The following is a 72,089-nucleotide window of genomic DNA, read 5'->3' as shown; positions in this document are numbered from 1 at the left end:
GTCTCATTCAGTGTTCTTTGATTTCTGCACTCAGATCCAATCTGAGAAGGAGTGCAAAATCATAAAGGTCAGAAGTGATCATGGTGGCGAATTTGAGAACAGATTCTTTGAGGAGTTCTTCAAAGAAAATGGTATTGCCCATGATTTCTCTTGCCCTAGAACTCCACAACAAAATGGAGTTGTAGAGCGAAAGAATAGGACTCTACAAGAAATGGCCTGAATCATGATCAATGAAACCAATATGGCTAAGCATTTATGGGCAGAAGCAATAAACACTGCGTGTTATATTCAAAATAGAATCTCTATCAGACCTATTCTAAATAAGACTCCTTATGAATTGTGGAAGAACAGAAAGCCCAACATTTCATATTTCCATCCTTTTGGATGTAACACCCCAATTCTACCCAAAGCATTTAGGCAAGAAAATATCAGAGTATTAAAATTTCATACAACACAATTAGGATGTTACACTAAGTAACCAAACAAACACCTTGAAAACAAACGGACATCACCGATGCCAAAAGCATACACACCTGCCAATAACATGATACATAACACATATAAGATATGAACATATATATATACGTATAGCTCTCACTCTCAAAGAGGAGTTTTCCAAAATAAAGTGTTTACGATACACAATGGCACATTATCACATATACATGTTCAAAAGAGTCATATACAAATAAATAACAACAGACTCCCGGCTACCCAGTGTTACATATCAGAGCGACCGACAAGACCAACTGGAGAACTACCTCTTCCAAAAGACTTCCAAAGCGGCTAATCTGCAGGATGCCACTCAAGCATCAAATCAGCAGAAGGGTGAGAATATAATTCATAATGAAAGCATGACAATTATAGTAATGCCAACAAGTATCATCAAGAATCATACAACAAAGTAATCTACTCATTCAACCACAATCAATATATAAGTAATGTGACACATGAATGATAACATAAATTATAAAGACATACAATGATGAATGAGACTCGACTATGCATATGCATGTGGTACCAAATCCGGAGTAAAACTCCTCCTTGTCATTATGACAAATACACCTTTGCCGAGCATTATGCTGGGACTTCTTTCCCTCCGGAAAATACACCTTTGTCGAGCAACAATTACTTGCCATAAGGCCACACATCATGTTAATAACAAACAACCAAACATTGTCACATATCAAGAATGAACATTCATTAATACATAACACATATGAACATGATCTCATGTTTTCGACAACTAATCACATACCTCGTACCAATACGATAACATTCACACAACACATCATCATGATTTATCATGCACTAGTTCACAAAACCATTTATGAAAATCAACCACCCACTACTACATCCTACATCATTAACAATTACCACCAAGCACTAGGATTATTTACCAATCATATCGCGCATATAAACAATTATGTGTTTTCATCAACAACCCTCATAACCAATTAATAACAAGCTAACCAAGCCTATACTATCCTATAGAACATCCAACTAGCTTCCTAACACTTCGAACGGCGTACGAAACGGAGCTACGGATCAAAAGTTACAAGGTTTCAAAGTTTTGGAAAAAAACAGAAAATGCTGTAGTCCGCTTCAGCTCCGCTCAGCGGACCCTCGCAGAGATTTTTCTGCAAAAGAACCTCCGCTCAGCGGACCTGCGTAAACCCAGAAAAAACCAGAACGAACCAGAACGGTTCTAACCCTCTTATACCCACCAAAACCACTCCAAAACATCATTATAACACCAATACAACACATACAAACCATAGAAACAACCTAACATCAAACTTTTCATGGTTATTCATCAATCTATCTCAAAACCTAACTTTTTATTCAAACTCAGTCAAGCCATGGAAAAGGAAAACAAACATGATCAATCACCATAACACAACAAGGATATCATTTAATCATCATACAATCATTCTCAAACAAACTTAAATCAAACAAAGACCACACAAGAAAATTGTGGAAATTGGAACAAGAAGAACAAGAACAAGAACAAGAACAAGGCTATAAGAATCATACATCCAAGATAAATTAGATTCACCCCCTTACCTTGCTATTGTGACGATCGGCAATCGATTCGGTTGAGAATCCTCCACTTTCTCTTGTTTTTCCTCTTTGCTCTTCTTCTTCCTCTCTTCTCTTCTTTCTTTCCTTTTTCTTTCCATCCTCTTTCCTTTCTCACAAATATCTCCTTCTTATAAGGAAAATATTTATCCCGCGGAAATGACCAAAATGCCCCTACGCTCAAATATCGTTCAAACGCCCCAAAACGCGGAATATTACCTTAATGATATTTCTAGTACCAAAAATATGAAAACCTTCAATTAAATATTAGTCCGCCATCCCGAACTAATACCGACTGAAACGACTCCAAAAACGGTATAATTCCAATAGATGTCACAAACGTCCAAATTAAGCGTATACTTATTTTCCGGGCGTTACAACTCTCCCCCACTTAGAAGATTTCCGTCCTCGGAAATATCCCAAACGCAAACAAACTTGGATACGCTCTTGTATCCGACTAACCAACTATCAAGCCACGAAAGCAACGACACAATCAGCGCCAAACAACGAATCACTCTAGCTAAAAGCAAAACAACCAAAACACAACAACGGCAACGAGATGCAATTCCAATACAATGTACTCACCAACTAACACCAAAACACAAGAAATAACCAAGACACAACCAACAAGAACAAGATGCAATGCCCATACAATGCACTTGTCAACCAAACCGCAACCATAATGTTACCGTCATCAAAGGCAACACACCTGTAATCCCCCATCCAAGGAATTAGCTACATGTACTCGAACCATCACCATGGAAACGAGACATCATCATAGATAAGGACATAAAGTTCCAAGACATATACAGCTTCTGAACATCCTCAACAAAACTAGAATACCAACAACCCGGTCGCACAACATCCAAACAACCATGCCACGACATAGCAGTCAAACATGTAACCAAAACATCTGGTGGTCTTATAATTCCTACCACATCCACTGTCCACAATTTGAACTCTAACAATTCATACACATACGAACCGCGTCATTTCACGCTTCCGATGCGCACTCTGATTTCCCACAACAAATAGATTTACCAATTTCATAACCAACTTCCAACTCCTTCTAGTATTCACCAGAAACTCATTGTTCTCTCTTATCATACTCAACCTCTTAATATGCTGTGTCAGCTTGCACACCAGACAAAAGTCTTTGTATTATCCAATCAAAGGCAAAAAGCTAATCCAAACACATCCTTGTTTCACAACACAAGCCCTCGTAGATCCTCAAGTGCCCAAATCGTCTTCTCAGTCTGACCATCTGTTTGAGGATGATACGCCAAACTCAAACGCAACTTCGTACCCAAAGTACTTTGCGAACCTTCTCAAAATTTCAGAAATAAACCTCGGATCTCAATCTAAACAATACCTTTCGAAACACCATGCAAACAAACAAACCAACAAACAATTTTTATCAACATACCACTCGCCAGTACTTCCATCAGTTAATCCATTCTTATCGAAATAACGTGAGCAGACTTCTTCAATATATCCACAATGACCCAAATCGCCTCACAATTACTCGACGTCCTCGGCAAACCAGAAACAAAATCCATAGAAATGCTATTCCACTTCTACTCAGGAATGGATAACAGTTACATGAAACCAGACGACTCCTGACAAGTCAAACACAAATAAACAATTCCCTTCATATCCTTCTTCATTACCTTGCCACTAAAAATGACCTTCTCAAATCTTGATATATCTTAGTAGCATCTGGATGAATACTCAAATCACTACGACGCACCTCATCCAAAGTCCTCTTTTCAAATCCGAACATTAGGAATACAAACTTGATCATGACATCCCATGACATTGCTCTTATCAATCCGAAGATCACCATCTTTATCTTTGACTACTAAATGTCATCTTATCAACCCATTCAAATCCGATTCCTGACCTTTTCTAATCTCATCAAGAATACCATAAGTAAGCTTTCACATATAAAGCTCAACACATGAAGAAGTCGCTTTACGAACCAAACTCAAATCTCACAACTGTTTCAACAACCACAATACTCGAATCATCAACATAGACGTATGCAATGGTTTCTCATATTCAACTCGTTATGATCAAACGAATACTTCAAACTCTTGTCGTCACTTACACACACAAATCTCGATCCGAATAATCAGTGCCTTCAAATTTCCCAATCAGAAATAACAACTGCAAACTCTAAATCTTGTGACAGATAAATCCTTTCAAAAATCTTAACTCGCATAAAAGCATAAACCTCCACTTACCCCTTGAACATTCACTTCACTCGACCAAAAACTCACACAAGGAAACTTAGCAAACAACTTCTTCTTCCCAAAACGGACAAAACAATTCTCAAGTACTTAGCATGATCATCTTCACACTAATGATACCTATACCTCAATTCAAACTTGCAACACAAACAAGCTCAAACCAATTTGATCCATCAAAATATCAATCCTCGAAAGTGGATACTTTTCCTTAATTGTCACTTTTCTCAATTGTCTAAAATCGACACAAAGCCTCGTAGAACCTTCCTTCTTAACCAACAAAACACGTGTACCCTACGACGACACACTCGAACGAACAAACTTCTTCTCAAGAAAATTCTTAAGTTGACTCCTCAACTCTTTCAACTCAGAAGTTGGCATCCGATACGGAACCCTCGACACAACAATAGTTCTAGGAACTAAATCCGTCAAAATAGAACTCCAAGACAAAATTCCTCTTTTCGACGATGAATCAATTAATCCTTCAAGAAACACTTATACAAATGCGCAACTATCCGCAATCCCAACAATTGCTCTTTCTCAAGAACATCCAAAGTCGTTGACATCATAAACAACGTCGTACCACCTTGCACCGACTCATTCACTTCCAATATTATCAAACTAGCCAGATAAGCCTATCACGTCCAATACGATTCCGTCTACTATCAACAAGAGATTAAGGGTGATCAAGTCCTCAATTTGTCAATAGGTAGCCGACAATCATAATAGAGTATAAACTATCAGTACCAACATTAATAATATTCTTTTCCAACTTTTGCTCATAGCACAGAAGCACTATGATTCCATAATTCACAAATCTCCCAAGATCATCTGAACCAGCCAACCCGACGTCCGGTAGCTACGTACCAAAACACTTCTAACAATATCTCAAAACAAAATACCTGAGATCCTACTCATCTCTTCATATTCCTAATTCTTACTGGAGTTTCAGAACATTTCCAACAACGTCAATAACTCCTACAACCAGGTCTACCACAATACTTTCCTAAATCAGTGATCCAACAAAGACACCTCACACAAGGCTACTCAAACAACAACTTCACAGTCCATCAGTAGCGTTAGAGCATCACAACTTTCTAAATTCCATTCCTTAGAAATAACCAAAATCTACTCCGAGACACTCCAACTTGATTAACAACCAAAGTCTTAAGTCCAAGTCGCCTTCACTTCAGAAAACAACAAATTCCAACAACACTAGTACTGCTGCCCTCAGTAGCATACTAACATCTTGCAACTGAAACATATCCGAGAAGCATATCTTCTCCCCCACTTAGCTTCAAACCACTCCTGCATACAACTGACTAGAGGCACAACAAGTACTGACAGTGCTCCACACACTTATCACATACTGAGGAATTAAACAACATTAGACAACACTGGCCGGACAGACCGACCTGCTCTGATACCACTAATGTAACACCCCAATTCTACCCAAAGCATTTAGGCAAGAAAATATCAGAGTATTAAAATTTCATACAACACAATTAGGATGTTACACTAAGTAACCAAACAAACACCTTGAAAACAAATGGACATCACCGATGCCAAAAGCATACACACCTGCCAATAACATGATACATAACACATATAAGATATGAACATATATATATATACGTATAGCTCTCACTCTCAAAGAGGAGTTTTCCAAAATAAAGTGTTTACGATACACAATGGCACGTTATCACATATACATGTTCAAAAGAGTCATATACAAATAAATAACAACAGACTCCCGACTACTCAGTGTTACATATCAGAGCGACCGACAAGACCAACTGGAGAACTACCTCTTCCAAAAGACTTCCAAAGCGGCTAATCTGCAGGATGCCACTCAAGCATCAAATCAGCAGAAGGGTGAGAATATAATTCATAATGAAAGCATGACAATTATAGTAATGCCAACAAGTATCATCAAGAATCATACAACAAAGTAATCTACTCATTCAACCACAATCAATATATAAGTAATGTGACACATGAATGATAACATAAATTATAAAGACAGACAATGATGAATGAGACTCGACTATGCATATGCATGTGGTACCAAATCCGGAGTAACACTCCTCCTTGTCATTATGACAAATACACCTTTTCCGAGCATTATGCTGGGACTTCTTTCCCTCAGGAAAATACACCTTTGTCGAGCAGTAAGCTACGACTAAATGTCATCGAGCATTTAGCCCCCACTGATGACCTCTTGCCACTAGGGCAAATACACCTTTTTACCAAGCATTAAGCCCCCACTGGTAATAATTGCCAATTCAGGCCACCTGTTAATAGCATTCCGCCATTAACGTATTGAAATGTTATGCTGTGCAAATATATGACTCTATTACACGACAACAACATCATCAACAATATAACACGGTCACATACCCACGTTACACCGTTTATATTCTATCCAAAAGGATACATCACCAATTAATAACATCGTTATCAATTATATCACACCATAATTACCACACAGTCATTAATAAGCACACAGCACACATTCACCGTCAAAACATACTAGCCACATCGGCATAAATGATCGCATAATTGCATCTCATCAATTAATATTGGCCATTGGCCCACAACTCCATCAATACATCATCAACAAGTTATAATAACAACATTTCAACAATGATAATACATCGTTTTCATAACAACAATTACTTTCCATAAGGCCACACATCATGTTAATAACAAACAACCAAACATTGTCACATATCAAGAATGAACATTCATTAATACATAACACATATGAACATGATCTCATGTTATCGACAACTAATCACATACCTCGTACCAATACGATAACATTCACACAACACATCATCATGATTTATCATGCACTAGTTCACAAAACCATTTATGAAAATCAACCACCCACTACTACATCCTACATCATTAACAATTACCACCAAGCACTAGGATTATTTACCAATCATATCGCGCATATAAACAATTATGTGTTTTCATCAACAACCCTCATAACCAATTAATAACAAGCTAACCAAGCCTATACTATCCTATAGAACATCCAACTAGCTTCCTAACACTTCGAACGGCGTACGAAACGGAGCTACGGATCAAAAGTTACAAGGTTTCAAAGTTTTGGAAAAAAACAGAAAATGCTGTAGTCCGCTTCAGCTCCGCTCAGCAGACCCTCGCAGAGATTTTTCTGCAAAAGAACCTCCGCTCAGCGGACTCACCTCCGCTCAGCGGACCTGCGTAAACCCAAAAAAAAACCAGAATGAACCAGAACGGTTCTAACCCTCTTATACCCACCAAAACCACTCCAAAACATCATTATAACACCAATACAACACATACAAACCATAGAAACAACCTAACATCAAACTTTTCATGGTTGATTCATCAATCTATCTCAAAACCTAACTTTTTATTCAAACTCAATCAAGCCATGGAAAAGGAAAACAAACATGATCAATCACCATAACACAACAAGGATATCATTTAATCATCATACAATCATTCTCAAACAAACTTAAATCAAACAAAGACCACACAAGAAAATTGTGGAAATTGGAACAAGAAGAACAAGAACAAGAACAAGAACAAGACTATAAGAATCATACATCCAAGATAAATTAGATTCACCCCCCTTACCTTGCTATTGTGACGATCGGCAATCGATTCGGTTGAGAATCCTCCACTTTCTCTTGTTTTTCCTCTTTGCTCTTCTTCTTCCTCTCTTCTCTTCTTTCTTTCCTTTTTCTTTCCATCCTCTTTCCTTTCTCACAAATATCTCCTTCTTATAAGGAAAATATTTATCCCGCGGAAATGACCAAAATGCCCCTACGCTCAAATATCGTTCAAACGCCCCAAAACGCGGAATATTACCTTAATGATATTTCTAGTACCAAAAATATGAAAACCTTCAATTAAATATTAGTCCGCCATCCCAAACTAATACCGACTGAAACGACTCCAAAAACGGTAAAATTCCAATAGATGTCACAAACGTCCAAATTAAGCATATACTTATTTTCCGGGCGTTACAACTCTCCCCCACTTAGAAGATTTCCGTCCTCGAAAATATCCCAAACGCAAACAAACTTGGATACGCTCTTGTATCCAACTAACCAACTATCAAGCCACGAAAGCAACGACACAATCAGCGCCAAACAACGAATCACTCTAGCTAAAAGCAAAACAACCAAAACACAACAACGGCAACGAGATGCAATGCCCATACAATGCACTCATCAACTAACACCAAAACACAAGAAATAACCAAGACACAACCAACAAGAACAAGATGCAATGCCCATACAATGCACTTGTCAACCAAACCGCAACCATAATGTTACCGTCATCAAAGGCAACACACCTGTAATCCCCCATCCAAGGAATTAGCTACATGTACTCGAACCATCACCATGGAAACGAGACATCATCATAGATAAGGACATAAAGTTCCAAGACATATACAGCTTCTGAACATCCTCAGCAAAACTAGAATACCAACAACCCGGTCGCACAACATCCAAATAACCATGCAAAGACATAGCAGTCAAACATGTAACCAAAACATCTGGTGGTCTTATAATTCCTACCACATCCACTGTCCACAATTTGAACTCTAACAATTCATACACATACGAACCGCGTCATTTCACGCTTCCGATGCGCACTCTGATTTCCCATAACAAACAGATTTACCAATTTCATAACCAACTTCCAACTCCTTCTAGTATTCACCAGAAACTCATTGTTCTCTCTTATCATACTCAACCTCTTAATATGCTGTGTCAGCTTGCACACCAGACAAAAGTCTTTGTATTATCCAATCAAAGGCAAATAGCTAATCCAAACACATCCTTGTTTCACAACACAAGCCCTCGTAGATCCTCAAGTGAACCAAATCGTCCTCTCAGTCTGACCATCCGTTTGAGGATGATACGCCAAACTCAAACGCAACTTCGTACCCAAAGTACTTTGCGAACCTTCTCAAAATTTCAGAAATAAACCTCGGATCTCAATCTAAACAATACCTTTCGAAACACCATGCAAACAAACAAACCAACAAACAATTTTTATCAACATACCACTCGCCAGTACTTCCATCAGTTAATCCATTCTTATCGAAATAACGTGAGCAGACTTCGTCAATATATCCACAATGACCCAAATCGCCTCACAATTACTCGACGTCCTCGGCAAACCAGAAACAAAATCCATAGAAATGCTATTCCACTTCTACTCAGGAATGGATAACAGTTACATGAAACCAGACGACTCCTGACAAGTCAAACACAAATAAACAAATCCCTTCATATCCTTCTTCATTACCTTGCCACTAAAAATGACCTTCTCAAATCTTGATATATCTTAGTAGCATCTGGATGAATACTCAAATCACTACGACGCACCTCATCCAAAGTCCTCTTTTCAAATCCGAACATTAGGAATACAAACTTGATCATGACATCCCATGACATTGCTCTTATCAATCCGAAGATCACCATCTTTATCTTTGACTACTAAATGTCATCTTATCAACCCATTCAAATCCGATATGAAAACCTTCAATTAAATATTAGTCCGCCATCCCGAACTAATACCAACTGAAACGACTCCAAAAACGGTAAAATTCCAATAGATGTCACAAACGTTCAAATTAAGCATATACTTATTTTCCGGGCGTTACATTGGATGTGTATGTTTTATTCTGAATACTAAAGATCATCTTGGTAAGTTTGATTCTAAAGCACAAAAATGTTTCCTTCTTGGGTATTCTGAACGCTCTAAAGGCTACAGAGTATACAATACTGAAACATTGATTGTAGAAGAATCAATCAATATCAAGTTTGATGATAAGCTTGGTCTTGAAAAACCAAAGCTGTTTGAGAATTTTGCAGATTTTGATATTGATATATCAGAAGCAGTAGAACCAAGAAGCAAAGCTGCAGAAGCTGGTAGTCTTAGAAGCAATGGATCAGAAGATCAAGTTGCTGCATCTTTAGAAAATCTCAGGATTTCTGAAGAGCCAACAGTCAGAAGATCACCTAGACTTGCTTCAGCTCACTCAGAAGATGTGATCCTTGGAAAGAAAGATGATCCTATCAGAACAAGATCATTTCTAAAGAATGATAATCAGAAGCAGTGATCAGAATTAGAAGGCGTAAAGTTCTTTCAGAAAAATACAGCTGTCATCTATTTTCGGATGGTGAACGCGTGTCTGTACGGTCAGTAAAAAGCGTGCAGTTGAAAAGACGCCGATCTAGGTAACTGTGTTAAATCATTTCATTTACCGCGTTCTCTCTCCTAATGTCATTTCTCATTAAATGCATAATGATTCTTTTTATTTTCAAATCATTTAAATAACCCGCTTCACCTTCATTTTTCTCTCTCTCTCTCTCTCTCTCTCTCTCTCTCTCTCTCTCTCTCTCTCTCTCTCTCTCTCTCTCTCTCTCTCTCTCTCTTTTGTGCATCCCTTTCATTGCATCTGTTTTCAAACCCTAGTTTTTGATTTGATCTCAAAGCATAATCATCATGCACTCATCTTCAAGTTCATCAAATCCAAAAGAAAGACTCACTTCTACACAGATCCTTCTACGCAAATATGAGTATGCTCCATTGAAAACATGCTTTTATTCCCACGGAAGAACTGGACGTTCTATGTGAATCTGTTGTGGACATCAACAACCTAAAAGCAAATGGCTTCAAGTGTGATGTAAGAATCTTTGAGCAAGGATGGTCTAAATATCTTGATAGATTGGTCATACCAATTTATCCTGAACTTGTGAAGGATTTCTGGGTACATGCAACGGTTACCCCAACTGCCATCATTTCATTCGTGCTAGGGCATGAAGTGGTTATCACTGAAAAACTCATCAGGAAGCTGTACAATCTGAATGATGAAGAAGGTTGGTCTGGTCTTCAACATGCAACAGTTGACTGGTTTCAAGTTGAACAACAAATCTCTCTGGCCTTTGGAATTGACTCTCATAAAACGAGCACCTTAAGGCCGTTTTATCAAGTATGGGCTGAGATTATTCTGGGTTCTCTTCACCATAGAAAGAAGATGCTCTCCTCCTCCTACATCAGTACGGATCACAAGTATACTCTTTTCTGCATTGGCAGAAGATAGAGATCAACATCTCTCATATTCTGTTTGAGAATCTGAAGACTTCTATTTTTTAGTCAAGAGAAGATGAAAGGGCGAAGTACCCTCATATTTCAAGTCAGACTATTCCTTTCGGAAGAATGATTTCAGATATTGTGATTGAAAGCAAAGTGCTGGACTCCATCAGAAAACTCAATGCGTCTCATTTTCTTGGAGTAGTTCAAGGTCCCATCTTCAATGGTGTGAATTTGTTCAGACTGGAACTCATTCAAAATGTACCTTCTGTGTGCACAAGCTTTCCTGACATCCTGTCAAGAAGAGTTGCTGTTGAAGGTTTTGCCTCTTTGTTTCATAAATAACTTCATCAGGTTGTCAAGCTTTACCTGGAAGATTGTGTTAGGAAGCAATCAGATATTGATCCTGCTTGGATCCGTGGCAGAGTACTTCCGTCCAAAGCTGATCTTCTGAAGAAGGATCAGAAGGAACAAAAGGCTAGGCTAAAAAGAAAGGCCCGAGAAGTTGAGGTTAAGAAAGCCAAGAAGTTGAGGGTCACCTATGATCCTGACAAAGTGGACTCTGTTGAACGAAGAGAGAAAAGGATCAGAGACTCCTTTCACAGAACCAGATCTTCACATGCTTCTTCTGAACACGTCTCCCGGCAGGTTTTTACTCCACCTCCTTCTGTCCTTAAACCATCTCTCCAATCACCTCCATCTGAACCAAAAGTAAACTTTACTTTACCAAATCCTTCTCCATCATCTTTTTCCTCTCCCATTCTAAACCCCACACCTTTAAGTATTCTTCCCCCAACTCCTTCTGATAAATCTTTCTCACCAATTCCCTTTACAAATACTCCATCCTCTTCTCAACCTATCCTTTCTGATATTCCATCCTCATCAATCATTCTCTCAGACATCCCTTCTTCCTCATCCACCGCACCTCCACCTTCTATATCCCATCCCTTACCTACCAGAAAATCCAAACCCTACTGTCTTTTCTACCCTGACTACAAATTCACCTTCAATCCGCCTGAACCTGAACCCTATACCTACCTGGAACTATTCAGACATGAGGTGATTAGCAGTCTAGACCTTCTGAAGGATGCCTTCCTAAATGGTCTGGATGATGTTTCTACAAGAAATCTCTGGAAAAGCTTTCGCAAGGATTTTCAAGTAGAAGCAATGGGAGTACAAAAAAGACTAGTGGTTGCTGCCCCTGGTTACCCTGGTTACCTTCTGGAGGGTGATAATGGTATATACTACCATCCTCTCAGAAATTGTGTTACTGCTGAGGAGAAGCAGTTTGTGGATGAAATGGAGGAAGCAAGACTGGCTGCTGCATTGGAAGCTAACCCTTGCAGGGTGATTGTGGTCTGGATACCTCAATATCCTGTTTTACTTGGGGATTTCAAGACTCTCTTTGACTTTTTAAGGGAAAACCCTTCTAAGAAAGACCCAAGCTTGGTTATTCCGGAAGTTGTTGACCCACCAGAAGTTGAAGGTCCTTCTGCCCCCAGGAATCTAGCTGCCATTCTTCAGGCACTTGAGAATGGAGATTCTGAGGTTCCTGCTGCAGAGTATGGAGATGCTTCTATGGAAGAAGCGGATATAGAAGATCATGTTGCTGAATCAGTTCCTGTTGAGGAAATCCCTGCAAATGATCTATCAATGGAAGCTACAGATCACAATGTCATCCCTGTGGATAGAAGCTGTGAAGCTTCTTCTGATGAACCTTCCCGTCTTGCAAGGACTCTGGAAGTTATTCAGAAGAACCAGGATGAGCAAAGCTCAGTCAATGCTGAGTTTAGAGCTTTCATAGAGAAGCAGAATAAGCACAACAATGGGGTTCAAGAGATGCTGGCCAAGATCTTGTCGAAGCTAGGGTCATCTTAGATTGAGTCTTAGTTGTTTTGTTTTTGCTTTTGCTGCATCTGTTTTGTGCATCTTCTCTTCCTTATCTTCTTGTACTTCTGTACTTTTGTCTGCTTGAACTTCAATGAAAATTATCTTTTTCTTCCATGTGTTTCTTTTTGATTTTCATCTGAATCTTTTATGTTTTTGATGTTATGACAAAAAGGGGGAGAAATATGTGATAAATGATTTGATTTAATCAGTTGCTTTACTAACAAAACTTGCAAAGTTCTATGCTTTAAGTTGTGTTGTTGCAGGAATTGAAGATTCAAGATCAACATAAGAAGCAACAAGATGAATCAAGTTCTTTGATTCTTGAAGCAAGCTGAGTGCTATGAAACTTCAGAATCAGAAGCAAGAAGCAAGAAGGAAGAATGTTCAGATATTCTAATGATAGAATATGCTCTGAAACATTTTGTCTATTTGTTCTGATACATTTTATATGGATCTGATACATTCTATATGGCTCTGATACATATTATGTGTTCTGAAACATATTCTATGTTCTGACTCATTCATGCTGACTTTTGTCGTTTAGTTTTGTTCTGTAACATTTCAGGATGTAGAGATGCTCTGATGATGCTCTGGTACATTCAACAATGTTCTGATACAATCTAGCATGAAGTGATGTAAGAAGAAATTCAAGCTCTGAAGCTGTCCCAATGGAAGCGAGAATCAGAAGCTGTGAATGTTCTGAAGATCAAAGAAATTCAAGTTCTGAAGCTGTCCGATGGAAGCAGGAATCAGAAGCTGTGGATGTTCTGAAGATCTAAAGAAATTCAAGTTCTGAAGCTTTCCGATGGAAGCAGAAGTCAGAAGCTGTGAATGTTCTGAAGATCAAAGAAATTAAAGTTCTGAAGCTGTCCGATGGAAGCAGGAATCAGAAGCTGTGAATGTTCTGAGGATCTAAAGAAATTCAATGTTCTGAAGCTGTCCTATGGAAGCAGAAATCAGAAGTCATAAATGTTCTGAAGATCAAGCATATGTAAACGTCTCTACTGAAATACTCAGGGAAGTCTTTTATTTATAAAATTCTTCTAGTATTAATTTCAGGGGGAGATTATTCATCTCAGGGGGAGATTATTAATCTCAGGGGGAGACATATTCACATGCTTATGCTATAGCTGTGTAAATTGTCTTTAGCCGTCTGCTCTTTCTGATCGCAAATTCATATCATTTATATATGTTTTTGTCATCATCAAAAAGGGGGAGATTGTTAGAACAAGATTTGTTCTGATCAATATTCTTAGTTTTGATGATAACAAGGATATGAATTTTGTGTGAGATAATGTGGTACTCTAATACATTGCAATTTCCCTTTCAGGAAATATATAAAGAGTATGCACAAATCAGCGCTCAGAAGCTTTAACTCAGAAGGTTCAGCATGCAACATCAGAACATGGTCTGGCAAGACATCAGAAGATGGTCAAAGCAGAATCAGAACATGGGTCTATGGAAGCATCAGAAGAACTTGAGATCAGAAGCAGAAGCACTGAAGTTCTCATGGTATCACGCTCAGAAGCACTTCAAGGTCAGAAGACAAGAAGATGCTATGCACCAAGCTGTTTGACTCTGATGATATTCAAACGTTGTATACACAAAGATCATATCAGAAGCAAGTACAAGTGGCAGGCTACGCTGACTGACAAAAGGAACGTTGGAAGCTATTAAAGGCAACGTCAGTAGACACAGCGTGAACAAGGCTCGAGGTAGTTGACAAAAGCGTGAAACATTAAATGCAATGCTGTACGGAATACGCAAAGCATTACATGCTCCCAACGGTCATCTTCTCAAGTGCCTATAAATATGAAGTTCTGATGAGAAGCAAGGTTACCAATCCTGAACGAACTTATTCTGAAAAACTTGCTGAAACGCTGTTCAACTCAAAGCTCAGAAACTTCATCTTCATCAAAGCTCACTACATTGCTGTTGTAATATATTAGTGAGATTAAGCTTAAACTTTAAGAGAAATATCACTGTTGTGATTATAGCTTTTCAGAAGCATTGTAAAACTCTTATTTGATTACATTAATTTGTAAGTAACTAGAGTGATCAAGTGTTGATCAGGATACTCTAGGAAGTCTTAGCTTGTGTCTAAGCAGTTGTAATTAGAGTGATCACGTGGTGGTCAGGATACTCTAAGAAAGTCTTAGCTTGTGTCTAAGCATTTGCTCCTAGAGTGATCAGGTTGTGATCAGGATACTCTAGAAGACTTAGTCATGGGCTAAGTGGAAAACCATTGTAATCTGTTGCGATTAGTGGATTAAATCCTCAGGTGAGGTAAATCACTCCGTGGGGGTGGACTGGAGTAGTTTAGTTAACAACGAACCAGGATAAAAATAACTGTGCAAATTGTTTTTATCGTTCAAGTTTTTAGACTACACTTATTCAAACCCCCCCTTTCTAAGTGTTTTTCTATCCTTCAAAAACATCGTCTTAGAAACATCAACTCAATGCCAAGGTTCTATGGCAACAACCATATCATTAATATGATAGTAACTTATCACATCTCAATCACGTCTTTACGGTATACAACTATACACAAACATTCAACTTCGCAAAATATCATCAAATCGGCAACATACATTTTAATATAAACTTCCAAAAAGGTTTCCAAGGTTTTCAAATCATTTTCATTAGATAAACATTGATTTAAGCTTCACGGAGGTCCAAGCGAATCTTAAAAAGGAGTTACGAATCAAAAGATACATCAATTAGAAGTTTCAAAAAGTTTTCTACAACAAGGTTCGCTTAGCGGGCTCAAGCGCGCTTCGCAGAACTAAATCCAGAAGTGAACAATTTTCGCAGCTCCGCTTAGTGGACCAGCTCCACTTAGCAAGCTTGCGAATTTTTAAATTTGTTCCTAGGGGTCGCTTAGCGGACGCGCGATTATGCAGAAAAACAACAGCGATAACAGACCTGCGTAACCACACTTCCACCACCCAAAACCATTCTCAAACAGAAATTTAAGCCACATATAACCAACATTGAATATCCATTAACAAAAATCATCATCAAAAACATGTTTAGAACATAATTTCATAGAAATCTATCACAAACCGTAACAATTTCAATTCACACATTCATGGATAACAAACATACAATCAATCCCCACCATAAACTACTATCATACAAACCCTTATATTGAAGGAATCTCACCCTTACCTTGGGTTCGGATTGAAGACAACTCTAATCTTCATTCTTGGGGTTGACCTATATTTCTCCTTTTCTCTTCTCTCTTCTTTCTCCTCTTTCTCCAAATGAGGTTCTAACATTCTATTTTCCCCAATTCCCTTATTTTGTTAAACCCTTACTAACTTCTCATATTGCTAATGGGATCTAATTAACATCTCTCAATTACTAATTCTAACTTAGGCCCAATTACTAATAGTTTTACTAACTCATGTTATCTGCTAATAATTCCCAATAAAATAACACAAAACCAATTAATCACATAATTAACACATGATTATCAAATAATTCACACAACACACAATAACATAAATAATTAAAAGAAAAACGGTTGTTACAAGAAAGATGAAGAAGGTTTTTTTATGGTCTTGTGATCTTTTCTCTAATCGCGAGACCTTTGTTCTTTGTATTTGAGGTTTACTAATATTCCTTTCTCTCGATGGGATATATATGTTAGTGGCGACACTGTTATCTTTTTGCGGTAGCGACAACGACTGAGGTAAAGTTGGTTCCTTTCATCCGTATTTGGTGATTGTTCTAGAAAATCAAAGGTGAAATTTCCAGGGATGAGTTTTAGTTTTAATTTTCATTATGAGGGTAGATTTGTGTGGAATCATGTATTATATTTTAAAGGGGACCATGGACATTCAGTAGATGACATTAATCCCAATAAGTGAAGCCTCTTTGAAGATATTAGTATATTGAAAAAGATTAGTGTTCTTGATCATTCAAAATATAGGTTATGGTGGTATAAAATTATGAGAGCAAATACAAGAGGTACTTGTGATAGTTGCTTCTGCAACTCCTACATTCCTTAATCCAATTGAGTTTGTGCAACTCTTTACACATATGTTTATATCACGTTGTTTATAAGTTTCCCTCTATACATGTTTGCTTTGTTGTGCAAAAAAAGAAAAGCAAACCATTGGTTGCAAGTAAACTAAAATTGAAAATGAGGAGAAGTGATAGAACAAGGGTTCTAAAATGAAAGAACCTCAAGGAAGAAGGAAATGACTAACACAACCTTTGACTTTTTAGACATGAAGCATATTAGTGATGTAGTTAGAATTATATCTTTATGTATTTTGAGACCTCTTGGTGATGTATCTTGAGATAACTTTAAATGCATTTTGAGACCTTTTTGCTATGTAATTTGAAACTTCTTGGTTATGTATATTGATACAAGTTAATGTGTAATGGACGACAAGCTCGTATGACTTTTGAATTATATGCATTTTGGTTATGTTATACACATTTAATTTGTGCATTTCTAACTAAATAGGTTTTGCAATTATTGATCTTAATTCATTAAGATGATTAATTAAGGTACAAGGAATACAAATAATTGCATACTAACATTTGATTATTACATTAAAAAACTTTACATTTGTTAAGTAGACACTACGGAATGCAATTTGTATACTATGTACTTAATAATTATGTAATTCTTGCAAAATCTTCAACTTCATTCATTAATTAAATATTACATAGACGACAATCATAAACTCCCAAACTTATATGGATTAAAACAAAAAAGATACAAGCTCCAAATATTACATTCAAAACCAATTTACAAACATCAAACACACATCTTTAAGTATGCAAAAAACAATATCCAGGAGACAGTAAATAAAATCTTAAACATTCCTTTCAATGACGAACTTCATTTTCATCAAATTTTTTTCTATAGTCAAAGTCTTTCATAATTCTAGTTAAGTCATGCACAACCTTTGAGCAATTTCAAGCACTTAGGATTATGGGTTCACTTAATATGTTCGGAACATATGGAGGATGGCCATTAATTTGATCATCCCAAATGAAGAGCTTACAACTTCTTTCTGCCTACAAATTTGGATAATGAACATTAAAATAATCAGATGAACAATGGACAATTAACAATGAACATTACCATGATCACATGAATAATGACCAATGAACAATGAACAAGTGGAAGTCAAACTTATCCTCGAATTTGCACATTTTTAATATCTCCTTTTGGGGGTTTAATTGGAATTGGAGATGAACATCCTCATTGATATATTGCAACCATATTCTGGGATTTCAAATGCGGTGGAGTTCCCAATACAGGAGGTAGACATGCTTAAATATGCAGAGATGGAAGAAATAAGAAGATAATGCAAGAAAGATTTGGAATGAGGAAGAAGAAGATTTTAAATATCACTTTTTTTTGGATTTCGTTCTTCCTTTTAAAACCATATATCTACAAAATCAACATTAGATAGATGGTGTAATCTTTTTTTCTTGGAGTTGGTTGGCTTTAAGCTATCCTATGTCTCACATTAGTTTTTACGGTTGGTACAAGTTACCCTTGTCCTGCTTCGGCTCTAATTAGAGTCTTTTTGTTGTAAGGGTTGCACCTCTAGTGCGATTTCTTATATATCAATTGCTTATTTAAAAAAAAGAATTTGATTTAACAATTGGAATTTAAAAAAAATAAAGTCTCATCACCATTGTTTTCCATGTTGCCTTTTTTTTAACGGAAGGTTAAGTCGGAGATGAAAACAAATGGATATCAACATTTAAAGACTTTTTCATTAAAAAACTATTATTTTTTAATTTTTTATCACCCTCATTTGTAAAACTAATTTATTATTAGAAGATAAATTTTTATTTTGACAAGGGTACATTTAACATCTTACAATTTTAAATATAATAAAAAACTATTAATTTTTCAATAATATAATTATTAAGAACTAATGAGTAAAATAGGCCAGACATGCTTACATGGTCCTATAGCATGATCTAATTAAGTCTGACTTGGATTAACCTATTTATTGAAAAGGTTATACTTATGTTTTTTTTTAAAAGTCTATTTAATTAAATAGGTCAAATTTATATTATTAAAAATCCAATAAATTTATATGCATATTAATTTTAAAAAAATGCTAAATAGTATATAAAAGATCTTGTTGTCTATATACAAAAATAGATTAAGGGTTCATTTGTTTTGGAAATTTTTTTAAAATGATTTTTATAGTGTTACATAATTTTGTGTAAAAATAATTTACATAGAAAATTATTATAAAAGCTTCAAATGAAAACTTGGTTTGAATATTTATTCTTAAAATGTTATTTTAGGTATTTCATCTTTTTATTGAATTTTTTGTTTGGTATCAAAATTTCAAAAAATCACTTAGATTTTCATAAAATCAATTTTGAAATACCACTTTTTAAAAAAATTGCGAATTTGACTATGTTTTAGTTTTCAATAATGTTTGTTTATTTTATAAGATGTCAAAAGTAATGTTTCAATTTTAAAAAAACAAATATAAGAAAATTAGTAATATTTTGAAAAACTATTTTGTAAAATTTATTTTCAAAAAATACAAAAAAATAATCTATTTTTTAAAAGCTGAAACAAACACACCCTAAATAAACTATTTGAAAGCTTTAATATAAAATAGATTTTTAAAATAGACTTTCATGTCAGAACAGACTTTTAAAAATGTATAGGCATATCAAAATAAAATCTATAATAAATCATAAGCCTGACGCGAATCCTAAAACTACTAAGAACTATCATTTTCTTTCTTTACAAAAATCAATTTTTTATAAACTTTTTCAGTAACTAATGTCCTAAGTGAATCATTGGTCGAATATTAGTTTCTCTAAGAAATAAAATTTCCCAATAACTTTTTTGAGAAAACGGTAAGATAGGGAAAAAATGGTTTTTTTAAGACATGTTTTTTGAAAAAGTTATGTATTTGTACTTTAGAAGAAAAAAATAGAGAAAAAGGAGGGTGAAATGACAATGTAAATTATTTTTACACTGTCAATCAATGACGACCATGTAAAGCACTAAGACATAGTGTAAAGTTAAAAATATTTTTATGATTTGACACTTTAAAATATTCTAATTGAATGTATGTGTAATCTTTTTTTATATTGACAGTGTACTACCATTAAACTCAAAAAAATATTTCAAAGTTATAAATATTACAATTTATTTTTTAAACTTCAAATTAAACAAATAAACGTCAATTTAAAAATTTTCACATGAAAAACGCCAAATTTTAAATATAATATCCAAGGACAAGTTTACATATAAACATATTTTTTTTAACCAATATTTCTCTAGAGTATTAATATACATATGAGAATCCTTCCTCTTCCATCTTTCTATCAGTTTTAAGTCTAAAAAATATAAAGATCTACATAACCAATCTCTCATTTTTCTTCAAGCAATTTTATCATAATCTAAAAAAATCTACCAAGTATACTAGAATTTACAATAATTTTGTTATTTACATAGTATTATTTGATATATAAAACCTTAGACTAACTTCAATGTTTATTTTTATTCTTCCATAAGGTACCTTTCGGACCATGTTGTATACTCTTCGGATGGGTCTTTTAGAGCGTCATGTTTTGTACTATTCGATGGATCCTTTTGGATCATGACAATAATGATGTTATGTTTGTTTATCATTTTCTTTAAAATTACAGAAAAATAGAGAATGAATAATAACAATTAATACATAATAGAGTAACCCAACAAACATTTATACATAGAGAGAAAAGTCGGTCTCTTAGACACAATGTACACAATTTGAAGTTGGGAAGACATATGACACTAATAGCTCCCACCATGAGTTAGGATAGTCATCTCAAAGTCAGGAATCTCGATTTCAGGAAAGATCTTAGGCTTGTGGATTGCTACAAGTCCAGTCTCAAGCACTTGCTCATGATTCGATTGTTGGTCGAGAATATAAATATGAAAGTTCTAGAAGGGGAGGGGTTGCATAGACCAATCCCCTTTTCAAAAACATTAACATAAAATTAAAGTTTTATGGGTGGAAGTGAAGACAATATAAGAAGGAAGCTTAGAAGCTCATCGATATGATTTCTAACCAAGATATTTCAATATTATCACTAAGAACATTATCATACAAGGACATACACAAAATAGAATAATTCAATCTTCTTGATCCAAATAATTTAATATCCCATCATAGACATGCTTTTTATCACAACTGACTTAAGCACAATTCAATATGTTTGATGTAACACATACCTATGCTTATACAATAAACCGCCATAAGCATAATCTAACCTAGATGACATCAAACTATGCTATGATGAACATGTGCATAACGAATACAAAAAATTAAAGAGATAAGAAATCAAGATAGTACACATAGATATATACTGGTTCGGTGCTATTGTCCTTGTAGGAACCTACTCTTGTCTTTAATGGTTTAAAAAAATTGGAAAATAATCATGTCTTCCACTATGTTCAAATGATGATGTACGAGTATTTTGATACAATGAACTATAAAAACCTTCACATGGTTTCACCAAAGTCTTCAATGGAGTTTAGTGACACTCTTTGTTATTTATGAACAACAACAACCAGAATCCATGTCAAAGAAACAATTCTTCCACCTGATACAGAAATACTTGACTTCAAAGAAAAACATCAGATTCCCTAATGTATCTTTAGTCTACCTCTCACACTCAATATTTAGATATGGAGATCCATAACAATGGTTCTTATAAAGGTTAAAGATGATGAATAGTATATGAATAATCACACACCCAACTAATTCTCACAAGATCCGCATTTAAGGAGGCTAATTACAAGGTATCAACAAGGAGATATGTGTTGGTCAATGAAGAAAACACACTAGGTTTGCTCAAGATTCTTAGAAAAATGGGTTAGAGGTTCTTGGTGATTGTTCAGAAATTGATCAAGAAAACTAGGCTCTCTCTCTTTTGATTTTTTATTCTACTATAAGAAAACATAATGATGCTTTTGGAGATTGTGTTACTACACACTTTTTGATAAGTTCTATCTTCTTCTTTCTTGTGTGTTCACTTTCTTGGAGATAAAAAACAAGACAAAAGGATGAGAGAATGTAGTACTCACATGGTTGACATGCAGAAAAAAGGTGTTTTTATATCAAACATAGTTATGAAGGAACAAAACTATGATTCAAATCATGTATGTCTCATGATTCGAGTCACACTCTTCTATGATTCGACTCAAATGAGGCTGAGTCAATTCCTAAATTTCACAACGCTTCATGATTTGAGTCATACTATGGATGATTCAAATCAAACATCTTTGCGGCCTTGATTCAAGCATTCTAATTTGTGATTCAATAAATACTTCATACATTGATATAAAACACATAGTTATGCTAATAAAGGAGACAAAACATGGATACAACTACTAAATCAATGAATGAAGAGGTTCTTAAAGGTACAAAACTAGTCATAGTCGAAGAAAACGAATACAAATGATTCCAAACAAATTACAAGAATTAATTATACAAACAATGCATATTCATATTGTAACATCCCGATTTTTATTAATATTTTTATTAATTATATTAGTAATTATATTATTTGGTGTTTAATAATTACTTATTTATCTAGTTATTATGTGATATAATAATTATTTAAGTATTTAATTATGTAAGTGTTTGTGTTGTTTGACTTAATTGAGTTATTAGAGGGATATAACTTAATGGGCCTAAGTGATTGAAACATAATGGATGGATTGGTGGGTTAAGCCCAATTGACATAAGAGAGATAGTAAGAGTAGAAAGTTAGGGTTTTAGAGTTGGAGTCTCATAATTCATTTTGGGGGAGAAAGAAGAGAGAAGATAAAGAAGGGAGGAGAACTTGAGAGAAGAAGAAAAATTATGGAGGAATCTTCAATTTTCACAGCAAGTTTCAACACAGAGTCGCCTTGGCAAAACAGGTGTATCTCTCAATCCAACCGTTGGATCGTTGCGGTACTTGGACACAACGTTCTTGACTCTTAGAGGTAAGTTCTGACCGGAGCGATATTGATTTTGAGTGTTTTAAGTTTGTCTGATAAGCTGATTCCCAAAATGGTTTTTAGGTGTGTCTCCAAATGATGTTAGAAAGAATTTCTTTTTTAGAAAAGCTTAGAGCTATGGTGAAAGAGTCCAAATTTACCAAGGGAGGGGGGAGAATCCTTATTATTGTTATGGGTTAGTATGATTGGGTCAATGGGTAAGTTAATATGATTTAGGGATTTTGTTCTTCAAATTCTAGGTTTTGACATGTTTAGGGTGAAACCCTTAAATTTTTATGATTTGTGATTATTAGGTTTTGATGATAATCTTTGATATGTGATAATTAATTGTGTTTGAAATTAATGTAGTGTGATATTAATTGGTTGATTAAATTAATAGTTGAATTAATTGCAATGAGTCTATTTGATTGGAATATACTTGGACTTGAATCAATTATTCGGTTTGTCGGTAAATTACGATATTTTAAGAATTTGACCGTAATTGTGTTTTTGGTTTGAATATTAATGTTGAGAATAATATATTACTATGTCAATGATGTTGTTTTGAGAATGTTCTCTGTGGGTAGCCGTATGGCATGAATCCTAGCGATTAGTTGATTGATTGTGAAAGTGTGTATTCATATATATTGGCAAATGTGAATTAACATGAGATAGTATGATTACTAGTGTTAATTGGAATTTGTGTTCGTATTTGATAATTGGCCTATATATGTGAATAGTATATCCGTTATGAATGTGTATATGTATAATTGGTGGATAATTCATAGAGTTGAATTATTGTGATATGCCGAATGTTAAGATGGTAGAGATGATCTTAATTGCATATGTGTTGGTGATAATTGTACATACATTTATAGCATAGTTTGCCTTGAGATAGGGGTGGTTTGCTTTGAAATAGAAGCGATGGCTTGATCCTTGAGATGGATATAGAAGCACTAAGCTATATGTTTACGTTTGGTGGGCTTTGGTCTTGTCCGGATCGGAAGCGTGGCTTGGATTCTAGATATTCAATCGGAAAGCGGTGAAACATTGAGTTCACATTTGGTACCACATGCAGAGAGTCACATGTCTTGCATTGACACATTGGTGTTATGTGATGCTTGAATATATGCAATTATGTGATTGTTATGTGTGTATGAGATGTGATAATTGAATTTGGTGATGTTTGGATACATAATTTGGTGATAGATGTTAATATGTAATAATGATGGTTTGTGTACATATTTGGATTAATAGTATTGAATCCTTTTGAATATTATACTATTGAACTTTGTTACATACTTGAACATGTGAAATATATTGATTAATACTATTTACATGATTATGCGAGGTGTGATGAATCCCTATGATTGCAAATTAAATCATTGTACTTTATTATACTTTCTTCATAATGATTTGAATTCTCACCCTTCTGTTTGAATGTTACCCTTTGTTGGTAACGTGCAGATTCAGACGCTTAGTAGCTCATGCGAGGTTAGACGGAGAGCGTCCGAGTTTTGTTGGGAGTTTAGGTAGTGAGTCAATGCTCTGGTAATGTAACACTGGGTTGGGATTAGTAGTATTGAACTCATGTTTTGTTCTGGATATGTATTATGATATTATCTTGTGAACATGTATGTTTAGTTATTTGTTGTTGAGAGACCATAGTGCCGAATATCTTGGATATGAAGTTATATTATCTTGTGGATTATTATTGAGATATGATTATGGTATGACACATGGTCATTTATGAAATACATAAGTATTTATTATTTCCGCGGTGAATGCATATTCTTGATGAATCATGAAAAGTGAAAGGTGTTACCTTGATGACCAGGTGTAATTGTATATTTGATGATGAATGATTGTTGGTTTTTGAAAGCTTTTAGTTTTTGGAAACATTGATGTGACGCCCTTTGTTTATATGCATACTTATTTACTCTGATTATATGTTAAGTATTTGGGATATTAGAAAGGGGTGTTACACATATAACTGACATAGTACGCATACGTGATAAATCAAATAAATCAAACACACAAGTTTAAAAATCCTCAAAACTAAAACTATAATAATGACTGCAATTTCATTGATTCATGCACATAAAAGATTTCCTCAGGGGTATTAGACATATCTCTGTTTCTGGCTATCCAAAACCTGTTATTTCATATATATGGATTGAAGAGGTAAATATTTAAATTAATTATATTTTATTCATTTAAGATTAAAATAATTATATATATATATATATATATATATATATATATATAAATAAGAATTATTATGAAATTATAGCATCACTACTTTGAAAAGACTCTTTCACCATGGTTGAAAAAGGGATACCACATCGATTGATCAACAGCGATAAAGTATGGTGTGGAAGTAAGTATATTGCTTTCCACCATGAGTGTGTGACCATGGTGAGAAACTAAGTAGCGCACTACATATTACTATAGTCATATTAGTAAACCATGGTGAAATATATAATGTTCAAGGGTTTTATTCATAGACATTCCATGGTATATAATAATTGGTGCACCATTTTTTTACCATGGTTGACAGTTTCAATCGTGGTGATATACTTTATTTTTTTCAATAGTTTTTTAATTATTCCATATATGTCTTTATTTTTTTAGCTCTTGTATTGTATAGCATACTTTCTACTACACCAGAATATGAACCAACAAATACACAAATTTTTAAACTAAAATATAGTTATATTGCTTATATGTATACATTATATGTAAGCACCAAAACATGACATCAATATAGTATCAAAATGTTAAACAAACATAAATATTGTTGTGAATTCAATGCCAAGAACAAAGTATAATGCAAGGAAAGAATAAAGTACAAAGAAGAAGAAGACAACTGGTTATAACTGCTATTCTTTTACTTTCTCTTAGAAAACAAGATTACAAGTTTACAAGAATAACAAATAACCTCTCTCACCCTAAATTAGGATTTGCTGTGTTCAATGATGAGAGACTAGTATGCTATTTATAATAAAACCTAACATACTAACTAATGGGCTTTTTCCATAAGGCCCATTACACAAGCCAACTTAATAAACAAGCTAACTTAACAAATTAGGGTTTAAACACTAAACCTAATTTAACATGCTAACAACCATAGCATTTTCGACACAAGCATGTGGACAACCTTCGACTTCATGCTTAATCCTGTCGAACCAAGAAACTACCCTTCGACCATACTAGAGTTCGATCCAATATCTCACAAATCTCCACCTTGGACCCAACTCTACAACGTCCAGGGAACAAACTAGCTTTCTTCATGCAGCTTTATCAACTGCATACAGTGGAAAAACTTGCAACTCGCAATGTCTTTGAGATCATATCGGCAGCATTGTCCTCAGTCGAAACCTTCAGCACTTGAACTTCTCCACGCTCGATTACTCCTCTGATGAAATACAGCCTCATATCAATGTGCTTAGTTCGCTCATGATAGGCTGAGTACTTCGACAAATGTATTGCACTTTGACTATCACATTTAACAGTGATACCTTTACCTTGAAGTTTCAGCTCCTTAGCAAGACCTTCAAGCCACAATGCTTCTTTCACAGCTTCAGTTAGGGCGATATACTCCGCTTCAGTGGTTGATAGAGCAACAACCTTCTGAAGTGTTGCTTTCCACCTAATTGTTGTGCCAAACATGGTGAAAACATATCCAGAAATAGACTTTCTAGAATCCATACAACCTGCATAATCAAAGTCGACATATCCTTCGATTACTGTTTTACTATCTTCACCCAAGGCTCCACCATAAATTAGGACCCTGTTCGGAGACCCATTTATGTACCTTAAAATACAATTCAATGCTTGCCAGTGAGCCTTTCCAGGATTCGCCATGTACCTGCTTACAAGACTTACTGCATATGCTATGTTTGCTCTAGTACAGACCATAGCATACATCAAAGAACCAACTATATTAGCATATGGGATGTTGTTCATATAGGCTCTTTCGATATCAGTACTGGGACACTGATCAATACTCAGCTTGAATTGAGGGTTTGTCGGAGTCACAACTGGCTTCGAATTCGACATACCAAACCTTTCGAGAATCTTTTGTAGATATGCCTCTTGAGATAAGCATAAATTCGACTTCTTTCTATCTCTTCAAATGTCAATTCTAAGAATCCTAGAAGCAGCTCCCAGATCCTTCATATCAAACTCCTTATTGAGTTCAGCCTTCACCCTCTATACATCTTCGACATTGTTGCTTGCTATGATAATATCATCCACATAAAGCAACAAAACAACAAATGAATTACCAGGTCGAAATCTGAAGTAAACACAGTGGTCGAACTCACTTCTACTGAAACTTATGCATGCCATGAACTTGTCTAATCTCCTATTCCATTGTCGAGGAGATTGTTTCAGCCCATATAAGGATCTCTTTAGCTTGCACACATAATCTTCCTTCCTCTTTTTGACATACCTTTCAGGTTGCCTCGTCAGGATCGTTTCATCTAGATCACCATATAAGAAAGTAGTTTTCACATCCATTTGTTCCAGTTCAAGGTCGAACTTTGCCACCAAGGCAAGCAACATTCGAATGGACCTATGCTTCACAACAGGAGAAAACAAATCATTAAAGTCGACACCTTCTTTCTGAGTGAAGCCCCTTACAACTAACCTTGCCTTGTATCTTTTCGATGTCACTCCTTCAATTCTTTCCTTAACTTTGAAAATCCATTTACAGCTGACTAACCTTGCCCCAGCAGGTTTCTTGATCAGTTCCCAGGTGTGATTATCATGAAGAGATTTCATCTCATCATTCATGGACTTCAGCCATTCATTCTTATTTCGGCTCCTCATAACTTCCTTATAGTCTCTAGGTTCTTCGTCTAGAACCTCACTTGTAGAGATTAAGGCATAAGCTATAATGTAGATGTTGTTGATTGGCTGTAATTTTTGGTAAAACTAGTTGTGGTTCTATCTTGTCAAAACTGGTGTCATGACATGCATTCTGCTGTTGTGAAGCCTTTCCTTATGCAGGCCTTTACCTGATGTCAAGGCCGATGTCATGACATTCGCAGCTGTTCGTTCTTTTCTATTACTATTTATGGTTATGTGATCTGATAAGATCCTATGCGCTTTATTTGGTAATGATGGATTCTGATCTGTTTCAAGGACGTCTTGGATGATTATTATTATTAGTTCCTTGATTTATGGAGATTAGTTTTATTAGGGTTAAAACTATTTTGTGGATCCAAGGCCCAGCTGCTGTATTGTATGAAGGCTATTTATTCCACGCAGGTGCTGCTGTTGACGTTAGGGTTTTTGTTTGAGAAACTTTTAGAGTTCTTTGTTTCTAAGTCTTTCGTTGTAGCTTTCTTGTAAGCCAAACAATCATCATGATGATTGTCTTGGTCTAGGCGTTTTGTTTTGAGTTTTAAGAAGTACTCAAAGCTTTTAAGCAAGAGTACTATTGTACTTGATCAAAGCTTTTAAGCAAGATCAAGTTGTGTCCTTGAAGAGTGTCTTCTTTTGTTATTCGTTGGTTAGTTTTCATCACTGCCGTGATTGAGGGGGAGTGAGTAGGATCTCTGGTCTAAGTTGTTTAGATTGAAGTTGCATTGGGTAGATATTAAGTGAAAGGCGTAATCTTGATTTGTATTACCTTTAATTGATATTACTTATAGTGGACTTCCTCCCTGGCTTGGTAGCCCCCAGATGTAGGTGTGTTTGCACCGAACTGGGTTAACAACTTTCCTGTGTTGTTTTTTCTGTTTACTCTTTGTTCTTTTGTTTAAAAACGTTCAGATAGTAATGTCGTGACATCATGTTAGACATCACGTGTCTGAGTCCAGAATTTCAATTGGTCTCAGAGCAGGCACCCTGCCTGTTTTTACTGGGTGAGATCTAGGGACAGTATTTTCTGGTACTATGGACAAAGAAGGTGGTGGATTTGTGATTAGACCACCCATTCTGGATGGTTCTAATTATGATTATTGGAAACCTCGCATGGTGGCTTTTCTGAAATCCGTGGATAGTAAAGCATGGAGAGCTGTGAACAAAGGATGGGAACATCCTGTTATTACTGATAAAGATGGCAAGAAAACTCTTAAACCAGAGGAATAATGGGACAAAGATGAAGAGGCATTGGCGCTTGGCAACTCTAAAGCCTTAAATGCTTTATTCAATGGAATTGACAGGAATATTTTCAGACTGGTGCACCAGTGTGAACTAGCCAAAGATGTCTGGGATACCCTCAAGACTACTCATGAGGGCACCTCCAAAGTGAAGATGTCAAGACTTCAACTGCTAACTACAAAGTTTGAAAATCTAATGATGAGGGATGATGAAAGTATTAAGGATTTTCATATGAATATACTGGATATTGCTAATACCTCAGGAGCTTTGGGAGAGAAAATGTCTGATGAAAAGCTGGTGAGAAAAATTCTTAGATCCCTACCTAAGAGATTTGATATGAAAGTTACAGCTATAGAAGAGGCACAGGACATCAGCAAAATGAAGGTAGAAGAGTTAATTGGATCTCTTCAAACCTTTGAGATGGGAATCAGTGAAAATTCTGAAAAGAAGAACAAAAGCATAGCTTTTGTGTCCAACTCTCAAGAAGAAGTAGAGGAAAGTAGAGAAGAGAATCTATCTGAATCTATAGCTATGCTTGGCAAACAATTCAACAAAATTATGAGAAGAATGGATCAGAAGCCAAGACCTAATGCCAAGAACATCTCATCTGACATCAATAGATCTTATGACTGTGGCAGAAGAGCTAAACCAGAAGAAAAGTACAATCACAGCAAAGGGATTCAATGTCATGGATGTGAAGGGTATGGACATATTAGAGCTGAATGCCCTACTTATCTCAAGAAACAAAAGAAAGGATTGTCAGTCTCCTGGTCTGATGAAGATTCTGAGAGTGATTTTGAAGAAGAATCAGCCAAACATGTCACAGCCCTTACTGGAGTTTGCAATTCTGATGAAGATTCTAGTGAAGATGAGCTATCCTTTGAAGAGCTGGCAACCTCCTACAGAAAGCTGTGTATCAGAAGTGCTGAAGTGTGTCAACAAGGTGAAAAGCAGAAGAAATACATAGCTCAGTTGGAGGCTGATAACAAAGGGCTTAGTGAAACTATATCTGAACTGAATAGTGAAATTATCATGTTACAATCCAAACTTGATCAGATGTCAAAATCTGTAAAAATGTTGAACAGTGGCACAGATATGTTGGAGGAGATTTTGCAGGTTGGAAAAAGTTCAGGAGATATGTCTGGTATAGGATTTGTTGGTGCAAAGAAACATTCCCAAGATAGTAGCAGAACTAAACCTGAAGCTGAGATGTTGAAACCGATGTCAAAACATGTGACTCAACATCACGAGAAAAGTGAAATGAAGAGAAAGTTTCAAAGATGGAGATGTCATTACTGTGGGAGATTTGGACACATTAAGCCTTTTTGCTTCAGATTATATGGATACCCAGATCAAGCTCCTTACTACAAACCTAAGCAGATCATGCCCATCCAGAAGCAACAATGGAAACCTAAAAATATGGCTTTAATAGCCCATACATCTCTTAGAGTTTCAGCCAAAGAAAACTGGTATTTTGACAGTGGATGTTCCAGACACATGACTGGACTCAAGAATCTGCTTGTTGATATCAAGAGTCATTCTACTAGTTATGTAACCTTTGGTGATGGAGCTAAAGGAGAAATCAAAGGAGTTGGAAAATTAGACTGTTCAGGAGTGCCAAATTTAGAAGGTGTTTTGTTGGTCAAAGGCCTGACTGCTAATCTTATAAGCATCAGTCAACTCTGTGACCAAGGATACCAAGTCAACTTCACTAAAGCTGAGTGTGTGGTTACTAATGAAGAAAAGGAAGTAGTAATGAGGGGTGTCAGATCCAAAGATAACTGCTACTTGTGGGTGTCTCATGAATCCAGCTATTCTACTGTATGCTCTAAGGAAGAAGAAGCAAAGCTGTGGCACCAAAAACTTGGTCACCTTCATCTAAGAGGTATGAAAAGGATTATTTCTCTGGAAGCTGTGAGAGGAATTCCTAAGCTACAAATTGATGAAGGAAGAATATGTGGTGAATGTCAGGTAGGAAAACAAACCAGGATGTCACATCCAAAGGTTACACATCTGACTACTTCCAGAGTTCTTGAACTGCTACATATGGACTTGATGGGACCAATGCAAATAGAAAGTCTTGGAGGAAAGAAATATGCTTATGTGGTGGTAGATGACTACTCCAGATACACTTGGGTAAATTTCATCAGAGAAAAATCAGATGTGTTTGATGTTTTCAAGGACCTATGTCAAAGAGTTCAAAGAGAAAAAGAAAATGGTGTTGTGAGAATTAGGAGTGATCATGGAAAGGAATTTGAGAATCAAAAGTTTGCTGATTTCTGCTCCTCTGAAGGAATACATCATGAATTTTCTTCCCCTATTACTCCACAGCAAAATGGGGTTGTTGAAAGAAAAAATAGAACTATTCAAGAATCAGACAGTGCCATGATCCATGCTAAGAATCTTCCTATCTACTTCTGGGCTGAAGCCATGAATACTGCTTGTTATGTCCATAATAGAGTTACCTTAAGAAAAGGAACCTCTACCACCCTATATGAGATCTGGAAGGGAAGAAAACCCACTGTCAAATACTTCCATGTGTTTGGTAGTAAGTGTTACATTCTTGCTGATAGAGATCACAGAAGGAAGATGGATCCCAAGAGTGATGAAGGAATCTTTCTGGGCTACTCTACAAACAGTAGAGCCTATCGAGTGTTCAACTCAAGAACCAGAATAATAATGGAGTCCATAAATGTTGTGGTTGATGATGACCACAATCAAGCAGATGTCATAGAAGATGTCGGAACATTCTGGGATATTACAGCTGAAGGATCTACCAGAGAAGATGATTGCAGTCCTACTATCACAGTATCTGAGACTGAACTTCCTAACAAGAGTCCATCAATAAGAGTTCAAAAAAATCATCCTAGTGAACTTATTATAGGTGATCTCAACAGTGGAATTACTACAAGGTCAAGGGAAGTAGTTTCAAACTCTTGTTTTGTGTCAAAAATTGAACCTAAAAATGTCAAGGAAGCCTTAACAGATGAGTTCTGGATTAATGCCATGCAGGAAGAACTAGGCCAGCTTGAAAGGAATGAAGTATGGGAGCTGGTACCAAGACCTAAAGGTACTAATGTCATTGGAACAAAATGGGTTTACAAGAACAAGTCAGATGAACTGGGAACTGTTGTCAGAAACAAAGCAAGGCTAGTTGCTCAAGGATACACTCAAGTTGAAGGAATTGACTTTGATGAAACCTTTGCTCCAGTTGCTAGACTTGAGTCAATTAGATTACTGCTAGGAGTTGCTTGTATTCTAAAATTCAAACTATATCAGATGGATGTGAAGAGTGCTTTCTTGAATGGATACCTGAGTGAGGAAGTTTATGTGGAGCAACCTAAAGGTTTTGCTGATCCAAATCATCCTGACTATGTGTACAAACTAAGAAAAGCTCTTTATGGCCTAAAACAAGCCCCTAGAGCTTGGTATGAGAGACTAACTGAGTTTCTTACTGGTAATGGGTATAGGAAAGGAGGAATAGATAAAACTCTCTTTGTTAAAGATGAAGGAGGAAAGATCCTGATTGCTCAAATCTATGGGGATGATATTGTGTTTGGGGGGATGTCAGACAAGATGACTAGACATTTTGTTGATCAGATGCAATCAGAATTTGAAATGAGTCTAGTTGGAGAATTAACTTATTTTCTTGGGCTGCAAGTTAAACAGATGGAAGACTCAATCTTTCTCTCTCAGAGTAAGTATGCTAAAAACATTGTTAAAAAGTTTGGAATGGAAAATGCTTCTCACAAAAGAACACCAGCTCCTACTCACTTAAAGTTGTCCAAAGATGAAAAGGGAACCAGTGTTGATCAAAGTTTATATAGAAGCATGATAGGAAGTCTGCTGTATCTCACAGCCAGTAGACCTGATATTGCTTTTGCTGTTGGGGTGTGTGCTAGGTATCAAGCAGATCCTAAGATCAGCCATATCAACCAAGTCAAGAGGATCCTGAAATATGTGAATGGTACTTGTGAATATGGAATGCTCTACTCTCATGGGTGTGAACCTATTCTCACTGGATATTGTGATGCAGATTGGGCTGGAAGTGCTGATGACAGAAAAAGTACTTCAGGAGGATGTTTCTTCTTGGGTAATAATCTTATTTCATGGTTCAGCAAGAAACAAAATTGTGTGTCCTTGTCCACTGCAGAGGCAGAATACATTGCAGCAGGAAGTAGTTGCTCTCAGCTTGTTTGGATGAAACAAATGTTAACAGAATACAATGTCACACAAGATGTCATGACATTATATTGTGACAACTTAAGTGCCATTAACATTTCAAAGAATCCCATTCAGCATAGCAGGACCAAGCACATTGATATTAGACATCATTACATTAGAGATCTTGTTGAAGATAAAATAATTGTCTTGGAACATGTTGCTACAAACCTTCAATTGGCTGACATTTTCACAAAAGCCTTGGATGCAAATCAATTTGAAAATCTAAGAAGCAAACTAGGCATTTGTCTTTGTGAAGGATTATAGCAATTAATTGGGTGTGGGGCCAGCAATATTTCTCTCTCCAAATCTTTGATATCATTACACATTAAAGTGTATTTTCCCCCCCTTTTACAAGTTACCCAAACGGTTTCCATTCCTCCAAAACCTCTCCTCCACACTCACGCTATCTCTCTGTGTTGCTGCATTCACAATCCCTTACCCAGCTTTCCACTTTCTCTCACCATGTCTCAGAGTTCTCCCTCAAAGAAATCTTCTCCTACCTCTGAAACAGCATCAGGTTCTAGGGCACCAAATGTTGTGAGTGATCAAGATGTTGTGCTGGATGTTGTGCCATTGAACTCTGTTCCTACCGATACTGTTCGTAATCCACCAAGAAAGATGCATGCAAGAAAATCAACTGGGGGATCTGTTCCTGAAACCTTTTCTGTTCAAGGTAGAGAGGGTTCTGCTTATGTTCACAATGCGATCGCAGGTATTGTCACAAGAATCTTGAATGAAGGGCACAAGGTTGATGGGATATCTGTTCCTCTAGCCCAGATGTCTGCCTCTGAGAACAGCGAAGATGATCAAGATGGTCAAGATGATGCTAGCAAAGATCAGGGTGATGTTGAGACATCGGTTGATAACACTGATGAGAAGAACCCAGGTGCCAAAGAAGTTGAGACATCTGAAGCTATTAATGTTGAAACATCTGGTACTAAAGATGCTGAAGTTCTTGAGCCTGAGAAAGCTGAAGAGGTTCCTGTTGCTGCTTCTAAAGAAACCCCTAATGAAGGTCCTACTGTGCATGATGTTGTGAATCTGGATGATCTGGATGATTCTATTGATATTGCTGATGATGAACTCATCTCTAGCATCTCTCATAGAGTCAAGACTCGTAAGGGCAAACAGGCTTGTGATCAAGATTTCTCCAAACCTCAGGTTACTCCTCAAAAGAAGGTCACTATAAAGATGGTCAAGAAGGTCCTTGCTGAACCTTCAACCACAGGGAGCAAGGCTACTGTGAAGAAGAGGAAGGAAAGAAGTGTTTCTGTCCCAGAAGATGATGTCTTAAGTGATGTCCCTGACATCCCATCCAAGAAAAAGAGTGCTGTCACAAAGTCCTCCACAAAGGTTCGTGATGTTCCTTTGGATAACATTTACTTGCACTATGCTTCAAATGCTATCCAGTGGAAGTTTGTTTATCAAAGAAGGCTGGCTCTGGAAAGAGAATTAGCAAATGATGTTCTGGAATGTCAAGAGGTCATGAAGCTCAATAAGGCTGCAGGTTTGATTAAAACTGTTACTCATTTTTCAAAGTGTTATGAAATGCTGGTGAAGGAATTTATTGTGAATTTGTCTCAAGATTGTGGTGATGGAACAACTGATGATTTTCATAAGGTGTATGTTAGAAGAAAGTGTATAGATTTTTCCCCTGCTGTTATCAACCTATATCTAGGTAGAGATGCTGAGGCTCAACCTGAGCTTGAAGTGACTGATAATGAGGTTTGCAAGGTAATCACTGGTGGTAAGGTTAAGAAGTGGCCCATAAAGAGCAAACTGTCTGCTAGTTCTCTTAATGTCAGGTATGCATTGCTGCACAAAATTGGTGCTGCTAACTGGGTGCCTACCAATCACACTTCCACCATTGCTGTTGGCCTAGGAAGATTCATATATGCTGTGGGAACCAAGACAAAATTTGACTATGGGACCTACATATTTGATCAAACTATGAGGCATGTTGGTACCTCTGCTACCAAGCTTCCCATTGCTTTCCCATCTCTGATATGTGGAATAATCCTCAAGCAACACCCTGGAATTCTGAAAAGTAAAGATTTTGTATGTAAGAGGGAGAGTGCTTTGTCTTTTCACTACAAGCTGCTGCAGAGGTCTGATGACAAGACATCTGCTGGGACATCACAACCCAGCAAATCTGTGAACAAAGCTCTTCTTATTGCTGAGCTAAAAGAGACTTGTCAAGAGTTGGACAACAGGAAGCTGAAACTTGAAAATCTCATCCACAGTCTTGAGCAGTCTACAGATGATGATCTTGCTGGTGAAAAGGGTGGTGACAATATGGATGAATACAAAGAGGCTGAGGAAGAAGCTGAGGAAGAGGCTGAGGGTGCTGAGAGTGGGAGTAGTGATGCTGCTGAATGGACTAGTAGCTCAAGTGATGACAATCCTGGTGGCTCTAGTGATGAAGACAGTGATGGGTCTGATGATTAGCTCTGCTGAGCTGAATATGTTTTGGCTCCTTTTGTGGCTAAAAAGGGGGAGTAATTGGGAGTGGTAGTGTAGTGGTAGTGGTTGTTTTGTTGTAATGGTTGTTCTGTTATTTTGGTGATCTTTTGGTTTTTTTTTGGACATGGTTTGTTTTGTGGTTTTCTTTATTTTTGTTTTTCTCTGGTTCTCCCTGACAATGACAAGTGGTTTCTATAACAGTTGATTAAGTAGATGTTTTCTGGTTTTCTGGTGATTAATCAAGTTGCTGTCAGAATTTATTTTTCTGTTACAGAATTTATTTTTCTGTTGTTGGCTGCTGTGTATGCTCTGATATCTGTTTACATCTATTAGTGTTTTAGCCAAAAATTTGCCAAAGGGGGAGTTTGTAGATGTTGTTGATTGGCTGTAATTTTTGGTAAAACTAGTTGTGGTTCTATCTTATCAAAACTGGTGTCATGACATGCATTCTGCTGTTGTGAAGCCTTTCCTTATGCAGGCCTTTACCTGATGTCAAGGCCGATGTCATGACATTCGCAGCTGTTCGTTCTTTTCTATTACTATTTATGGTTATGTGATCTGATAAGATCCTATGCGCTTTATTTGGTAATGATGGATTCTGATATGTTTCAAGGACGTCTTGGATGATTATTATTATTAGTTCCTTGATTTATGGAGATTAGTTTTATTAGGGTTAAAACTATTTTGTGGATCCAAGGCCCAGCTGCTGTATTGTATGAAGGCTATTTATTCCACGCAGGTGCTGCTGTTGACGTTAGGGTTTTTGTTTGAGAAACTTTTAGAGTTCTTTGTTTCTAAGTCTTTCGTTGTAGCTTTCTTGTAAGCCAAACAATCATCATGATGATTGTCTTGGTCTAGGCGTTTTGTTTTGAGTTGTAAGAAGTACTCAAAGCTTTTAAGCAAGAGTACTATTGTACTTGATCAAAGCTTTTAAGCAAGATCAAGTTGTGTCCTTGAAGAGTGTCTTCTTTTGTTATTCGTTGGTTAGTTTTCATCACTGCTGTGATTGAGGGGGAGTGAGTAGGATCTCTGGTCTAAGTTGTTTAGATTGAAGTTGCATTGGGTAGATATTAAGTGAAAGGCGTAATCTTGATTTGTATTACCTTTAATTGATATTACTTATAGTGGACTTCCTCCCTGGCTTGGTAGCCCCCAGATGTAGGTGTGTTTGCACCGAACTGGGTTAACAACTTTCCTGTGTTGTTTTTTCTGTTTACTCTTTGTTCTTTTGTTTAAAAACGTTCAGATAGTAATGTCGTGACATCCTGTTAGACATCACGTGTCTGAGTCCAGAATTTCATATAAGATCTTCATACCCAAGTCTCTGAGGTAGCTTGATGACTCTTCATGACCTATCTCTCGACAATAGGTAGTCATTGATAGTTTCCTCAACTTCCTCAACATCTTTTGCTTCTTCTTCGACTTCATCTGGAATATGCAATTCAACATCAACTTGCTCCACCTCAACAGGAATCACTACCTGTTCCAGCCCTTCTGCACTTCGACAATCATCATCAGTTTTCTTGAAAGCCATCTCAACTTCATTGAAAACAACATCTCGACTGGTGATACACCTCATGTGACCTGGCTCTAGGCACCATAGCCTATAAGCTTTGACTCCTTCAGGGTATTCCATGAACATACATTTCAGAGCTCTAGGTTCGACCTTGTCTTACCTAATGTGAGCATCGGCTATGCAGCCAAATACTCTCAGTTTATTGAGATCTGGTGGATGTCCCGACCAAACTTCTCCAGGTGTCTTCATATCTAACGTTGTCGAAGGACATTTGTTTATCAGATATGTTGCTGTCGAAACAGCCTCAGCCCAAAACACCTTCTTTAATTAGTTAACATGCATCTGAATCTCTCCAAAGTATTTCGATTAAACCTTTCAACCAAACCATTTTGATGTGGAGTACCTGCAGTAGTTCTATGCCTTGCAATACCAGAGGCAGCACAAAAACTGTTGAATGCCTTATTGCAAAATTTAAGGCCATTATCGGTTCTCAACCTCTTGACCTTCCTGCTAGTCTGATTTTCGACCAGAGTCTTCCAACTTTTGAAATTCTCAAAAGTTTCATCCTTAGTCTTCTGGATGAATACCCATAACTTCCTGGAATAATCATCTACTATGGATAGGAAATACCTCACTCCAGAATGTGATGCACACCTTGCAGGCCCCCGAAGATCACCATGGATGTAATCAAGGGATCCATGTGTTATTTATTTGCCTTTGTTGAACTTCACTCTGCAAGATTTTCCAAGTACACAGGGTTCACAAAACTTCAGCTTTTCGACTTTGTCTCAACCAAGCAGATTTTGTTTCCCTAATTCGACCAGACCCCTTTCACTGACATGGCCCAATCTCATGTTCCAGATTTCTGTCTTCGATAATGGTTTCGTGGATGCAACATTTTTCGAATCACTTACAACTTCAACCTCAAAGGTATACAAGCCTTGTTTCTTCAAGCCTCTCAATACTTCCTTCGACCCCTTCATGACTCTTAGGATACTTTTCTCTCCTTGGAAAACATATCCTTTCTTGTCGAATTCACCAAGAGAAAACAGATTTCTCTTCAAATCAGGAACATACCTGACTTCAGTTGACAACCTTATTGACTCATCATGGAGCTTGAATCTCACATATCCAACACCTGCAATCTTGTAAGCTTTGTTGTTTCCCAGCAGTACTGATCCACCATCTTGATCACATAATTCCTCGAACAAGTCTTTGTTTGGAGTCATGTGCCAAGTGCAACCTGAATCCATAATCAACTCCTTCCTAGAGTCACTGCTCGAAACCACAAGGACATCAGATGATTCGAAATCATCTTGAACAATGGTTGCATTGCCAATATCCTTACCTCCATGATCTATCAGGCATTCAGGGCACACCTTTCTTGTGTGACCCTCCATTTTACAATGATAGCATCAAAATCCAGATGCTTCGCCACTGTAAGACTTCGATTGGCTTTTACCCTTCTTCTTGTCGAACTTACCATCCTTATGCAAGAATTTTCCTTTAACGGCCAAACCTTCACCAACATTCGATGATTTATGCTCCTTTCGTTCGTTCAAGTCCTTATAATACAAGGCTGATTGAACTTCTTCAAAGGTCAAGGACTCCCTTCCATACAGGAGAGTTTCTTTGAAGTAAGCATGTGATCGAGGCAAAGCGCACAATAGTAACAACGCTTAATATTCATCATCGATCTTCACATCAATATTTTCAAGATCAAGAATCAGCTTGTTGAACATATCCAACTGCTCAACCAACAAAGCTTGCTTCAGGTAGATTCGATTTACCAGCGATTTGGTCATGTACAAACTTTTAAGTTTCACCCATAACCCTGATGTCGTCGTCTCCTTTGATACCTGCCGGAGAACTTTATCGCTAAGGCTCAACAAAATTGCGTTGTGTGCTTTCTCGATCATAGTTATCTTCTCTGCTGCCGTTAATTCAGCATTCATGGCTGCCTCTCCCTTCAACGTTTCCAAGCAACCCTGCTGAACAAGTAGGGTTTTCATCTTCAAGCGCCACAGACCGAAGTCATTCACTCTGGTGAAATTTTCAATCTCATACTTTGTTGAAGGCATCCTCTCCATGCTCACCACACCAATTTGTTATGAATTCAATACCAAGAACAAAGTATAAAACAAGGGATGAATAAAGAACAAGGAAGAAGAAGAACACAACAACTGGTTATAACTACTATTCTTTTACTTTCTCTTAGAAAACAAGATTACAAGTTTACAAGAATAACAAATAACCTCTCTCACCCTAAATTAGGATTTGTTGTGTTCAATGATGAGAGACTAGTATGCTATTTATATAAAACCTAACATACTTGAAGGATAGAAAAACACTTAGAAAGGGGGGGTTTGAATAAGTGAGTCTTAAAAACTTGAAAGATAAAAACAATTTGCACAGTTATTTTTATCCTGGTTCGTTGTTAACTAAACTACTCCAGTCCACCCCCACGGAGTGATTTACCTCACCTGAGGATTTAATCCACTAATCGCAACAGATTACAATGGTTTTCCACTTAGCCCATGACTAAGTCTTCTAGAGTATCCTGATCACAACCTGATCACTCTAGGAACAACTGCTTAGACACAAGCTAAGACTTTCTTAGAGTATCCTGACCACCACGTGATCACTCTAATTACAACTGCTTAGACACAAGCTAAGACTTCCTAGAGTATCCTGATCAACACTTGATCACTCTAGTTACTTACAAATTAATGTAATCAATTCTAAGAGTATTACAAATGCTTCTGAAAAGCTATAATCACAACAGTGATATTTCTCTTAACGTTTAAGCTTAATCTCACTAATATATTACAACAGCAATGTAGTGAGCTTTGATGAAGATGAAGTTTCTGAGCTTTGAATTGAACAGCGTTTCAGCAAGTTTTTCAGAATAAGTTTGTTCAGAATTGTCAACCTTGCTTCTCATCAGAACTTCATATTTATAGGCACTTGAGAAGATGACCGTTGGGAGCATTTAATGCTTTGCGTGTTCCGTACAGCATTGCATTTAATGTTTCACGCTTTTGTCAACTACCTCGAGCCTTGTTCACGCTGTGTCTACTGACGTTGCCTTTAATAGCTTCCAACGTTCCTTTTGTCAGTCAGCGTAGCCTGCCACCTGTACTTTCTTCTGATCTGATGTTTGTGAATAAAACGTTTGAATATCATCAGAGTCAAACAGCTTGGTGCATAACATCTTCTTGTCTTCTGACCTTGAAGTGCTTCTGAGCGTGATACCATGAGAACTTCAGTGCTTCTGCTTCTGATCTCAAGTTCTTCTGATGCTTCCATAGACCCATGTTCTGATTCTGCCTTGACCATCTTCTGATGTCTTGCCAGACCATGTTCTGATGTTGCATGCTGAACCTTCTGAGACAAAGCTTCTGAGCGCTGATTTGTGCATACTCTTTATATATTTCCTGAAAGGGAATTTGCAATGTATTAGAGTACCACATTATCTCACACAAAATTCATATCCTTGTTATCATCAAAACTAAGAATATTGATCAGAACAAATATTGTTCTAACAATCTCCCCGTTTTTGATGATGACAAAAACATATATAAATGATATGAATTTGCGATCAGAAAGAGCAGATGGCTAAAGACAAATTACACAGCTATAGCATAAGCATGTGAATATGTCTCCCCCAGAGATTAACGATCTCCCCCTGAGATGAATAATCTCCCCCTGAAATTAATACTAGAAGAATTTTAATAATAAAAGACTTCCCTGATTATTTCGGTAGAGACGTTCACAGTGCTTGATCTTCTGAACATTCATGACTTCTGATTTCTGCTTCCATCGGACAGCTTCAGAACTTGAATTTCTTTGATCTTCAGAACATTCACAGCTTCTGACTTCTGCTTCCATCAGACAGCTTCAGAACTTGAATTTCTTTGATCTTAAGAACATTCATAGCTTCTGATTCTTGCTTCCATTTGGACAGCTTCAGAACTTGAATTTCTTTGATCTTCAGAACATTCACAGCTTCTGATTCTTGCTTCCATCGGACAGCTTCAGAGCTTGAATTTCTTCTTTCATCGCTTCATGCTAGATTGTATCAGAACATTGTTGAATGTACCAGAGCATCATCAGAGCATCTCTACATCCTGAGATGTTACAGAACAAAACTAAACGACAGAAGTCAGCATGAATGAATCAGAACATAAAATATGTTTCAGAACATATAATATGTATCAGAGCCATATAAGCCATATAGAATGTATCAGAGCAAATAGACATTCAGAATCAGATCATATTCTATCATCAGAATATCTGAACATTCTTCCTTCTTGCTTCTGATTCTGAAGCTTCATAGCACTCAGCTTGCTTCAAGAATCCAAGAACTTAATTCATCTTGTTGCTTCTTATGTTGCTCTTTAAAAGAGAATCTTCAATTCCTGCAACAACACACTTTAAAGCATAGAACTTTGCAAGTTCTGTTAGTAAAGCAACTGATTAAATCAAATCATTTATCACATATTTCTCCCCCTTTTTGTCATATCATCAAAAACATAAAAGATTCAGATAAAAACAAAAGGAACACACGGAAGAAAAAGATGATTTTCATTTAAGTTCAAACAGACAAATACAGAAGTACACGAAGAGAATGAAAACAAGATGCACAAAGCAGATGCAGCAAAAACAGAACAACTAAGACTCAATCTAAGATGACCCTAGCCTTGACAAGATCTTGGCCAGCATCTCTTGAACCCCATTGTTGTGCTCATTCTGCTTCTCTATGAAAGCTCTAAACTCAGCATTAACTGAGCTTTGCTCATCCTGGTTCTTCTGAAGAACTTCCAGAGTCCTTGCAAGACGGGAAGGTTCATCAGAAGAAGCTTCACAGCTTCTATCCAGTGGGATGGCATTGTGATCTGTAGCTTCCATTGATAGATCATATGCAGGGATTTCCTCAACAGGAACTGATTCAGCAACATGATCTTCTACATCTGCTTCTTGCATAGAAGCATCTTCATATTCTGCAGCTGGAATCTCAGAATCTCCATTCTCAAGTGCCTGAAGAATGGCAGCTAGATTCCTGGGGGCAGAAGGACCTTCAACTTCTGGTGGGTCAACAACTTCTGGAATGACCAAGCTTGGGTCTTCCTTAGAAGGGTTTTCCCTCAGAAAGTCAAAGAGGGTCTTGAAATCCCCGAGCAGAACAGGATATTGAGGTATCCAGACAACAATTTCCCTGCAAGGGTTAGCTTCCATTGCAGCAGCAAGTCTTGCTTCTTCCAATTCATCCACAAAGGGCTTTTCTTCCAAGGTATATCTTCCTCTGAGACGAGCAAACCAGAAGTCTTCATAGCTTCTCAGAATTCCACGAGGCCGTGGAGCAGCTTCTACACAGGCTTCCTGAAGTTCCATAAAGAGAGCATCTGATTTTCTGCGTAAAATTCTTCAGAATTTCCGCATAGCGACGTCATTCAAGCCAGAACTTTCAACAATTCTGAGGGTGTCAAAGATACTTCTAAGATTCCTCTTTACTTTTTCAAAAATTACACCAATAGGGTAGACAAGGCGGGATTTTATTTTGGTTTTTGAAAAGGCAGGATTGGGGATGAAATAAGGTTGAGGTTCTCTATCCAATCTAAAAGAAGATTCTGCTTCAGTATCAGAATCTAACACTACCACTTTAGCTTCAGGACGAGGCTTGGGAGTGTAGTTGCAATCACGGAGCAGCTGTTCATGTGATGCAGAGGTTGGAAGACCAGAACCACTATGGTTGTTTTGAGAGGTAGAAGGAATGGGTTCAAAGTTTGCATGGGGAGGAGATTGAGAGATGGAGATATTTGTGTGAGGTGGAAAGAGAGTTTGAAGGGGTGGTATATCCAGAACAGGATTGATGGTGGGTGGAGACGAAGGAATAGTTACAGGAGAAGATGGAGGTGTAAGAACATGGACAGATATAGGTGATTCTGATGTGACTTTTTCTGGTTCAGGGATAGGGGCAACCGCTATTGGTGCAACTTCTGAATTACCAGCAGGAGTAGAATCAGGTTCAGAAATACATATACCTTTGGATGCTTTCTGAAGAGCTTTGACCACAGCCTCAGTCTTCTTCTGCTTCTTACTCTTCGGCTCTTCAATAATTTTTGTTTTGCCGCTAGAGATCTCTTTCCTTCTGACGCTCGCCAGAACTTCCTGTTGATTCACAGCCTCTTGAACAACATTTTCTTCATCTGATTCTTGAAGAATCATTTTCCTTTTTCTGGTTTTCTTTTTCTCAACAACTTCAACAATCTCATCATTGGTATTTGACTTCTTCTTCTTCTTCTCAGCTTCCTTCTTTTTCTTCTCAAAATCAACAGAAACAGCCTTAAGAACCTTTGCAATGACTTCTTCTGGGACCACTTCTTTCTCAGTGGTAGCAGCAACTTTCTGAATAACTTTCACTCGATTACCAGAAGGATGATCAAACTTTCTTTTGGTCCTTTCTTCCTTCTTGCGATTTATTTTAATTGGAGCACCTTTCTCTTGATCTTTAAGACTTTTATCCTCTTTTTGTGACTTCAGATACCTGGTTCTGACTTCTGGTACCTCATCATTGAAGAAGGTTTCAAATTCAGCTAGAACTGGTTCTCTTCTGACTTTTGTTCCAGCAAGAGGTTGGGGAGTCTTAATGATAGCCTTAATCACTTTCATCTTCTTTAAAGTGAAGGCATTCAGACATGCCCCAGTTGTGACAGCAAGGTCTTTGATAATACCTTCAGATTCCAGGTTCTCAACAATCTTGGAATGAACCAGAAGGTTTGAGATAATTCTACCAAACGGAATGATGGTACAACTTTTTTCTCTGAAGGCATTTCTGGACTCCTTCACAGCCTTCCACATATGGTTGAAGATAATGTAGATAGCATCAACCTTCTTCTTAGTGGCAATGCAGTACAGAATGTATTTTTGCTCATTGTTGATGAAGTCAGAAGCATGTGTTCCTTTCTTGTGATAGAAACACCCAAGAAGAATCTTGGTCCAGATTTTGTAGAGATCTCTCAAGTCCTTGACATTCTTTGTTTCATTTATGTCTGGGTAGAGAGTAGATAAAACATCTTTCCAATTTACCCTTTGATCGATTTCAAAAGCTCCCTCAGCATTTCTCAGATCAAACATCATCCTTAGGATGTTCTCAGTCACAACCACAAACTTTCCATGGACGAAGGACAAGATTGATTTAGGGGCGACAACTGCATGTACCCAGAATTCCTTGACAAGATCTGGGTAGACTGGTCCACAGAACTCAGCAAACAACGAAGTCCATCCTTGAAAAATTATATCTTCTTTGAGATGAAATTCGTGTTCTTCAATGTTATCAAAATCAACCATGAGTTCACATAGAACTTCTAATTTATCCTTAGGAATGGAGCACGCAACAACTGGAGTGAGTTCCTGGTTTGCTTCATTTTGAATATGGAGAAGAGTGGATGAACCAACATTTTGAGATGAAGAAGCAGCCATTGAAACAGAATGAACAACTAAGAGGAACAAATTCTGGGTTTTCGGTTAGGGTTTTAGAAACGACTAAGAAGATTTCAAAAGAGAGTATGCAAGAAGAAAGAGAGACACGGAGCAAAAAAGATATATGAGATGATTTGAAAAGAATATATAGAGACGAAAAAAAATGCAATAAGATTAAAAGATGAACAGTTACAGAATCAAGAGAAATCAATTTACATTAATTGATGAGTGACGTTAGGTGAGAGAGCGTGGTAAATGAAATAATTTAACACAGTTACCTAGGTCGGCGTCTTTTCAACTGCACGCTTTGTACTAACCGTACATACACGTGTTCACCATTAGATAATAGATGACAGCTGTAAAAATTTTGAATAGACTTTACGCCTTCTGATTCTGATCACTGCTTCTGATTGTCATTTTTAAGAAATGATCTGGTTCTGATAGGATCATCTTTCTTCCCAAGGATCACATCTTCTGAATGAGCTGAAGCAAGTCTAGGTGATCTTCTGACTGTTGGTTCTTCAGAAATCCTAAGATTCTCTAAAGATGCAGCAACTTGATCTTCTGATCCATTGCTTCTGAGACTGCCAGCTTCTGCAGCATTGCTTCTTGGTTCTACTGCTTCTGATATATCAATATCAAAATCTGCAAAATTCTCAAACTGCTTTGGTTTTTCAAGACCAAGCTTATCATCAAACCTGATATTGATTGATTCTTCTACAATCAATGTTTCAGTATTGTATACTGTAGCCTTTAGAGCGTTCAGAATATCCAAGAAGGAAACACTTTTGAACTTTAGAATCAAACTTACCAAGATGATCTTTAGTATTCAGAATAAAACATACACATCCAAAAGGATGGAAATATGAAATGTTAGGCTTTCTGTTCTTCCACAATTCATAAGGAGTCTTATTTAGAATAGGTCTTATAGAGATTCTATTCTGAATATAACACGCAGTGTTTATTGTTTCTGCCCATAAATGCTTAGCCATATTGGTTTCATTGATCATGGTTCTGGCCATTTCTTGTAGAGTCCTATTCTTTCGCTCTACAACTCCACTTTGCTGTGGAGTTCTAGGGCAAGAGAAATCATGGGCAATACCATTTTCTTTGAAGAACTCCTCAAAGAATTTGTTCTCAAATTCACCACCATGATCACTTCTGACCTTTATGATTTTACACTTTTTCTCAGATTGGATCTGAGTGCAGAATTCAAAGAACATTGAATGAGACTCATCCTTGTGTTTCAAGAACTTTACCCATGTCCAGCGGCTATAATCATCAACGATGACTAATCCATATTTCTTCCCTCTGACAGATGTTGTTTTGACTGGGCCAAACAGATCAATGTGCAAGAGTTCTAACGGCCTTGAGGTAGAAACAACATTCTTAGACTTGAATGCAGGTCTGGAGAACTTGCCCTTCTGACATGCTTCACAAAGAGCATCTGATTTGAATTTCAGATTTGGGAGTCCTCTGACCAGATTTAGTTTGTTAATCTGAGAAATCTTTCTCAAACTAGCATGACCTAATCTTCTGTGCCAGACCCATTGCTCCTCAGAAACAGACATAAGACAATTCACCTTCTGCTTCTCAAGATCAGAAAGATCAATCTTATAAATGTTGTTCTTCCTCTTGCCTGTAAATAGGATTGAGCCATCCTTCTAACTTACAGCCTTGCAAGACTTTTGATTGAAGATTATATCATAACCATTGTCACTTAATTGACTTATGGACAATAAGTTATGCGTTAATCCTTCAACAAGAAGTACATTAGATATGGAAGGAGAGTTACCAAGACTTATGGTTCCAGAGCCAATGATTTTACCCTTCTGATCTCCTCCAAACTTGACTTCTCCACCTGGTTTAAGCACCAGGTCTTGGAATGTAGACCTTCTTCCCGTCATGTGTCGCGAGCACCCAGAGTCCAGGTACCATGACATTTTGCTTTTTGTCCTCTTTGCCGCCAAGGATATCTGCAACAGAAATTATCTTCTCCTTAGGTACCCACAATTTCTTGGTTCCTTTCTTGTTAGTTCTCCTCAAGTTCTGATTGAACTTGGGTTTAGCAAAATATTTAACAGGAGGAACAGCATGATATTCTTTAGGTTTGTCAGCATGATATTTCTTAGGATGTGTCACAAGCTTCTTGGTGTGAACAGTGTTAAACTTCTGTGCATGTGAAGTGAGCCTAATATCATGTGCATGGCCATATTTGAACTGATCATACAATGGCTTGTATGTGATCTTCAGATCATCAATAGGTTCAAATTTATGTGAGGTATCACCCTCATAGCCAAAACCAAACCTTCTGTTTCCAGAAACACCATATATCATAGAAGCAAGATGACTTCTGCCAATAGTTCTAGATAAGAACTTTCTGAAGCTCGAGTCATATTCTTTCAGAATATGATTCATGCTAGGAATGGATTTTTCTGTTTCAGAAGGAGATCCACTATCTTTGGATAGATTTAAAACTTTTTCCTTCAGTTCAGAATTTTCCAATTCCAGCTTCTTAGTTTCAAATTCAAACTACTTTTTCAGCTTTTTGTATTTGATACTAAGATGAGCCTTGAGTTCCAGAAGTTCTGTTAAACTGGAAACTAACTCTTCTCTAGATAGTTCAGAAAATACCTCTTTAGAATCTGATTCTGATGTAGATTCTGATCCATCATCTTCTGTAGCCATCAGCGCGAAGTTGGCCTGCTCTCCTTCAGAGTCTGATTCTGATTCTGATTCAGAATCATCCCATGTGGCCATAAGACCTTTCTTCTTATGAAACTTCTTCTTGGGATTCTCCTTTTGAAGTTTTGGACACTCGTTCTTGTAATGTCCAGGCTCATTGCACTCATAGCAGACAACCTTCTTCTTGTCAGATCTTCTGTCACCAGAAGATTCTCCACGTTCAAATCTCTTTGAACTTCTGAAGCCTCTGAACTTCCTTTGCTTGCTCTTCCAGAGTTGGTTTACCCTTCTGGAGATCATGGACAATTCATCTTCTTCTTCAGATTCTGATTCTTCAGGATCTTCTTCTCTAGCCTGAAAAGCGTTAGTGCATTTTTTAACATTAGATTTTAATGCAATAGACTTACCTTTCTTCTGAGGCTCGTTTGCGTCCAGCTCTATTTCATGGCTTCTCAAGGCACTGATAAGCTCTTCCAAAGAAACTTCATTCAGATTCTTCGCAATCTTGAATGCAGTCACCATTGGACCCCATCTTCTGGGTAAGCTTCTGATGATCTTCTTTACATGATCAGCCTTGGTGTAGCCTTTGTCCAGAACTCTTAATCCAGCAGTCAAAGTTTGAAATCTTGAAAACATCTTCTCAATGTCTTCATCATCCTCCATCTTGAAGGCTTCATATTTCTGGATTAGAGCAAGAGCTTTAGTCTCCTTGAATTGAGCATTTCCCTCATGGGTCATTTTCAATGACTCATATATATCATGGGCAGTTTCCCTGTTAGATATCTTCTCATACTCAGCATGAGAGATAGCATTCAGCAAAACAGTCCTACATTTATGATGATTCTTGAAATCTTTCTTTTGATCATCAGTCATTTCGCTTCTCGTGAGCCTTACACCAGTAGCTTTAACAGGATGTTTGTAACCATCCAGCAGAAGATCCCATAGATCAGCATCCAGACCAAGAAAGTAACTTTCCAGTTTATCTTTCCAATATTCAAAGTTTTCACCATCGAATATTGGTGGTCTAGTATAACCATTGTTACCATTGTATTGCTCAGCAGAGCCAGATGTAGATGCAGTTGGATTTGATTGAGATTCACCAGCCATATTTTACTTAAGGGTTTTTCTCTTCCTGAATCTTTTCTAAACACGGTTAAGTGCTTGCACCTTAGAACCGGCGCTCTGATGCCAATTGAAGGATAGAAAAACACTTAGAAAGGGGGGGTTTGAATAAGTGAGTCTTAAAAACTTGAAAGATAAAAACAATTTGCACAGTTATTTTTATCCAGGTTCGTTGTTAACTAAACTACTCCAGTCCACCCCCATGGAGTGATTTACCTCACCTGAGGATTTAATCCACTAATCGCAACAGATTACAATGGTTTTCCACTTAGCCCACGACTAAGTCTTCTAGAGTATCCTGATCACAACCTGATCACTCTAGGAACAACTGCTTAGACACAAGCTAAGACTTTCTTAGAGTATCCTGACCACCACGTGATCACTCTAATTACAACTGCTTAGACACAAGCTAAGACTTCCTAGAGTATCCTGATCAACACTTGATCACTCTAGTTACTTACAAATTAATGTAATCAATTCTAAGAGTATTACAAATGCTTCTGAAAAGCTATAATCACAACAGTGATATTTCTTTTAACGTTTAAGCTTAATCTCACTAATATATTACAACAGCAATGTAGTGAGCTTTGATGAAGATGAAGTTTCTGAGCTTTGAATTGAACAGCGTTTCAGCAAGTTTTTCAGAATAAGTTTGTTCAGAATTGTCAACCTTGCTTCTCATCAGAACTTCATATTTATAGGCACTTGAGAAGATGACCGTATGGAGCATTTAATGCTTTGCGTGTTCCGTACAGCATTGCATTTAATGTTTCACGCTTTTGTCAACTACCTCGAGCCTTGTTCACGCTGTCTCTACTGACGTTGCCTTTAATAGCTTCCAACGTTCCTTTTGTCAGTCAGCGTAGCCTGCCACCTGTACTTTCTTCTGATCTGATGTTTGTGAATAAAACGTTTGAATATCATCAGAGTCAAACAGCTTGGTGCATAGCATCTTCTTGTCTTCTGACCTTGAAGTGCTTCTGAGCGTGATACCATGAGAACTTCAGTGCTTCTGCTTCTAATCTCAAGTTCTTCTGATGCTTCCATAGACCCATGTTCTGATTCTGCCTTGACCATCTTCTGATGTCTTGCCAGACCATGTTCTGATGTTGCATGCTGAACCTTCTGAGACAAAGCTTCTGAGCGCTGATTTGTGCATACTCTTTATATATTTCCTGAAAGGGAATTTGCAATGTATTAGAGTACCACATTATCTCACACAAAATTCATATCCTTGTTATCATCAAAACTAAGAATATTGATCAGAACAAATCTTGTTCTAACAATACTAACTAATGGACTTTTTCCACAAGGCCCATTACACAAGCCAACTTAATAAACAAGCTAACTTATCAAATTAGGGTTTAAACACTAAACCTAATTTAACATGCTAACAACCCTAGCATCTTCGACACAAGCATGTGAATAACCTTCGACATCATGCTTAATCCTGTCGAACCAAGAAGCTACCCTTCGACCATACTAGAGTTCGATCCAATATCTCACAAATATTATTTACATCATTCCCAAAAATATTGCAAACTTATATCAAAATAGTCAATAAAATCATCAAGTACATAAGTGGAGCATCTGACTATAGCCTTCGAGTCATGAATATGGCCTATAAAGCGCATTGAAGCAAGATGTCTAACATGTATGAACGTCTTTAAAGTTCTCTTGTGAGAATGGTGTAGTGTCATTGAAGGAAATCAAATATGACTTGATTTGAAATAAGGGTTAAATATGTTGTTGGTCCCTATAAATATCTCAATTTTGACTTTTAGTCCCTATAAAAAAATACTGACTTTTAGTCCCTACAAATTACTTTTGCACGCAGTTTTAGTCCCTCTACAGGGACTAAAACTACTTGCAAAAGTAATTTTATAGGGACTAAAAGTCAATTTTTTTTATAGGGACTAAAAGTCATTTTTGCTAATTTTATATGGACTGAAAACATATTTAACCCTTGAAATAATTACACACTTTTATTCATGAGGTATAAATCATTAATATGTTATTGTAAATATATACACCTAATCCCAAGAATCAACAATGTTGGTAGAGTCAATAGTTAACATGTGTTTCATGACCAAGAAAACCACACTCGTATCCTTTTTAATGTTTCCTCGCCTGTGTGTGTGTGTGTGTGTGTGTGTGTAACTGTAGATAAATGAACGTCACAAGTAATCCACTTACCGAAGGCGTACAAAATACATGGCTTTTATTTCCAACTTCGTTTAACTTATTGTGTTGCTCCACAACTGTGTAAATTGAAAAAGATTTAAATATATTACACGCTAACCTAATTACAGAGTTAAAGAAAATATTACTAAAAGTCTCATAAAACACAAACTTACGTAGTAAGCATACATTTACTCTTTGGTTCAAGTTGTTTGCCTAAGGAACATAGCATAATTAACATATTCGTCCGAAGAGAGATGATGATCAATTGTCAGTGATTACTAAATGAACACATGCATAATTAGTATTTGGTAAAAAATAGAAACTAACTATAATAGAGAAACCATAATTTCAAAATTACCCATTAATTGATAAATGGTGCTAAGTAACAATCTTAAGTCTCCTCTCTTAATCGTGATGGTATGAATCATTCAATCACTTTTAGAGAATTATCTCTACTAAATGGATCTTAGAATCCTTAAATATCTAACTTATATAATTCTATACAAACACAATGATTGTATATAAATGGTTAAATAAAATTCAAAATATAAGTGAGTCTTAACATTACAATTATTGATGATGCACAAATTTAAAATTTACATTTATTAGAAAGGAAATTGTACTTATGTGCACTACAACTATAGTATCCCTATGTCCAGTCACTCATTTTCAAAAAAAAAAAATCCCTTATATCTTTAGGATCCACATAGAAAACATCTAGCTCTTGATCATGTTCTAATTGAAGATGAATTAATTCCTAACATCCATAATGTAACATACAAATTTTCTAATTGAATCGTAAGAAGGAGCCATTATCTCATTTTAGGTATGGGTATGAGTGGCTGAACAACTTTCTGTTGTGCTCGCACCACCTAAAACAAACTCTTATAGGAAATTCATCATCTTCCTTTGTACACTGTTGGACGGTTACACCCACCGGTCTCAATTTCTGTATCATAAAAAGAACAGGAATACAACAAATTCAATATTATATATCCTACAATAATACAAAACATATTCAACATTATATATATATATATATATATATATATATATATATATATATATATATATATATATATATATTATATATATATATATACTACAACAACACAAAATATATTCAAAATTAAACCATATTTATCCTACATATCTTACACTTCAGCATAAACATTAAAACCCTATTTATCTTACATATCCTACATTTCTGCATAAACATTAAACCCTATTTATCCATATAAAACACTATTTTTACATGCCACATAAAAGTGTCCATCTCTTTCTTGCAAATTTTCCGCTCCTGTGCTAATGCATATTCGAAATTCTTAATTTACATCTCTTGAACTCATTCTTTTGAGATTCACGATCTTGTGCTAATTTATCTTCAAACTCTTTGTTTTGTGATTGACGTTCCTTTTTTAACTTCATATCGACGAGCTCGTCCATCTCTTTCTTACTCAATTATTTTCTCTTTCTCAATGTACCAAAGAATAATGTTAGGATGATGTATTCTCCAACACCATGTACACATCCATCATGCTCCTTTGTTCCAATTGTGTATATTAATATATCATGTTGTGGTTGTGGAACAAAGAAACCTTTGTTGGCCATATTAACCAACAAATCTCACACAACATGAATAATATATTGTTACCAAAGATATTTAAATTATACATAACAAATCCTACACACAACAAATACATTTAATCTACTTATAATTTTCTCAACGACTATTCGTGATGCATCTTAAGTGAACTCTCCAGTTGTTCTTTGTCGAGCCCTCTTCCACTTCTCATGTCATGATTATGGAGATGGATTGTGATCACAACTCATGTAGTCCTCATCTTCCCTTTTTATTTTTTCATTAATCAATAATTCCTCAAGTTTTCGTAACCCCCACGAGACAATCTAGGGGGTATTTTTCCTTGTTTAGATTTTCTAATTTACTTTTAACCTGTTATTAACATAGTGAAAATATTAATTTTCATGGTTGTATCTATAAAAAATAAGCATAAAAATATTATTCAAAAAGTAAGATTACTACTAACTAAGAAATCAACAAACCTACAAGACTTTACGGGGAAAGAGCCGAATTATTTAGTTTTTTATTGTAAGGAAAATTGTGGGAGTGATTGTAACTATGTTCGAATGGTTGAAATTGAATCAAATTAAGACATTTGTGAGCCATATAAAAAACAAAAAATCAATGCGAGCGAGCTTTAATTTATATGTATCCTACTATGACATCAACTATATATTCAGAAAAGAAGATATGTTCAAACTATCAAAATTGCTCTTTCCTTTTACATCAATTTACACTAAAAAATGTCAAAAAATATAATCAACTAATGTCTCAATTTTATCCATTCTAATAAACCACAATGTGATCGTGACATATGGCTTTATTCCATTAACTTATTTTTTAACTTCAACTTATCACTCTTTCTTCTCATCTCTTAATTCAAATTACAAATCTCCCCTATATTTATTTTTTCAACAATTGTTCACTTCCATTTTAATTTTTCTCTCTCCATTTTTTTCATTTTTTTTTAATGATAAATAAAGCAAATTAACCCCTTTTTAGTGTAATGAAGTAGAACATAGAAAAGTGTTGACGTTTTTCAAACATACAGTTTAGCCTCAATATAAAACATAATTATTTTATACTTGTTAAAACAATATCCATAATTATTAAAAATAGTTCATAGTTATACAATTAACAAATTATTTTATCAAACTTTTTAGACGACTAACTAGTCAGTATTAACACAATATCTATTTTATTAAATATCCTAGATAAAGTACATAAAATCCACTTCAAATCCTTATTGAATTTATTTTGATAAACTAATCTCGACTCTCTCTTTAAATAATTTCTTTGGGGTGGGTGTGAGGACATTAAAAGAATGAATTGGGTAAAATGGGACAAGGTTTGTTCGGATAAAGAGGCTGGAGGTTTAGGAATAAAAAACATTAAGACTTTTAACGTGGCACTTTTGGGAAAATGGGTATGGAAGATGAGAGTAGAGAAGGAGCATCTTTGGTATAAAATTCTTACGTATAAATATGGAAAGGAGGAAGGAAAAATCAAAGCTACGGGCAGGGGGTTATCTAGATGGCTCAAGGACATTAAGGAAGTGGAATTAGTGGGAGAAGGAAACAATCATAACTGGTTTGAAAGGAACGTAAACATAATTTTGGGAAGGAGAGAGGAAACTTTATTCTGGAGTGATTGTTAGGTTGGTGGTCCTTTGAAGCATAGATTTGAACGACTATACTCGCTATCATTAGATAACAACGCTTCAATAGCAGTCATGAGAGGAGGCGAACAAGATAGCATGGAATGGAGATTTAGGTGGCGTAGAGATATCTTTGATTGGGAGGCTGAGATGCTTAGGCATCTAATATGTGAAATTAGGACTGCGACATTTCCTAATGAAGGCCGTGACTGCACAGTGTGGCCGGCTGATTTGTCTAACTGCTATTCGGTAAAATCAACATATTCTATTTTATCGAAAGCCCCCAATTTTGGTAGTCAAACCATCGTTAACAAAGTGTGGAATAAATTTGTGCCTCTAAAAGTGTCGGAGTTTGCTTGGCAAGTTATTCAAAACAAATTCCCGTCTAAAGAAAATCTTGTTAAGAGAGGTATTTTAACCGTGGCTGCACATTTTGCAAAGGAGGTTGTGGAATAATCGAGTCCACTTCTCACCTTTTCCTTGAATGCCCTATCACGGTTAAAGTTTGGTCGGATATATTCTGTTGGTTGGGAGTTTCCGCTGCTTCACATAACCATATTAGTGACAAATTCATTGCATTTTCTAGAGTATTTCAGGGTAAGAAAAGCCAGGAAATTAGCCTTCGTATTATTTGGCTCGCATGTCTTTGGATCATTTAGAAGGCTAGAAACGCAAAGATTTTTCAAAACAAAGTTATTTGCAGCTCCTCGATTGTTGAAGAAACTAAGCTCCTCTCTTGGAATTGGTTGAGAGTTAAATCAAAGCATTTTTGCTACAGCATTGCACAATGGTCATCATCTCCGAATGTGTGTTTAGAAGCTGTCATGCGTTGATGTTCACTTCTCTCATTATGTCTAATCGTTGTTGTGTGTTTAGCTGGTTTTGTGCAGGCAAATTATTCTATGTCAAAAGTTATCATAGCAGTTGCAAGCTGTAGTCTTCTCAATCACGTCAATCGGATTGATGATTTTACTTTGTGTAGTGTTTGCTGTACAACACTGTTATGAGGCTTTGTTACGGGGCTTTGGAGCTCGTCGTCACACTCTGTTTCATAATGAGTTTAGCTCGGCTCGAAATCTCGATGATCTCAAGCCCGAACGCCGAGCTCGTGACCCGTGGTTAAGGTGGCAGCAGGAGCAAAATTGAGAAGGATGCTAATTTGATTTTGAAGGTATTCTCCAGGATGTGTGTGATTTTGGTGGTTCTTTCTGGGAAGTCATCTTTGTACGGATTAAAACCGTCGGCCTATTTCAGCATATGTGGATCAATTGTCTAGTGACACCCTTCTAATACCCCGCATAATAATAAATAATAATCAGAGTAAACATGAAAAAGGGCATTACAACTTCCAAATAATTAAACAATAATACTCATGTCATGCCATAAAAGAGAACGTCAATCAAATTTATTCAGATCATCATGTTTAACACAGCGGAATTATCTTTAACATCTGAATAACAAACAGCCAAGTCACAGACTTAAGGCGTTAACATAAAATCCATCCAAAACAAAAGTTTAACAAGTAACTCTAAACGACGCCCCCAGTGTTACACGACCAGAGCATGACACGGACCCAACTGACTCTAACGAACTACTTGACGAGCTAATCCTCACCAAGTACGAGAGCTACTCCTTAATCTGAAAAATAACAACAGTAAGGGTGAGTCTCATTCACATTTAACTAATGTTATAAGATATAGATAATAAAATATCATTTCACATGCAATTCACCCAATTACAGTTATGATCAGATTCAAAACATACAATCAGTAAGCAAACAACCAAATTAACACATGTTATAACATTGGACAATCTTCCATTCATGTTATAACATCAAAACAGCCTAATGCAATGCAACTACATGCATGTGGTACCAAAATCTGGGATAACCCAACTCACCGACCCACCATCGTCAAGGATACGGTCAACACCCACTCACTAATTCCACACAATGGGAATTAGCTACTACTGATCCACCATCGTCAAGGACCAGCCACAAATGATTATGAATGCATGCATCAACCATAACATGCTCATCACCCATATACATCGATCAATGTCATAATCATCAGTAAAACACATATTTCATACCAACAATACATGTATAATAGACACCAGTTATAACCACAACATCATACAGGTAAGACATTCGTTAGTGTACCTATAAGCATATCCCACCACAACAAATAAGATCGATTGTTTTTAAAATGATTCAAACCACAGCTCAAAACACCATTTGATTGTATAAATTATTTGATTAGCTTCACTGTGCTCGAAACGGCACCAAGATCCGGCTTACGGTTTAAAAGTTACACATTTTTAAACATTTCCAGAATGACCTGTCGCAACAACTAACAGCACGCGGCGCCACACACGTTCACGGCGCGGAACGAATCGAAACTACGCCTTCGCGGCGCAAACAAGGTTTCGCGGCGCGGAACGAGAAGAAACTACGCCTTCGCGGCGCGACCATACTCTCGCGGCGCGTACTGAGCATAACAAAACTTCCTGGCCCTTTGCCAAGCAGTTCGCGGCGCCAACTCCTGGACGCGGCGCGAACTGGCGATTTCCTGCGCTCCGAATAGCAGAAAACAGCCTGCGATTTCGTCCCCCTTTTCACCGAATCACTACCATACAAATCTCATTCCAACCAGATTTCGCATACAGTGAAATAACACATATTATAACACATTATAATACATTCAACCATCCAATTATCACCAATACATGATCAATATAATAATTATGCATCAATCCTCCCAAAACCTAACATTTCTACAACCTAAGCACAACCCAATTGATCCGAATAACACGATCAAATTCTATCATACTACCTATAATCCCATAATAGAAGATAAACGGAAGAGTCCCCCCTTACCTGAAGGTTGATTCTTCGTTCTTCCTCGCGTCGCCTTCTCCATTCCTCTTCTCTTTTCACGTTCAGACTCTTTTTTTCCCAAAATGCTGTAACCCTCTCTATTCCACAACTCCTCCTATTTTATTAAAATTGAAATAAACTTATTTTAATTAGTAATAGGGCCTACCAATGCACCCTCTCTTTACTAACTACAACACAAGCCCAATTGCTTAATTCCTCATAGTCTTCCATAATTCCTAATAATTCCCCATAATTTATTTAAATTAATCAAATTAAATTATGAAAATAGATAGAGTGTTACAACTCTCCCCCACTAAATAGTTTTCGTCCTCGAAAACATACCTTAGGCAAATAAATCTGGATAGGAATCCTTCATCTGACTTTCCAGTTCCCAAGTCACATTCCCACCCGCTGGTCCTCCCCAAGCTACTCTGACCAACGCTATCTCCTTGCCACGCAATTGTTTCACCTTTCGATCTTCAATCCTCATGGGCAAAGTCTCAACTGTCAGATTATCTTTTACCTGTACATCATCGACTTGGATCACATGAGATGGATCAGCAATGTACTTCCTCAACTGTGATACGTGGAATACATCATGCAAATTCGCAAGCGTCGGTGGCAACGAAATACGATACGCCACCTCTCCCACCCTCTCCGAAATTTGAAACGGACCAATGAATCGCGGAGTCAACTTCCTTGATTTCAGTGCTCTACCAACACCAGTTGTAGGAGTCACCCTCAAGAACACATGATCTCCTTCTTGAAATTCAAGTGTCCTCCTTCTTTTATCATGATAACTCTTCTGACGACTCTGAGACGTCTTCATCTTCTCCTGAATCATCTTGATCCTTTCTGTTGTCTCCTGAACAATTTCCGGTCCAATCACAGCACTTTCGCCAGATTCGTACCAACATAAGGCGTTCTACACTTCCGACCATACAAAGCTTCAAACAGAGCCATACCAATACTCGAGTGAAAACTATTATTGTAAGTAAATTCGATCAAGGGTAGATAACTATCCCAAGCACCGCCCTTTTCCAACACACAAGCACGCAACAAATCTTCTAGTGATTGAATAGTTCTTTCTGTCTGTCCATCTGTCTGTGGATGATAAGCAGAACTCAATCTCAGCTTAGTACCCAAAGCCTTCTGCAAACTTTCCCAGAATCTGGATGTAAACCTTGGATCTCTATCCGACACAATACTCGAAGGAATACCATGTAAACTCACTATCTTCTCAATATACAATTGAGCCAGCTTCTCCATTGGGTAATCCATTCTCATTGGTATAAAATGGGCAGACTTTGTCAACCTGTCTACAATAACCCAAATAGCTTCACAATTCTTCACCGTCCTCGGCAAACCGGAAACAAAATCCATAGATATACTATCCCACTTCCATTCTGGAATAAATAACGGCTGCATAGCTCCATACGGTTTCTGATGCTCAATCTTCGACTTCTGGCAAGTCAGACAAGCATAGACAAATTCAGCTATTTCCTTTTTCATTCCAGGCCACCAAAACAGCTTCTTTAAGTCGTGATACATCTTGGTAGCACCAGGATGAATACTCAATCCGCTACGATGTCCTTCTTCAAGAATACTCTTCCTCAATTCGGCAACATCAGGAACACAAACACGATTACCAAACCTCATTATACCATTCTCGTCGATTCTGAATTCACCTCCTTTATCTTGATTAATCAGAGCCAACTTATCAACCAACTCTACATCAGTCTTCTGACCTTCTCGGATTTCCTCCAGAATACTACTAGTCAGCTTCAGCATACCCAATTTAACACTGGTAGGAGTGTCTTCACATACCAAACTCAAATCTCGGAATTGCTCAATTAAATCCAATTCTCTCACCATAAGCATAGATATATGCAAGGACTTCCTACTCAATGCATCGGCAACAACATTTGCTTTACCCGGATGGTAATTCAGTTCAAAATCATAATCCTTGAGAAATTCTAACCATCTTCTTTGTCTCATATTCAACTCTTTTTGGTCAAAGAGGTACTTCAAACTCTTGTGATCACTAAATACTTCAAACCTCGAACCATATAGGTAATGCCTCCACAACTTCAACACAAATACCACTGCTGCTAACTCTAAGTCATGAGTCGGATAGTTTCTCTCATGCACCTTGAGTTGTCTCGACGCATAAGCGACTACCTGTTGTTTCTGCATCAGTACACCTCCTAATCCTGACAACGAAGCATCACAATAAACAACAAAAGACTCCGCCGGATTCGGCAAAATCAAGATCGGCGCACTAGTCAACCTCTTCTTCAACTCTTGGAATCCTTCTTCACATTTCGAATCCCAAACAAACGCTTGACCCTTCCTAGTCAACTTAGTTAACGGTAATGCTAACTTTGAAAAACCTTCAATGAACTTTCTATAGTAACCCGCCAGACCAAGGAAACTACGGATTTCGGAAACTGACCTCGGAGCTTCCCACTGAGACACTGCTTCTACTTTCGTTGGGTCAACGGCAATACCATCCTTAGAAATTACATGCCCAAGAAAGCTCACTTCGTTTAACCAGAACTCACACTTTGACAGTTTCGCATAAAGTTTCTTTTCCTTCAATAGTTCCAATACCACTCTAAGATGATCCGCATGCTCTTTTTCATTCTTAGAATATATTAAAATATCATCAATGAATACTACTACGAACTGATCCAAAAAAGGATGGAAGATTCTATTCATATACTCCATGAAAACCCCCGGCGCATTGGTTACTCCAAATGGCATCACTGTATATTCGTAATGACCATACCTCGTTCTAAATGTTGTTTTCTGAATATCGTCCGTCTTCACCCGAATCTGATGATATCCCGACCTCAAGTCAATTTTGCTGAACACACATGCCCCAACTAGTTGATCCATCAAGTCATCAATCCTTGGCAAGGGATACCGATTCTTGATAGTAACCTTGTTGAGTTATCTGTAATCCACACACAACCTCATTGAACCTTCTTTCTTCTTCACTAGTAACACCGGTGCACCCCACGGTGACACACTAGGACGAATGAATTCTTTTTCCAGTAACTCTTCCAGTTGACTCTTCAATTCTGCTAATTCAGATGCCGACATACGATACGGCGCCATCGACACAGGACTAGTCCCAGGGACTAACTCAATAGCAAACTCTACCTCCCTCTCTGGCGGTAACTCTCTTACATCTTCTGGAAAGACTTCTGGAAATTCACATACTACTGGTAAATCACTACTTACTGCTTTCTTCTTCACTTCCATGGATGCAATCAACATAAACACGGCGGCCCCGCCCTTCATGGCTTCATCCACTTGTCTAGCGGTCATTGCTAAATCCTCGACAATGACATCTTCGGGGAAAATAACCGTTTTCGTGAAACAGTTGATATGAACCCGATTAAATTGCAACCAATTCATACCCAAGATAACATCAAGTTGTTCCAACGGAAGGCACACTAAGTCCATTCCGAATTCTCTACCAAAAATATCAATTGGACAGTTCAAACAAGCGAACGAAGTAGTCACTGAACCCGACGCAGGAGTGTCAATGACCATACTTCCATTAATCTCAGATATTTCCAAATTCAGTCGTTTAACACAATCCAATGAAATAAACGAGTGAGTTGCCCCAGTATCTATTATTGCAATTAAAGGAGTGCCATGGATAAAACACGTACCTTTAATCAACCGATCATCTGGAGTAGTCTCTGAACCAGATAAGGCGAATACCTTACCACCAGCTTGATTCTTCCTCGGCTTGGGACACTTAGGACTGATATGACCTTCTTCCCCGCAGTTGAAACAAGTTACAGTGTTCCCTTTGCACTCAATAGCAATGTGACCTGCCTTCCCACATCTATAGCACTTCTTTTCCTCACTCTTGCATTCGTGAATGCGATGTCCAGGTTCTCCACACTTGAAGCACTTGATAGGGGCACTAGAGTCTCCCCCACTAGGCTTCTTCCAACCTCCAGCCTTCTGGTTACCCTTACCATACGGCTTACCACGATCCATATGCTTTTTCCCTTTCCTGTCGACTAACTCGCGAGAGTGCGACGACTTCAGCTTAATATTGTCCTCTTCAAAGATTCGGCTGCAGTCAACCAAATCGACAAACCTGCGAATCCTCTGGTATCTGATACCCTGTTTAATCTCATCGCGGAGACCATTCTCAAACTTAACACACTTCGAGAATTCACTAGCCTCATCATTATTGTAGTGGACATAATACTTTGCTAGCTCCACAAACTTAGACGCATACTCCGGCACAGTCATGTTACCTTGTGTCAGCTCCAAAAATTCAATCTCTTTCCTGCCTCTAACATCCTCAGGAAAGTACCTCCGCAAGAATTCTCTCTTGAACAAAGCCCAAGTGATTGCAACACCTGCAGCTTGCAGTTCGTCCCTACTAGCCATCCACCAATCATCGGCTTCTTCAGACAGCATGTGAGTCCCATATCTCACCTTCAGATTTTCGTCACAATCAGTCACCCGGAAGATCCTTTCAATCTCTTTCAACCACTTCTGGGCGCCTTCGGGATCGTGAGTGCCTTTGAACAACGGAGGGTTGTTCCTCTGAAAACTATTCAGCTGCCTGTCAGCACCAATTCCAGCTCCATTGGCATTCCCTCCCAGCACACCAGCAATCATGCCCAGAGCCTCAGCGATAGCATCATCGTTTCTTCCTCCTCTTCCGGCCATTGTTCTGCTAAATATCAAACAATATCTATTAGGACAAGAAGTATCGACAGTGTCAACCTTACACTAATCGTATACGAGGGATTAACCGACACTAAGACTCTGACTCAAACGACCGACAATGCTCTGATACCACTATTGTAACACCCTTCTAATACCCCGCATAATAATAAATAATAATCAGAGTAAACATGAAAAAGGGCATTACAACTTCCAAATAATTAAACAATAATACTCATGTCATGCCATAAAAGAGAACGTCAATCAAATTTATTCAGATCATCATGTTTAACACAGCGGAATTATCTTTAACATCTGAATAACAAACAGCCAAGTCACAGACTTAAGGCGTTAACATAAAATCCATCCAAAACAAAAGTTTAACAAGTAACTCTAAACGACGCCCCCAGTGTTACACGACCAGAGCATGACACGGACCCAACTGACTCTAACGAACTACTTGACGAGCTAATCCTCACCAAGTACGAGAGCTACTCCTTAATCTGAAAAATAACAACAGTAAGGGTGAGTCTCATTCACATTTAACTAATGTTATAAGATATAGATAATAAAATATCATTTCACATGCAATTCACCCAATTACAGTTATGATCAGATTCAAAACATACAATCAGTAAGCAAACAACCAAATTAACACATGTTATAACATTGGACAATCTTCCATTCATGTTATAACATCAAAACAGCCTAATGCAATGCAACTACATGCATGTGGTACCAAAATCTGGGATAACCCAACTCACCGACCCACCATCGTCAAGGATACGGTCAACACCCACTCACTAATTCCACACAATGGGAATTAGCTACTACTGATCCACCATCGTCAAGGACCAGCCACAAATGATTATGAATGCATGCATCAACCATAACATGCTCATCACCCATATACATCGATCAATGTCATAATCATCAGTAAAACACATATTTCATACCAACAATACATGTATAATAGACACCAGTTATAACCACAACATCATACAGGTAAGACATTCGTTAATGTACCTATAAGCATATCCCACCACAACAAATAAGATCGATTGTTTTTAAAATGATTCAAACCACAGCTCAAAACACCATTTGATTGTATAAATTATTTGATTAGCTTCACTGTGCTCGAAACGGCACCAAGATCCGGCTTACGGTTTAAAAGTTACACATTTTTAAACATTTCCAGAATGACCTGTCGCAACAACTAACAGCACGCGGCGCGACACACGTTCGCGGCGCGGAACGAATCGAAACTACGCCTTCGCGGCGCAAACAAGGTTTCGCGGCGCGGAACGAGAAGAAACTACGCCTTCGCGGCGCGACCATACTCTCGCGGCGCGTACTGAGCATAACAAAACTTCCTGGCCCTTTGCCAAGCAGTTCGCGGCGCCAACTCCTGGACGCGGCGCGAACTGGCGATTTCCTGCGCTCCGAATAGCAGAAAACAGCCTGCGATTTCGTCCCCCTTTTCACTGAATCACTACCATACAAATCTCATTCCAACCAGATTTCGCATACAGTGAAATAACACATATTATAACACATTATAATACATTCAACCATCCAATTATCACCAATACATGATCAATATAATCATTATGCATCAATCCTCCCAAAACCTAACATTTCTACAACCTAAGCACAACCCAATTGATCCGAATAACACGATCAAATTCTATCATACTACCTATAATCCCATAATAGAAGATAAACGGAAGAGTCCCCCCTTACCTGAAGGTTGATTCTTCGTTCTTCCTCGCGTCGCCTTCTCCACTCCTCTTCTCTTTTCACGTTCAGACTCTTTTTTTCCCAAAATGATGTAACCCTCTCTATTCCACAACTCCTCCTATTTTATTAAAATTGAAATAAACTTATTTTAATTAGTAATAGGGCCTACCAATGCACCCTCTCTTTACTAACTACAACACAAGCCCAATTGCTTAATTCCTCATAGTCTTCCATAATTCCTAATAATTCCCCATAATTTATTTAAATTAATCAAATTAAATTATGAAAATAGATAGAGTGTTACAATGTTCACTTCTCTCATTATGTCTAATCGTTGTTGTGTGTTTAGCTGGTTTTGTGCAGGCAAATTATTCTATGTCAAAAGTTATCATAGCAGTTGCAAGCTGTAGTCTTCTCAATCACGTCAATCGGATTGATGATTTTACTTTGTGTAGTGTTTGCTGTACAACACTGTTATGAGGCTTTGTTACGGGGCTTTGGAGCTCGTCGTCACACTCTGTTTCATAATGAGTTTAGCTCGGCTCGAAATCTCGATGATCTCAAGCCCGAACGCCGAGCTCGTGACCCGTGGTTAAGGTGGCAGCAGGAGCAAAATTGAGAAGGATGCTAATTTGATTTTGAAGGTATTCTCCAGGATGTGTGTGATTTTGGTGGTTCTTTCTGGGAAGTCATCTTTGTACGGATTAAAACCGTCGGCCTATTTCAGTATATGTGGATCAATTGTCTAGTGACAAGGAGGAGGTGATTTATCCATGTAGCCTAGAAATGTTTCATTAAATTTGGTTGTGATGATTCTGATTTGTGTGGTAGTTAAGTTTTATTCTGCATAATTTCTTATCAGCTAGAAATGTTGTAGTTTTAAGTATTATAATGTTATTGTTTTGGAACTGTCTATTTGGTGGGAGTGCAAGAATGATTGTGTGGCAGAAATGTTGTAGTTTTAAGTATTATAATGTTATTGTTTTGGAACTGTCTATTTGGTGGGAGTGCAAGAATGATTGTGTGGCAGGGGGCTAGTATCCAATAGGGATTTTTCTTTTAGCAATTTGGTATGTGTGGTGGTGAATACAGTATTGTTGTATTGGATTGTTTTTCTTCTTGGTACTGCTTGTGCTGAGTTATTACTTTAATATACTTTTGCTTTTTCAAAAAAAATATAGAAAATGTGGCACATGAAATAAGACTATAGGGATGGTGGCTATTGAATGAATAAAAGTATTTTTTATTTACGGTGGATTTGGCCCAAAGTTATACGCTTTTTTTACCTTATAGTTTTAAAACTTATAAGGTTTCTTTTCAACTTAAAATAATACTTTGTCACATAATTTCTCTATCTATTTTTTCTGTGAATATATACTTTATCAATCTATACTTAGATAAACTTTTTGACACAGGTTCAATATTTGAGTATCATCAAGTGGCAAATTAATTACTTGTCCTTGGTTCGTTTAACCAAATAGTGAAAGAGTAAAATATGTAACTCTTTAAATGATTCAATAATAAATTTAAAATTTATTGTTAGATACTGGATCGAACTTTAGTATAGTCGAAGGATAGTTTTTTAGTTCGACAGGAGTAAGCATGAAGTCGAAGGTTGTTCAAATGCTTGTGTAGAAAATGCTAGGGTTGTAAGAATGTTAAATTAGGTTTAGTGTTTAAACCCTAATTTGTTAAGTTAGCTTGTTTATTAAGTTGGCTTGTGTAATGGGCCTTGTGGAAAAATCTCATTAGTTAGTATGTTAGGTTTTATTATAAATAGTTTACTAGTCTCTCATTATTGTACACTGTTAGGAGTGAATTAGTAGTGTTTTCAGTTGTCAAATTAACTACCTTTTGAGTTGGAAGTGAACATATCTTGTGCTTATTAAGGATTTTATAGTTAGAATTGAACTTTAGAGGTTCGATGCTAATTGTAGAACAACTTGCGTCACTTTGGGTGTTATTTGTGCAGATATTGAAGTTTGGAAATAAAGACGAAGAAACACGCAGGTGTAGAGCTTCTAAAGAGGAAGAATCACAAAGAAGGAAGGTGAAACAAAGTCCGAGCCGCGCCAATAATGAGCGAAACGTGCCATTCCTTCTGACTTGGGTTCGCGCCGCGCCAATACGTGTCGAGGCGCGATGGTTGCGTTACAAGGATAAATTGTTATAAATAGAAGCCCTAATCCTCAGAAGAGGAAGTCCTTGGTGAACGAATTTCAGAGAGCAATCCTATTCTAGAGCAGAAAACAACTTCCGACGGAGAATTCAACATCAACTGAAGACATTCCCTGGATGAAGATGAATCCTTCCATGAAATCTTGTGTGTTCTTCATGGCTATGGAGAGCTAAACCCCATTGTGTTGAGTTTAAGGTAGTAGTTAACCTATGAAGATGCAATTACTTTGATTAATTCTTGTGAACAATTATTTAAGCTTTATTATCAATGAAAAACCTTGCTTTTATTTTATATCATTGTTGAACTATCAATCGAGAGATAGGGTTTATACTTTTGCCCTAGGTTTTTACATTGACTTGTTGATTAATACTCAGAGATGAGATTTTGAAGAAGTTTTCATAAATCATTGTGGTTAATTCCCTTTATCTTTATAGTTATTCTGAGAGATCGAATATCATACCGGTAGAGGTGGTTCTAGATTGATCATTAGACATAATATCAGTTTTAAGGATGAATGAAGATAATAACTTAAATAATGTTAACTCGTGGATTAATTGATTATTGTATGTGAATAGGTTGATGAACCCTAGAACTCAACATATTCATTCACCATTGTTATTCGTCTTTAAGCTTTTTATCAGTCAATTATTATTCTGTTATATGCAATTTGAGAACAAACAATCAAAACCACTACTTTTCGCTAACTCATTATACTCCGACTATAGAACGGTAGCAATATTACTCAGTCTCTGTGGATACGATATATTAGAAAATATTTACCCAAAATACTTTCAACATACACAACAAATCCTAATTTAGGGTGAGAGAGGTTATTTGTTATTCTTGTAAACTTATAATCTTGTTTTCTAAGAGAAAGTAAAAGAATAACAGTTATAACCAATTTTTGTGTTCTTCTTCTTCCTTGTTCTTTATTCATCCTTTGTTTTATACTTTGCTATTGGCATTGAATTCACTACAAATTGGTGCGGTGAGCGTGGAGAAGATGCCTTCAACAAAGTATGAGATTGAAAAGTTTACCGGAATGAATGATTTCGGTCTGTGACGCTTGAAGATGAAAGCCCTGCTGGTTCAACAGGGTTGCTTGGAAGCGTTGAAGGGAAAGGCAGCCGTGAATGCTAATTTAACGGCAGCGGAGAAGACGACTATGATCGAGAAAGCACACAGCGCAATTTTGTTGAGCCTTGGTGATAAGGTTCTCCGGCAGGTATCAAAGGAGACGACGGCATCAGGGTTATGGGTGAAACTTGAAAGTTTGTACATGACCAAATCGCTGGTAAATAGACTCTACCTGAAGCAAGCTTTGTATTCATTCAAGATGATTGAAGACAAAGTGTTGGCTGAGCAGTTGGATATGTTCAACAAGCTGACTCTTGATCTTGAAAATATTGATGTGAAAATCGATGATGAAGATCAAGCGCTGTTACTATTGTGCGCTTTGCCTCGATCACATGCTCACTTTAAAGAAACTCTCCTGTATGGAAGGGAGTCCCTGACGTTTGAAGAAGTTCAATCAGCCTTGTATTCTAAGGACTTGAACGAACGAAAAGAGCATAAACCTTCGATTATTGGTGAAGGTTTGACCGTTAAGGGAAAATTCTTGCGAAAGGATGGTAAGTTCGACAAGAAAGGATATGTTTTCCAAGGAGTCATGAAGGAGTCGAAGGAAGTCTTGAGAGGCGTGAAGAAACAAGGCTTGTATACCCTTGAGGCTGAAGTTGTAAGTTGTTCGAAAAATGTTGCATCCACGAAACCATTGTCGAAGACAGAAATCTGGCACATGAGGCTGAGCCATGTCAGTGAAAGGGGTCTGGTCGAATTAGGGAAACAATATCTGCTTGATGGAGACAAATTCGAAAAGCTGAAGTTTTGTGAACCCTATGTACTTGGAATATCTTGCAGAGTGAAGTTCAACAAAGGCAAACAAAGAACACGTGGATCCCTTGATTACATCCATGCTGATCTTTGGGGGCCTGCAAGGTGTCCATCAGATTCAGGAGCAAGATATTTTTTATCCATAGTTGATGATTATTCCAGGAAGTTATGGGTATTCATCTAGAAGACTAAGGATGAAACTTTTGAGAATTTCAAAAGTTGGAAGACTATGGTCAAAAATCAGACTGGTAGGAAGGTCAAGAGGTTGAGAACCAATAATGGCCTTGAATTTTGCAATGAGTGTAGCGGGGAAAATCTGAGATCTAAGCCATAGGATTGACTCGACTCAATATTTCAGTGAAAGTCGCCACCGCGCTTTATTATTTCCAAAGGAAAAGGGAAAAGAACGAAGAAAACCCAAATTTTGTTTTTAAAACAAAAAGAAGAGATCTTAGGTACGGGTGTTGCTTATACAAGGGGAAGGTTTTAAGCACCCCTCATATCTGTGGTACTCCACAGGAACCTTTTTGAAAATCTGTGTCGTTTGTGCTAAAAAAAGGGTTTGTTTTATTTTTAAAATAAGCTCGGCAAGACATTAAGCCTTGTGCCTACATACCTCCTCGGCGCAATGGAGAAGTCAGAGCTAATGTAGTTCTGCTTAAAAGGGAAAAAATTTTAAAAACGAATAAACACTTTATCGTCGTCGGAGAGAAATACTCAGCCATTCATCTTGAGCATGAGAACAAACGAGTTCTTTGCTTCGCAAATGAAAGAAGGGCTCCAACTCGGATAAAATCAACGAGTATGCCACTAGCTCTCTCACGCGGAAAAGATCTCATTATATCAATCAATTTCAAAATCGTGGGGTATAACCACTCGTTTCGACAATTAACAGTGTCTAAACTTTTGAAGAAAAGGGCCACTAAGGGCAAAAGATATTTTTGAAGAAAGGTTTTTTTAAAAAGGTTGCAAACATAAGAAGGTTTTGGAAAAAGGGAGAAGATTTTGAAAATTAAAGAAGTGGGAGGAGATGAAGAGGCTATCCTATTGCGTAAAATAAAAGCTAAGGAAAGAAACGGTCTAACCAAAGAAGAAGCCAACACTTGACATTATGAGTCAAGGTAGAGTTCCCATTCTTTGGAATATTAACGTTAAACTGGAGCATTACCACTTGGGGATCCAGATGAACTTATTATCTTTAGCACCACTTTGCATTAAGCACATTAAAATTCTGACGAAAATCGGGCAGAGTAACGGTTGTTTTCGGGTAAAATCCTTATATCAATGCCTTGGAATTAACCATCAAGGGCTTTCAAGGAAATACCTGCACACATAAACAGACAACAATCCAATGCCAAACAGACATAACAACAGCAGAGTAACCATAGAATAAGGGTCCAGAGGTGCTAGGTCCATAAGTCCAAATCTCCATAATGCTCGGGATAGTAACCAATAGTCCAAAAGAGAGCCTTAAGTGTTTTTTAGATTTTTGTTATTTATTAGTGTTTTAGCATAAAAGTAAAGTATGGTCCAAGTGGACAAAGAGAAAATAGCGGAAACATAAACATAATGTCCAAATGGACAAAGAGAAAATAGCGGAATGTAAATATGATGAAATGATAAAGCAAAACATAAAGCAAAATATAAAGAGCAATATAATAAATTGCGGAAATTAAAGTCAATTGTTAGATGTTAAAGATAACCATCTTGAAACTTGTCAAGTATGTTATCAAAGTTAGTAAGAAAGATCGATGGTGAGTGAAGGATGTTCTCGGATTTAAATTCAATGGACATTTATCAGAAGCTTGATAAAATCATAGCGATTACACGATAAACCTCCATAAGTCTTAAATCAACCGCATACAATTCTCTTCCATATTTAATCTTTTTTATTTGGGACACGAAATATTGCGCTATGTTAAGCAAATCGCCAAGTGATTTATGTAGAAATCACCCCACAACGAGGCCGGTCAAAACTTCATGTGCTAATGCATGCGAGAGAAGCGATATGTAGATCACTCTTTGAAAGCAATACCGCACGAAAAGAAAAATGGTGAGTGATCTAGTCTTTACCAAGAATCCATAAGAATTCTCAAGGTATTAAGACTTTCATCGATCAAAATAAAAAGAAACAAAAGATGGAACCACATTAAAAGCTCCTTTCATCCATAATTTCAATCACTTAATTTTGCGGATTTGGATTCTCATCCTATCGACGCCCTAAGTCCATTGAATTTAGAGAGAAATTAGGCCTATAACTTGTGATTCAAAGAAAATATCAAAAGAAAGGAGTAGAAGATGAGTTAGAACCAAAAACAAGTCAAAAAAAGGCAAAAAACACATTCTGCTCAGATGTAAATCGATTTGCACAGAGTGTTTAGATGGAGGTTTAGCTCTAAATTAGTGAGGTTCAAGATGTGACTCACTAATTTTATGGAAGAAGAAAAGAGCTTTGAGTGAGGGGTTTGGAAGAGGTGAGGAGAGAAAGCGCAAGAGTTTTCTTGGCTATCAAAGCTTGAAAAATGAGGAGGGGAATGCCTCAATTTATAGCACTTAGGCTTGGGAAATTTTGTGGCTTGGAGTTAGGATTGGAAAATAGAATTAGGTAATCAATGATCTTGATGCAATCACATGAGGGTTTATGATTAAATGATGTAGGTAATCAAATACAAGAGCTAAGTCATGCTTCCCATGCTTGCAAATGATGTCAACACTTTCAAAAGCTGAAATTTGCCTTCATTTTTCCAAATTCGCACTGGTGCAATCGATTTACACTTTATGCAAATCTATTTACATTGCTGAAAAAGGCAAAATCTGGGGCAAAAACAGGTATGTAAATCGATTTGCACATTATGCAAATCGATTTGCACTGATGGCAGAAGCAAAATCTGGTGCAGAATCAGTTGTGTAAATCGATTTACACCTTATGCAAATCGATTTGCACTGTGAAATTGTTGAAAAATGCTCCTTTTGATGGGTATTTTAACTTGGTACCTACAAAACACAAACACACAAAAGCACAAGGCAATATTTTTGGTATTTTGGTTAGTAAAACAATATATACAAGACTAAAACATGGGTGCTCGATGATTCCCTTGCAGATGAATTGAGCACAACATCACAAGTAGAGCTCTGAGTTAAAACTTCTTGATTGATGATTGGTATGCAAATGATGTGTGATCTTAGGGTCAAAAATTAGGGTATGACAGATGCCCCTATTTAAGTTTCTTCGATTCGGAGATACGATGATTGGAAATCATCGTTTTGACGAAATCGAAGAGACTTAAATATATAAAACACAATTTTTGAACCTAAGATGCTATGCAATGTTTAATGAATGTATATGATGAGGATAAAACACGGCAACATCGGGGAGGAAAAGGAACTCCACTGGGAAAACAAATGTCTTATGGGCAGAACTTCACTGGGGAAGGCAAGACTTTGTTGGAGAAATGAGACTTTGCTGGGAAAAGAAACTTCACTGGGGAAAATATTTCGCACCAAAGCGGTTAAAGCATCAACTTTCGCTGGGGATAAGAGAAAACACCAACTTTTACTGAAGGTGGGCTACCAGATTTTACTAAAGGTAGGAGGAGGATTACCGACTCAATGGTTGACGGTAAACTACTAACTTAATGGTTGAAAGTAGAGAAAGATTGAATTACCGCCTCAATAGTTGACGATAAGCTACCAACTCAATAGTTGAAGGTAGAAGAAAATCGAATCACCGTCTCAATAGTTGACGATAAGCTACCAACTCAATAGTTGAAGGTAGAAGAAAATTGAATCACCGCCTCAATGGTTGACGATAAACTACCAATTCAATAGTTGAAGGTAGAAGGAAATTGAATTACCGCCTCAATGGTTGACGATAAGCTACCAACTCAATGGTTGAAGGTAGAAGAAAATTGAATTACCGCCTCAATGGTTGACGATAAACTACCAACTCAATAGTTGAAGGTAGAAGGAAATTGAATTACCGCCTCAATGGTTGATGATAAGCTACCAACTCAATGGTTGAAGGTAGAAGAAAATTGAATTACCGCCTCAATGGTTGACGATAAGCTGCTGAGAACAATAAGTTGCCGCTAAGAATAGGGATCAACTTCTTCTTTAATTAAGGACATGGCTTGAGAAAAGGAACTGGATACCAACTGTCACTTACACTGAAGCAACTTACCATTTGCCGAGCTTCTTCCATTTGGAATCAAGAAGTTCATAAAGCCTGAGAGATTATCACTTGCTGTGAAGATAAGATTGATATGTAGAGACACACAAACTTTCTCAAATAAAGAGGCTTCCATTTGTTGTCAACCAAAACATGATGGGGATAACATAAGTTGC

At 37.1% G+C, this 72,089-nt stretch overlaps 3 protein-coding genes across 3 annotated transcripts in view; 2 read left to right on the top strand and 1 right to left on the bottom strand.

Moving 5' to 3' along the window:
* The first annotated feature begins 34,275 nt into the window (after positions 1–34,275).
* LOC131596433 (uncharacterized) lies at positions 34,276–36,105 on the top strand. The gene is made up of 2 exons (XM_058869083.1): positions 34,276–35,010; positions 35,218–36,105. The coding sequence occupies exons 1-2, from the start codon at positions 34,276–34,278 to the stop codon at positions 36,103–36,105; spliced, it is 1,623 nt and encodes a 540-aa protein (XP_058725066.1).
* Positions 36,106–54,423: 18,318 nt separating this feature from the next.
* On the top strand, positions 54,424–55,494 carry LOC131596431 (uncharacterized). The gene is made up of 2 exons (XM_058869078.1): positions 54,424–54,757; positions 55,331–55,494. Exons 1-2 carry the CDS (start codon positions 54,424–54,426, stop codon positions 55,492–55,494), a joined length of 498 nt encoding a protein of 165 aa, XP_058725061.1.
* A 4,756-nt stretch (positions 55,495–60,250) lies between these two features.
* LOC131596424 (uncharacterized) overlaps positions 60,251–72,089 on the bottom strand; it is a gene marked incomplete at its 3' end in the record, with an annotated part of 15,209 nt that continues 3,370 nt past the window's right edge. Inside the window, exon 2 of the mRNA XM_058869073.1 lies at positions 60,251–61,159. Within this exon, the coding sequence (XP_058725056.1) occupies positions 60,251–61,159 (909 nt within the window). The remainder of the gene's footprint in view (positions 61,160–72,089) is intronic.

This window comes from Vicia villosa, linkage group LG1 (assembly GCF_029867415.1).
Source record: "Vicia villosa cultivar HV-30 ecotype Madison, WI linkage group LG1, Vvil1.0, whole genome shotgun sequence".
NCBI lineage: Eukaryota > Viridiplantae > Streptophyta > Magnoliopsida > Fabales > Fabaceae > Vicia > Vicia villosa.
The sequence above is the reverse complement of the archived record's forward strand: the minus strand, read 5'-3'. Positions and strand labels throughout refer to the sequence as shown.

What these genes read in the sequence shown, in the direction of transcription:
- LOC131596431 (XM_058869078.1), top strand. Translation starts at nt 54,424, where the DNA reads ATGAGAGGAGGCGAACAAGATAGCATGGAATGGAGATTTAGGTGGCGT. An exon ending in AGAAAATCTTGTTAAGAGAG is followed by an intron (nt 54,758 to 55,330) that starts GTATTTTAACCG and finishes TACTTTGTGTAG; the next exon opens with TGTTTGCTGTACAACACTGT.
- LOC131596433 (XM_058869083.1), top strand. Translation starts at nt 34,276, where the DNA reads ATGCATGCAAGAAAATCAACTGGGGGATCTGTTCCTGAAACCTTTTCT. An exon ending in TCACAAAGTCCTCCACAAAG is followed by an intron (nt 35,011 to 35,217) that starts GTTCGTGATGTT and finishes ATGCTGGTGAAG; the next exon opens with GAATTTATTGTGAATTTGTC.